This window comes from Anguilla rostrata, chromosome 15, assembly GCF_018555375.3.
Source record: "Anguilla rostrata isolate EN2019 chromosome 15, ASM1855537v3, whole genome shotgun sequence".
NCBI lineage: Eukaryota > Metazoa > Chordata > Actinopteri > Anguilliformes > Anguillidae > Anguilla > Anguilla rostrata.
Genome location: NC_057947.1, coordinates 4,578,971 through 4,640,535, shown reverse-complemented (window position 1 = coordinate 4,640,535; position 61,565 = coordinate 4,578,971). Strand labels below are relative to the sequence as shown.

The following is a 61,565-nucleotide window of genomic DNA, read 5'->3' as shown; positions in this document are numbered from 1 at the left end:
CTGTAGATAAGAGGGTCTGATAAATTCATGATGAAATCTGAATATGTGGGATTGTAGTGACAGGAAAGAAAATTATATTTGCCATTGACACGTGTTACGGTTTTGTTAGTGGCTATTGGAATGAAGTAGAATCTAGAATATAAAGGAATCAAAGCTGCCATGTTTGCCCTATAGTACCAATCTGCATCTCAATGTTTTATCTTCTCAGATTCTTTGCGTTTGTGTCAAAAGGCCTGTTTAAATGTATAGATGTAGGAGTACAGTGAGTAGCGGCATTCTTTCTTTGTAATCCATTCACTTTGTTCAGACACGTAGAATCCTCTTGCCTTTGTTGCCTAGTTCAGATGTATTTGAAAGTGTGGCGCCTTAAATGTGAGCTGCAATGTGAGAGAGGTGCGGTGCTATGCAGGTGAAGGTTATTATTATAATAGTGAATCAGAATAGATGATTTATTTCCGCGGCGCTCCGCACAGGAACACATTTTCCACTGCGACGCAAGAACAAAGGCCAAGACTGCCCGCCCCCCCAACCCCAACACAGAACCATGTGTAGCCTTAGAAAAACATGTTCTCACACAGATCATATGTTTCAGACGTTCCTAGAATTTATTTTATTTATTTTTTTGCAGTTTTTTTTTTCTTTTTTTCTTCAGCATAAGTAAGTCAGGTCCGGTGACCGGATTTGTGTAGTTGTTGCTTGGCAATGCATTCTTGTGTGACAGCTCCACCTTTGATTGCTCTCTGCCTCTGGGCTTGGAATAAAATGCTTTCTTTCTCTCAACACAGCTGGTGGAGAGAGAATAATTCCACAACCAGTCAGTACAGGACCGGCCCAGGTACACCACACAGGCATTTTGCTTACAGGTTACAAGCATGCACACACACAGCATTCTGCTTACAGGGTACAAGCACCCACGCACACACACACACACACACGGCAATCTGCTTACAGGCCACAAAAAGTTACAAAATGTTTCTTGAAATCCATATTGTCCATAACGCAAAAGGTCATCCGAAGCACGTTTTCAAAACTGCAGTAGAAATTGGAAAGTTAAGGCAGAAAATATACATTGAGTAGGGCATATTAAATGCAAGAAGGAAGCTTATCCTTATAATAAGGCTATTATTAACAACCAAATGTATGTTTGGTTGAGTACTCTACCAGATTAGTAGTTGCAAACACATTCAGTAAGCAGAATATTTTAGTTGACATTGAGGTGTGGGATAGACAAGTGAAATAACTGAAGGCAAATGAGGCATCAGGCCCCAAATCACATGTGTCCAAGTGCACTATGGGAGACTTTAAAACACACTCTTTTCCTCTCTGACATCCAGAACTATCGTCCCATCTCTCTTTTTCCATTTCTCTCCAAAGCTCTCAAAGGTTCTTTTTTTGACAAGTTCTTTACTTCTCTCTCTCAGACTTCATAACTTCCTAGACCATCACCAGTCTGGATTCAGGGCTGATCACTCAACAGAGGCAGCCCTTCCCACAGCCAATGAGGAGCTCCGCTCTACAGAGTGTAGAACGGCCATGGTGTGAGAATACATAGAGCAATATTTGGAAGGCTTTTTAAAAAGTCAACAGTTGTTTTCAGGAATACAGGCCAGCACCTTTGTGGACATATTGGAACTGTCACATAATGACATATCTCACTAAGAGGGGCAGTATGCTTTGGGGTTCCCTAATCTGATTGGACATAATCAGTACTTTCTTTTATTTTTTGGAGATGGAACTGAATTTAAATTTGGGATTTTTATGTTGATTGTTATTTGATGGACAGAGGGATTGCCTTGTCTGTTGGCTTTGTTTGTAAAATGAGTGGTGCCTTATTACATTGAAGTTTGTTGTGTTCCTGGTGCTGCTGGGATTACATTCTATATAAACCTACATGCTGCATGTGATTCTAAACATAATCATGTGTATTACCTAATGCAAATAGGCAACATTGTTTTTGCATGAGTAAGCTTGATAGAAATATAAATGAGTTTCCCCACAAAGGTTATACTTGGCAGGATGGCATACCTGCCATCCTAATAATTGTAATTCTAAATTGGAGTCCATCATAGAGAAAGACTGGGTTACATCTATGAACTAACTATGACAGAAACTCACAACCGCAGACCTCCTGAGTCCATTTCTCCTAAATGTACTCAATTCCAGCCACTGACTACAAGCTGATGTGGGCATGGTGCAGACAGAAGCCCACATCGATGCTCAAACATATTCTCTCGGCTGATCATGTGGAGAGTGAGAGGTGAGGCAGATTTGCTTACTGTAGAGGTTGCAAAGGTCACTGTGGAAGCTTCTGGCTAAGAAATATGATAGGTGTGTCAGAAGATTGTTTGAATAACTGTTTGAAAGCCACTGTGGTCACTGTGGAAGCTTCTGGCTAAGAAAGATGATAGTTGAGTCAGAAGATCTACAAATTGAGCAAAAGAAGACTTCTACTATGGTCAACTATCCTCCTTCTGAGTTGAGAACATCGGAGGGGTTTCTTGGCCTCACAGAATGGTACCACAAATTTACCCCAAAATTTGCAGGACATAGCAGCTTCTCTGAAGTGCCTGCAAAAGAAAGGAGTGGTTTGGGAATGGACTTCTAGATGTCAGAAGGCCATGGACGTGTGGAAACAAGCCCTGAAACACCCCCCAGTCTTAGCCCAGCCAAAACCCTTCTCTCCCTTACCAGGTGCGTACTAGTGCCAGGGGTGTTGAGCTAGGGGCTGCTCTTGTTCAGGTCCAACCTGAGGGTTGAGGAGTCATTGCGTGTGTTTCCAGAAGCCTCAAGGAGACACAGGACAATTATTCATCATCATAGAAGGAATGTCTGGCTGTGTGTCTGGGCTGTCAAGAAGTGGAGACATTTTCTGGATGGAGTGCAACCTGAAGTTTTCACCGATCACCAGGTTTGGAGTGCCACAGTTCTTTAGTTTCTGACAGGGGACCTCTATTCACTGGCAAGCTGATGGTTGAAGCGTGCGCATCTTGGGAAGTCACACAGGAAATGACATCAGCTTATTGCTTGCACATAAACATGACAGAGTGAACAGGACTCTCAAAAGACAATGATTCATTCTGTTGTCAGCAAACATCCCAGGGACTGAGGTGTGTGGATGTCAGTGTGGAGTTCTGATGCACATGCAACACAGCCACCCATGAGACCAGTGGCATAAAGCTGGAACTTTGACTCAGTCTTAAAGGTCCAGATGAAAGACTCATTACACAATGCACCATCAGCCCGAGACCCTGCATATAACACCACCGACAGGCAGCAGCCTCTTGCTGATGAGGTCAGGAAAAGGGCAAGGGCCCCACACGCCAGACAAGCCAGGTATTATAATGACCATAGAAAATGTGCTTGCTCAAGTTTTCAGAGGGATACCAGGTGTGGGTTAATGTGCATTGACAGTCCGAAGCTTCAGAGTACGTTTGAACTAAACTTGCCGGCAAATGACCAGGGTCTGCTTTCGTTTTGTAAAGGTTGGGACCACTGAACAAGGGAATCAGGTGTGATAGCAAAACCCAAAGAGTTGATACTGTAAATGTGTTGGGTCTTAGACCTCTTTAAGGTCTGCCTTCTGTGGCGCTGGCTGGGGAGGGCTTTAGCATCTTTAATACAATGAGTGTTAGATTTAAATTATGCTGTAATTGGAATGCAGTTCCAGAGGACAAATATGCAATGCAATCGAGATCCATGATTTATTGCCTTCAGTGTTAGATTCTATCTATGGGTGACCCTCATGCCTACCATGTCTGGTCGTTTGGGGGGGGGGGGGGGATGTTTGGAAGGTTTTTTTTTTAAGTAAAAGGGATTTTACTCAGAACAATATGCAAAACAGACTATATGCATAACAGAACTGGTAAGCGTTGGTAAGCGTTTTTTTCCCCCCTACTGTTTGGAATCAGTTTGTTTGCTACTGTTTTTCTGCACTTTTTGGTTCTTAATTTGGCATTAACACGTACCTGGGCAATCAGCAATCAGAACAGCAGTAACCTCTACCAGCGCAGACTGATGACCCACCACTTCAGACTGCACAATGGCTCCCCTGACCCTCTTTAGCTGTTGTTTCCTTTTTTCTGTTCACTTTAGGGATAGTATTGTTATAGGTATAGCTATCTAGTGAGTTTTACTTTTGATTAAAGTACTGATTTTTGTTTGAATAACTGTTTGAAAGCCCTTGCCTTCCATCCCCTGTCAGTGCATTGTGAATCATGCGTGATTCTTCTCTGGCATTTGTTACAGTTTAATGAGTGTAAAAGCATCACAGTCCTTTTGTGGATTCCCCGGAATTTGTAACAGAAAATGATACGTATTTGTCAACACCACAATGCAGGGCAAAGCTGCATTGTGGTGTTCCGTGGACTTTTATTTCTAATGAAGTCTATTTCTTTATTAGACCCTTATTTCTTAATGACAGTCAAAAATTCTTCACTTATTTTCTCTGTTGTTTGATAAGAACCTTCTTTCTGAGTTCTGACTCTTATCAGTAAGGCCAACGCAGGGTTAAATCATTTTCCTATTGGTTTCAACAAAATAAATGATCATTTAATGTAAAAAAAAAACTTAAAAAAATAAAAATTTTGTAAGGATGAATAGAAAAATAATCACACAGGTTGCTTCTGCTAGATTTTGGTTATTTTAAGCAAATATGAGACTGGTATCGCATTAAATTATGTTATGAATTGGCTTCTTGGAAAGAACACTGTGAGCTTGTGTGCCAGAAAGCAAGCCAGTGGGTATTAAGAGGAGGGTATGTGGTGAAATATGCAGCAGTTTTACTTTATCCTACTGTTTAATTTGTCCTTACCTTACATATTGTAAAAATATCTAGCTAAGTACATGCCGTTCTTGCAGGTATTGCCTCATACAACACTGTGAAAATTGTGCCATGTTTTTAACACTGTTTAAAAAGTAATTGTAACCCAAGCTGTAAATCTGCATGGATGCAGTTGCATACTGTAGTTTCTCATTGTTTTAGCAGTACATATGTGTTTCTGTATACACATGTTTCATTATTAAGCCCCATGGGGACGTTCTGTTTTTACCTTTGGTACCTTATGTGCAAATAAAACAGCATCACATCTGAACTGAGTCCAGAATTTAGCAATAATCTGGAAGATGACATTTAGTATTGTTGTTGTAGTAGATAAATTCAAAGTTCTGTGCATGAGAAATAAAAAATAAAAGCAGCATTATTTTAGAGTTAATTTTATTTTGAATTAGGATCATGTTTATTTGAAAAGCAGAGATTCATAGTTAATTAAAGTCTGTTTGACATTGTACGGCAACAGTAAAAAAAAGGCCAACAGAAAACTAGGACATACAGCAACTTCGCCAACAGCTGAAAACAATGAATTCCAAAATGTTGACACCTGGCTTTTGAAATGTATCCTTTTCTGGAAAGTGAAAAGTTCAAAAGACAAATTAAATGGTAATGAGCCCATGTTGCATTGTGTTAAACACCTGTTTCTGTGGATGCTGGGTGGCTCATTCAGGTAAGGCACCACACTGTGCCATGGCCTTGAATCGAATCCGGACTGTGCCAATGCTGGCTGTGGCCTGCAGTCCCATGGGGCGACTGTGTCACCCAGGGAACAGGAGGTTTCAGGCAGTTAGGGGTCCACATGTCTTTGCTCTCTAGTGGCCCCTGCCGGTCAATTAGATGCCCATGGACTGCATGCCATGGACTGTTAGGAACTGAAAAAAAAGTTTTATGAGACAGCTTTCTGCTACAATGGGGCATTTTGCATATTTAGTGTCTTAAAATGTCCTTGTCACATTAGCATGATACAAATAAACTGTCTGCAGTAGATGTCTGCTTCCCACTATATTCACTGCTTAAGAAGGATAGAAATATAATATACAAGGAGCGACAAGCTGGATCTCATGGTTTCTTAACCCTTTATCTCTCCCTGTGTCTTGCTAATTTTCGGTTTGGTGATATTTCACACAGCAATCAGACTAACATAATTTTATAATTGTGAGCTGACTAAACAGTCCTTTTTAGTCAGTGTACTGGGGCGTTGTCTTATGTAAGGTTCCAAAGGTAGAAAGTCTCATAATGAATGACAGAGGAAAGGTTTATCTCTCGGTTTCCTGCCCCGACCTTTGATGTTGTGCTGGTACTTTGGCCAAAGCAGCAGTGCTACGTGGCTGTTATGGCAAAACAAACCGGGGTTCAGACTGAGGCCTGGAACAGGAGCTATACCATCTCTACCGCGGAACTGGGGTTCAGACTGAGTGCTGGAACAGGAGCTACACCATCTCCACCACGGCACTGGGGGTCAGTCTGAGGCCTGGAACAGGAGCTACACCATCTCTACCACGGCACTGGGGATCAGACTGAGTGCTGGAACAGGAGCTACACCGTCTCCACCACGGCACTGGGGGTCAGACTGAGGCCTGGAACAGGAGCTACACCATCTCTACCACGGCACTGAGGTTCAGTCTGAGGCCTGGAACAGGAGCTACACCATCTCTGCCACGGCACTGAGGTTCAGTCTGAGGCCTGGAACAGGAGCTACACCATCTCTGCCACGGCACTGGGGTTCAGACTGAGTGCTGGAACAGGAGCTACACCATCTCCACCACAGCATTGGGGATCAGTCTGAGTGCTGGAACAGGAGCTACAGGAACTCTACCACTACACTGGAGAACATACTGTGACCTGGAACGGGAGCTACAGGAACTCCACCACTACACTGGAGAACATACTGTGACCTGGAACGGGAGCTACAGGAACTCCACCAATACACTGGAGAACATACTGTCACTGGGAACGGGAGCTACAGGAACTCGACCACTACACTGGAGAACATACTGTGACCGGGAAAGGGAGCTAAAGCATTAAGCATCTCCGCCACTACACTGGAGAACATACTGAGACCTGGAACAGGAGCTACACCATCTCCTCCGCTTTCTACAAAGCAAGTGGGGGGATCTTTTTACCAGGCAGCAATGGTAATGTAGGTTTACCTCACACATTTTACATGAAATGGTGAAATGGAGACAGCACAGTGTAATCTGAGGTGTGAGAAAGAACATGCTAAAGAATGTATTATTAATCGTGCTGCAATTGAGCTGCATTTAGGATGTAAAGAATGTGTGATACAAACACATTTAGTGGGAACTTTAAAGAATATTTGGTGTACTTTGTGTCAATAACTTTGTAAAAACTTGTTTTCATTGGCTAGAATCTTTTATTTCCAGCACTGAATTGAGATCCTAGGAGAGCAAAACAGACTTTATTGACAAATGGCACTGAGTTTATCAGCTTTATTTTGGTCTGATTTAATTGTTTATGCCCTTAAAGAGACTATTAAGCGCTTGAGTGACCAGGTGCATCAAACAAATTTATTATATCATTGCCTCTGGCTAGTGTCCTAATGCCTGTGATGTATAGCAGCCCCGTACATGAGGTGATTATCTGAGATGATCTGAGACTATTATTATGTGAGAAGACACAAGTAATCAACAACATTCTCAAAGAGAAATGTATCGCTGTTTATCTGAGGAAACCCTGGGAAGTCATGTTCCCTTCAGATTAAATCGTGGAAGTGTGTTTTCGTTGTGTAAATATGCACACATTTGCACTGCTGGCTTTAAACCAATGGCTGCGGTCACACAGCTTGGATGTAAGTAGGGCAGTTCAGTCTAGTTCAGACATACAGTAGAAAGTACTGGAAAAGTACCACCATCTTTGCATGGGTGGGAAACTTTGCATTTTTTCCCTACTGACAGACTTGTTATATGTTCAGTACATAACTTGCCATTAACTTTACTTTGCCCAGGTCTCGGATATGGAGAATATCCCATATGGTGTTATTCAGGTGAGATTTGATAAAATTAAATACAAGTACTATGTTGCATTTCAGAAGTGTTAATATTATATCACAAACATCATTACAAAGGAGAAATAAATAGTTTTTGTGAATTTTATTGAGCCACTACAAATCTATACATTAGGACATATAATGATTCTGACTCTCATATTCTTTATTTCTTTTCCAGATAGTCTTATCAAATCTTTTCTCAAGCTTCCTGGCTGCTGTAGCAGTTGCTGCTGCTGCTGTTTGGTGTGTCAGAGACTCTCTGAAGGTCTCTGCCATAGCTCAGAAATGGGTTTTAGTGACAGGATGCGACAGTGGCTTTGGACACGCCTTGGCTCAACAGCTTGACCAGCGAGGTTTCCATGTTATAGCCGCCTGTTTGACAGAGAAAGGTTCTTCACAGTTGAAGAATGTCACATCCTCCAGGCTAAAAACAGTCCTGCTGAATGTTACAGATAGCACCAGCATAGAAAACACCGTGGAGTTTGTACACGCAGAGGTCGGGGAACAAGGTAAGCCATCCTCAGACGTGAGCTCTAGGAAAGAGATGCTTAGCTGTACTTCAATAGCATCTAACTCTCAACTTGGAAATCATACATTTCCATTGGTACCTACTGCCATTAAAGTGGAATGTCTTATTTCCCTGGTTTGTTCCAGGTCTGTGGGGTTTGGTAAACAATGCTGGACGGTCCACTCCCATTGGCCCATCAGAATGGATGCAGTTGGAGGACTTTAAGAAAGTTCTAGATGTGAACCTGATCGGGGTGATTGAAGTCACCCTCAGGCTCCTCCCCCTTGTGAAGAAGGCCCAGGGCAGGGTGGTTAATGTGGCCAGTATCATGGGGAGGCTGGCATTAACTGGAGGAGGTTACTGCCTGTCCAAGTCGGGGGTTGAGGCCTTCTCCGACAGCCTGAGGTAGAGTGACGGCTTCCTTTGCACACCCGATTAACAGTATGTCTGTTTTCTACTTGCCCTTAAAGAGACATCAGCACTGTCAAAATCACATGGGAATTCCTCCCGATGAGCTCTGCTTATTAATGAATGCTAACAATTAGACTGTCTTGGCTTATATAAGTAACTCCTGTAAATCAAGTAAATCAAATCCATTTGATTAAAAACATAATTTTTACATCAGTAAGGATTCCGTATTGGCTGCATCGCGGTGAGTGGGTTGGTCATTCCCTGTGTTCAGGAGGAACATGAAGCCCTTTGGAGTGAAAGTCAGCATTATTGAGCCCGGCTTCTTTAAGACTGGAGTTACCAGCTTGGACCTCATAGAAACAGACCTACAGAGGCTATGGAACCAGCTCCCCGCAGAAGTGAGGAACTCGTACGGAGCAGCATATCTGGAGAAATGTGAGTAAATGGTGTCCCACTACCAATTTGTGGGAATCCAACCAAAATGATTCCTGGTTATTCATAGATGCAGATGTTGTAACATCAGATGCAGCGACCCAGATACGAGAGTACCCCAGTCCGTCTTCAGTATATGCTTTGGCTAAGCCCCGAGTTTGCAATAATCAGCACTTTCGTCTTTTAATTGCTCACAGATGAACTGCCATAATGAAACCATTTTGCTCGTGTTTGACGTTGCGCCAACAGGTTTACAGTTACGTAAGTTACACCTGGATTCTCTGAGTCTGGAGGCTCAGAGATATGTCCACTCTAGAGAGATTGCGATGTTAAATTATAATATGTTAAATTATTTAGTTCTGGCTGAGCTCCAACCTTGGCTTTTGGTAGATGTCCTCGGCATATAGCATGTCCCATAATGGATAGAGAAAGGGTCTTCTACCTGCGAGGTCATTGGTTTAGTGAAATTGTAGTTGTGCCCAGTAGATGTTTTTTTTTTTTAAGTATTGCAGATCAAAATTGCATAATCTTTCTTATTTTCACTCTGGACAACGATCATAACATCTTGTCACCCACTGAAAAACCAAAGGAAAATCATACCAAGTTGGAGTCACCAAATTGGAGATTAAGAGAATCTGAACCAACTTGGATGCAGATTTAAAATTTGGGGACAGAATGGGCCATGGCAACCATTGGAGTTTCATGCTTGTTTCAGTGTTTAGGTTTGTTCCTCTAAGAGATTAATATGCTTCATATCAGCTGAGGATGGCCAGGTCTGTTTGGTGCAGTGAAGTCCTACCTTCAGAAGAAGCACAATTGGAATATTCAGAGAAGGACACCGCGAGTGCTCATGTGGTACAGGTAGGACACTGATGGTTTATGTGGTCAGATACGGTGTGACTGCGGTTCACCAGGAAGGGCTCCCTGTCTCGCAGATCTGGAAGCCCAGAGATTCTCCATGAACATCCTGTGCAGTGCAGACATCTCCAAGGTGACCGGGTGCATGGAGCATGCTCTGTCTGCGCGACATCCCCGCACCCGCTACAGTCCAGGATGGGATGCCAAACTCATCTGGATCCCTCTGTCCTACCTCCCTTCATTCCTGTCCGACTTTGCCATCAATGCCCTCCTTCCAGTTCCCGAAGACAATCGGCAATCTGCTTCCTGTACCTGAGGCAAGGGCATCATTTACAACCCCCCCACCCCCACCAGAACAGGTCAAATAACAATTTCATAATGTGATTAGATTATACTTACTGATGAGTAAGGTTGGGTCTTTCAGTGATGGCAGAGTTAAGCGGTTAAATGCACCAGCCTTTCTATGTGTTTCACTCATAGGCTGTTCCTAACAGCAGGCAACTGTCCGTAGATTTTTTTTAAAACTTCAAGCACTTGTTACTGTTGCTACAATTGCATGTGTCATTTCATTCATTTCCCACTACTGCCCATGAAATATATTAATTAATTTAATAAATGAATGTTTAAAAAAAACACGATTTCTTCAGCTTTTTTGTGAGTTTCAAGAACTTTTCCATGACTGTTCTGTGACTTCAGCCAATATTTTCTGTGACAAACACCCAGCCTGTCGTATTTTCCCTAAAAAAAACTCACCAGAAATGATCTTTTCACAGCTGTTCTTTAAAAAAAAAAATTCCAGGGGGGCATGCCAACGGACCCCACTAGGGGCTTGCAGTTCTCGGGGTCCATGCATTTCAACCCCCCCTATATTCAAACTAAAGTTATGCCCTTGACCTGAGGATAACCAGGTCCTGTGCCAAAACCATGGTGATGTTACAAAGACATTACTCATGACATTTAATATTACTGCATTTGCCATGTAAATTTTTCCATGCATTCAAAATGTTATCGTCCAACCAACTTGTTTCCTGTAAAGGTGGAATTATTTTGTGTTATACTGTGTAAAGTTCTCAGTAAACCAAGGTGGTTTCCAGCTGGACTTACAAAAGTTAAGTTACACAATCAGTTGAATTTTTTGATAAAATGCAGTTGTTCTTTTGGGTACACAATGAAAAACACCTAGCTCATTTGAAGCCAGATTTTGTGATTTTGTAAGTGCAAAGTCCGTAGGCAAAGTGAGCGTTCCTCGTTAGCAGGACACACAGCATTTGCCTTTTAAGCCACTAGTTCCCAAATGTGGTTCTGGGGACCCTATTTGTATTCTGGTTTTTGTTACAGGCAATTTCTTAATCACTTAAGGATGTTGAAAAAGTGTTTAAGTTCTATAATCTTTGTTTCTAAAAAATGATGTGAACACATGGCAAATTTGACTTGTTGCCACTGGTTCACCACTTAACTGTTCATTTTACCAGAGACACATGCATTAAACTAAAAAAAAACAGTTAATATAAGTGTGGACTTTTCTTTTTTGAAGGAATACATTCCATACATCAAGTAATTTGTTTCCCACCACCATGCAGAAAAAGTGTTTACCAAAATATTTCCAAAATTTAATAAATAAATCAAAGATTTACACACAGTAACCTGAATGAAATGCTGCTGGATTTGGTTTATACCTCCGGAGTAGTTGAGTCCGATTCAAATCCTGACACCTAAGTTGAATTCCTTTGGTCTTCCTTTTAAGATCATTCAATTTTTCTTCATTTGCTCCACCTTGTCAATCAACACCTTACATTACGTGCATCTGAATTCTGTATCTGACATCTTTCCACTGTAGGTCATTCTCTAAACGTAATTTTCACAAGTTAGTATTGTCCCGTGTCAGAAAACCTGACAGGTTTTTGAAGGCAGAGCAGATTTAAGCTCACTTGCTTAAAATGGAATGATAAATGGGATGGAATGATAAATGGAATCATGGCCTCTCTCCTGTGCAGGCAAGCACTCTAAAAATAGATTTTTTTGTCCAAGTCCTCCTGCTGAACATTTTCGTCATTCGGCATTGTCAGCTCATCACCTCCAAAGGCCTGCCAACTAAAATATTAGCATTTCTGAAATATTGCAATAAATAGGCCGTAGAAATTTATTTTGTTTCAATTGTGACACTGTCAGCTGTCATGTGTTCTCTTATGCTTCATAGTGCCAGAGTCAAAGCCATAGCCATACACAGGGTCACTGTACTGTTGTATCATTAGAAACCAGGATCTGTACTTTATTCAATCATGGCAGAGCACAGTTTTCACATTTCGGCCTGTTACACCTTAACATTTAAAAGAAATGCATGGAAATATTTTTTTCCATCTTCACCAACACAATACATTCAACACATGATGCAAAAATGTTGTATCAACATTTTTATTTTTTTTTACAAAAATTAAAGAGATTTAGATTTCTCATTATTCACCCTCCTGGTCAGTCAGTATACAGGCTTTTGATGGTATTTACAGCTCAGAGCTTTCCCAGGAATGTCTTTCTGAGCCTTGCACATGTAGATTGTGAAATTTTTGCCCATTCCTCCATGCAAATTTGCTCCTCTCTGCCAAGTTAGACAGAGTGTCGGTGGACAGCAATTTTGAGGTCACACCAAAGATTTCAGTGCGACTTAAGTCTTGGAACTTGTGCATTCTGGTCATTCCAGAATACTGACCCTTTTGTTGTAACGCCATTCCTTTGTGGTTTTAACCTTGTGCTTTGGGTCATTGTCCTGTTGGAACACGAATCTCCGCCCTAAACGCAGACCTCTTGCAGAACCAAACAAGCTTTCCTCAAAGACGGCAAGGCAACGAGCTTCTCAGGCTGTCCTGCGGAAACGCAACCCGACAGTACAATGCTGCCACCACCATGCTTGCTGGCAGGTACAGTATGCTGTTACCTGGGAGACGGACTGTATTTGGTTTGGATCAAACATAGTGACTTTGCATTCAGGCCACAAAAGTTCTCATCAAACCACACAACTTCTTCCAGAAAGTGCCTGTCTGCATGGCTTCAGTCTCCACTGTGAATGAATGTAAGTATGTTAACTTAATTTTGGTCTTTCTCAGAAGTGGTTTCTGTCTGCCCACTCTCCCAAAGAAGCCAGAACTGTAAAATGATTTGTTTTGGAAAGTTTCTCTCATTTCAGACATTGAGCTGTGTAGCTCTGTCATTGTCATAGCTGGCCTCTCGCTGACTTCTCTGACCATTGCCCTTCTTGTCCTGGTTGCTCAGTTTGGTAGAATAAACTGATCGTTACTCATGGTGCTCCTCTGAAGGTCCATGGCTTTGAAAATATTTTCATAACCGCCTCCAGCTTTTTGCCTCCTAAGAACTTGAAGTCCACTGGCGGTTTCTTGGTCTTGATGCCTGTAACTGATCATCAGATCAAGACTACTGCTGTGTGCCAGAGAATCACCCTTCCTATCATAAAGCAAAAGAAGAAAAAACTATGCTAAAACTATGCAGACTTCTTCCTCAGCAGTCGTTCATAAATTGTCCACCCTGTGGGGTCTGAGGATGCCGACTCTGATTGCGCAATGGCAAGTTGAAGCACTGAAAGGGACTTGGTTTCGGTTATACTTATGTAAGATCTGACAAAAATGGAGATTAGTAATAGTTAAGTGTTTTGGTGTTTTAAACTCTTTTTAAGAAGACCAAATATGGAGGGAATTCAGCTCACGTCATTAAATTCCTTTAACAAAATGGAAAGGTACTTCTGTTTTTAATAATGGAGAAGATGGTTTTAGGTAATAATTAAGTCCAGACAGTAGTGAATTCTCCACCTACAGGCAAAATATTACTTCCAAGTGACAAGGCCAGATGTACAACCCTGACCTCTGCTTTAAACTGGAGCCACCTAAAGAAAATTTACATTCCATACTGACAGGCCTCAATAACCATTACCGACATGGAAATTAAGACATGAGTTGATATCTTCAGTTTAACTGCACAGATTGAGAATTCAAACTTAAAATCCAAAATGCAGTAACGACCCTGTGTTACTGAGTGGGCACACTGGGCCCTGACCCTCCGAACTGGCTTGTGTTCTGCTGTTTCTTCAGAGAGGTAATAAAACCTTCCAGGATACCAGACACCATAACATGCTAGATTTATGTGCATAGATAAGGGGCTCACCATGTCTTTTAATTACCTCAGGAATTCCTGTGGATTTTTGGGGAACGGGGAGAGAAAAACAGGCAATGGAGCTTACAGTCACGTCAACCGGAGGAAGCCATTTTGTAACAATGTGGCATTGTACAGACAATATACAAAACAATGTGTATCTAAACGCATATTCTTCCCTGCGACGCTTCAACGACTGCTGACTGGGGGGAGGGTACTGTAGGTGGGGTTGAGCATTTTATTTATTCTACAGTAATAAAATTGAACACTGGTGTATTTGAAATCAGTATTGATAAGCCTCGTTAACATATGTACTGCAATCTGGACAACTGGCACAATTTGGGTTGTTAACACTGTTAGGCAAGTCAGATCTAGTCGCAATTTAAGGTATGGCAGCTCTGAATATAGCCCAGTCTACTATTTAACCTGTAGGCCTACATTTGTCAAAATATTAAACAATTGAAATTATTATGTCAAAAGTTTAAAAAGTTATAATCCCAATTTATATTGAAAAATTCATTGATTGGTTAGTTGAGCTGTAAAGTGATAGAACCAACCAACAGGACTGTGGCAGAGCTCGGTTAGTGAGACGGAATGAGGGAAATCTGAGGGTCACACCAACTGATTATGGAGGCGCGCACACACACCTGGATTGCATTATGAATCAGTGTCCGGGACTTAAAAGTGTGATTCTTTCCACAGTCGGCGTCTGAGACCAGGGAATCCCCACAGAGAGATAGACCATGGTGGCACTGATAATGGGGTGAGTATGATGTCACTGATAATGGGGTGAGTATGATGTCACTGATAATGGGGTGAGTATGATGTCACTGATAATGGGGTGAGTATAATGTCACTGATAATGGGGTGAGTATGATGTCACTGATAAAGCCGGGAGTATGATGCCACTTATAATGGGGTGAGGATGATGTCAATGATAACGGGGTCAGTATGATGTCACTGATAGCAGGGTGAGTATGATGTCACTGATAATGGGGTGAGTATGATATCACTGATAATCGGGTGAGTATAATGTCACTGATAATGGGGTGAGTATGATGTCACTGATAATGGGGTGAGTATGATGTCACTGATAACGGGGTGAGTATGATGTCACTGATAATGGGGTGAGTATGATGTCACTGATAATGGAGTGAGTATGATGTCACTGATAATGCGGGGAGTATGATGTCACTGATAATGGGGTGAGTATGATGCCACTGATAATGGGGTGAGTATGATGTCGCTGATAATGGATTCAGTATGATGTTACTGATAATGGGGTGGGTGATGTCACTGATAAAGACCTTGCTAGAATTACCCTTCCAATGCCAGTGCCATGGAAACCAAAGCAAATGAGGTAGAAAGCAATAACTGAAGACCTAACACGAAGCCAAAGAAAACGATGCTTCTTCTCTGCTCCAAAACGTAACTCAAAACGAAAAATCTGAAACTGCACCGACTTCCCCCTCAGCAGTCATTCATAAATTCTTCACCCTGCGGGGACTGAGGGTGTCGACCCTGATTGCGTGATGCCGAGTTGAAGCACTGAAAGGGGCCCGGGTTCAGTTATGGCGGGAACTGGTTATGTAAGAGCCGACAATGAGTCAAAATTGAGCCATAAATTCTTGAAAGTTAAGCACTGTAATATTATCAAAATGCTTTTTCTTTTTCTTTTTTTTTTCTTTTTTTTAGGAGACCAAACATGGAAGTAATTCAGCTTAGTTATTGATTACCTCTGAGGAGACAATAATTTACTCCTGCATTGAAAAACAGAGATGATGGTTATAGGCAATAATTAAGTCCAGCCAGGACCAAAATATCCACCTTTGGGCAAAATATTTCAGCCACGTGACAAGGCCAATCATGCAATGCTGACCTCCACTTTAAACTGGAGCTGCCTAAAAAAAGTAAATTCTCAACTGGCTGGCCTCAGCAACCATTACATACATGGAAGTTAAGACGTTCAATTCATTTCAACTGAATGCTATAGATTTGGGAATTCAAACTATAAATCCAATCCACTGTGGTACAGAGTGGCTACGCTGGGCCCTGACGCTCCAAACAAGTCGGTATTCTGGTGTATCTTCAGTGAGGCAATAAAACCATACAGGAGAGCAGACACCATAACATGCTAGATTTATGTGCATAGATGTCTTTCAATTACCTCAGGAATTCCTGTGGATTTTTTGAGAAGGCAGAGCAAGAATGGGCAACAGCCTTATGATCAAGTCAACCAGAGCAAGCCATTTTGTAACAATGAGACATTGTATAAACTATTTACGAAACACCTACTGTATAGCGCAACAAACAGTCCCTGTTTTCCGTATGATACCTTCTAAAAACTAGCTATCTGACAATACAGAGGGATCTAAACATAAGCTACAAGTTGCCAAATTAATTTAAAAAAAGAAACAATTTATGGAGACAGGGAGACCAGCAAGGTGGGGGATTTATTCGTCCAAAAAATAACCCGTGAACTATATTATGGGTTGAGTACGTGGTGAGGAAGGGGTGGATTCTCTGGATGTTGAACAAGAGAAAACTGCAGGCCTGACAAACTGCCATGATGTTCTCAGAGAGGGACAGTTTGTTGTTTGGTATCAATAGGAGATTCCTAGGAGAATTGTTGGCAATGGTTTGCCATCCAACACGGGATGTAATGTTGGCATGATGAGATGCACACTGTGATCAGTGTTTGGAGAGGGAAGGAGGGGAAAGGTTTGGGTATCATCAGTGGGATCAGTATCATCAAAACTAACTTAGAGACTTAGTTTTGAGGGAAGAGGAGAGGACCAAGGACTGAATCCGGACTGACACCTGTAGAGATGTTTTCAGTTATGAAGATTGCTTCTTCCTCACTGGACAGACAGATATAGCTGCAGTTGAGAGATCAGCAGCTGGAAAAGGAGAAAAGCAGAGAGAGAGGGTAGAGGCATTGGGTGTGGGAAAGGGGGTTTGGATAAATTAACTCTACATTTGTAATCTAGAGAGTGTTTGATGAAATTAAGTACCAGCAGGGCGTAGTAAAGCATGACAGAACACCAGACTCATATCTTCCCTGAACAAGCACACGTGAAAGAGCCTGGATCTGGGGGATGGGCCCGCTGTTTTTGACCTGTTGCTGTCTGGGTCTTCAACAAATACTGTGTTAAGCAACTTATTAATGTGGCTTGTTTAGCATCTTAATGTGTGGTGCATTGTGTGGTAGCTTATGCAGTGTGACAATGACTTAGAACCTGGAAAAGTGGAGCATTTTGCTGCATTAAGTACTTTTTAACAGTGCACTCTTGTCCAGCCCTGACCTTCACTACTGCAAGCACAGTGTGAGTATTTTGCCAGTTGCACCAATTGTTTTGTTTGCAGGATCCTGGCATGATTCCTCTAAGGATATAACTTTTTCCGATAAGATATATCTGCTCTTTAGTGTTGTCACTGCTGGTTTTCACAGTTTTTTTTCTCTCACTGCTTTAAAATTTTCAGGATCCTTTCAAACTCATTTGACCAATCAAAAACATTCTTAAAGAGGGCTACATCTTCCCAAAATAGCTAATTTACTCTGTGTTTTCAAAATATCTGTTTACTATAAGCTTTTGGAACAGTACATGCAACAGCCTAAATGCCACAAATGCTTAAATGAAATCTCAGAAAAGGTTGTACCCTGTGAAACGGCAGTAATTATATATATACACATATACACATATATAATTTGGTTGAATGTAGCTGCAGGGGCAAAACGAACATACTGAAGTGTATGTGTATGTGTATAAGAGTATGCGTGCACATGTGTGTCCATGTATATACTGTGTGCGTTTTTGTGTGTGGGTGGGCATGCGTGCATGTGTGTGTGTGTGCGGGCGTGCGTGCGTGTGTGTGTGTGTGTGTGTGTGTGTGCGTGTGTGTGCATGTGCATGCGTGTGTGCATGCGTGTGTGTGTGTGCGTGCATGTGTGTGTGTGTGTGCATGCGTGTGTGCGTGTGTGTGTGTGTGTGTGTGCGTGGGCAGGTGAGGGGCTCAGGACATGCTAATGAATGGCAGTGTGGGTGCAGGAGGGCTGGGAAACTGCCTGCTCTTCACTCTAAATCCTCAGAGACCCAGCAGGAAAGGAAAAGCCCCAACACGGGACGGACGCGAAAAACGGCGCAACACCGAGAGAAATGGCGCCTTCTCGGAGTTCCAAGTGGCTCTCTCTTTTCTGTGCAGTTTGCTGTCTGCTCGTATGGACGCACACTGCCGCTTTCAACCTGGACACCCGCTATGTCCTCAGGAAAAACGGAGAATCAGGCAGCCTGTTTGGATTTTCACTCGCCCTGCATAGGCAACTCAGTCCTGCTGATAAGATGCTGTAAGTTTATGTTGTTGAATTATTATTTGTACCATAATTGTAACATTATTTTTTTTTGAAGGTGACCAATGCAAGTGACCATGTCCTGAAGATATTCTGTCTTTCAAGATTTTAGGTTTACTAATGAAACTTGAAGACCTGCATAATCATGGGATGCTTTGATATTTTAATATTTGGTTTTGCATTTATTACACATTTAAATGTGAGTACTGAAGCAGTTGCAGAAATCTGTGATTTTAGGTCATTCCTTTTCGGTTTGTGTTGTTTATTTCACCAGAAAGCAAAGGGAAGCATTGAGCAAACTGCAGTGGGTTTGACATCAGTGTGGATGACTGATTGGTTTGGAGTGGGAGCGTTGAGGTGTGTTCCACACAGAACACACTGTGACTTTTCACATGCTTCTAATAAGACACTATGCAGACCTTGACTGGTATAAATATGATGAGCAGCAAGTTCTACATCTGTTGATTAATAATCACCATATTATTTGGGTTTGTGTGCCTGTGCAGCCCTGTGGTCAAGTGGATTTTGAGTTTTTGATTTTCTGATTTAGAAATTGGGATGAATGTTGGATGGCCAAGTAGACATTGTGAAGTGTTTGTGTGTGCATGTGTACGTGTGCGTGTGTGTGTGTGTAGTTATACATGAACCATAAGTCATTGGTTTTTTAGATAATGAGTCAATGTGACAACATAGATTTAACATCATTGAATAAATTCAGGCACTGGTAATCTTGTCATTTTTATAACATTATAACAATGTTTGCATTGTTTTGAAGCTGCACTATGATCAGTCTATGATCAGTTGTGCTCATGCAAGTAAGTGAACGTAAAATAGACTTCTCCTGAAAAATGTATTAAGCAACATAGTTTACAAGTGGGATGGGTTTATTTTTACCCTTCAAATGTAAGCTTGTTTTCATGAGTTCAGCCAACTGTGTGTTTAAGAACTGGGGTATTGCAAGTAGATGTCAATGTTGTCCCTCAGTAGCCTGCTAAATTCTGCAGCTACCGTTCAGAGGCTCTGTTGTAGTCCTACATCTTCTTAGCTTCCTCCATTTTTTCTCCAAAATTTGGGAATGGTAGTTACACCTGTGCAGGCTACACTAAAGCCAATAGCTGTGTACTGCTGTAATGCAAAAACCTGTGCCAAACCTGCGCACTGCTGTAATGCAAAAACCTGAGCCAAACCTGCGCACTGCTCTAATGCAAAAACCTGTGCCAAACCTGTGCACTGTTCTAATCCACTCACAAACCAGGGACTATATTCACACTGCAGGTCACACAGTACTAGAGGGGATTTGACACCATTCAGAAGCGATGCATATTTCTCTGGAATTGTGGCTACTGGGGCTACTAGGGGCATCGTTGGAATGAACTAATGCAGGGTTAACCCAAGGATCAGGAAGACACCATGAGCAGCATACAATTTTAAGTTTCTCAAATTCACGAAAGTGGAAAGTTCAGGCATGTCCAGTTCAATTTTGATAATGTCCAGACTAGATACATCAGAGCACCTCTAGAACTGTTTCAAGAAGGTAGGTTAAGAAGAATAAATTACTTTTGGGAGTGGTGGAGGTTTGGTTCCATAATGGCCAATTGAATCAACCATTATTTTTTCCTTGCACAAAGGTATATTATTGCCATAGCAAATTGGTAATAACATCCATGACTGATGAGCAAGTATAATGTTACGAGAGGCTTCATCAGGCTTGCTTCTCTCAGGACGAAACCAAGCACCAGCACGTGTGCATTCATGGGGCCTCAGACAAACAGAGCTCCCAAAACAAACAGAAAAATATTGAGCAAAGAAAAAAATCAATGCGCATGTATGAAGTAGAACCACAGAGATAAAAACCTCAGGCTGACCATTCACTGAATGTGGTGTAAAATTTGTAGTTGCGTCGTTAGTTTGAAACCAGTAAGCCAGTCAGGTCTGGGTTTAGAGACACTAGCAGGGGGACCAGTGAGGGAACTGCTCCAGGTGTGAGAGCAACTGGGCCTGGACTAGGAGTCTGTGTACTGCAGCTGGTGAAGAAGGGCCAGATTCTTCAGATTTTGCATTGAAAAAATATGCATGTCTGGCTTATACTGCTGCTGTATAAATGCAAATTATCTGAAGCCAAACAAATACAAAAATGGTAAGATGGTGTGTGCCAGTGTCTTTTATAGAAAGTTAAATTATCCTGACTCAAACATGTGTGTTTAATTTGAAATGTGATATAATTTGAAGTGTGATATAAAGCATTAAAGTGATGTAAAGCATGTGACAGTCAAACAAATGGAGTAAAATATCTCTTTCAGATTGCTGATCGGTGCCCCGCATGCTAAAGCCTTGGCCCACCAGGGTGCTAACATTACAGGCGGCCTGTACAGCTGTGACATCACCACCCAGCTCAACGACTGCGACCGTGTACAGATCGACGACGAAGGTGAGCCTTCTGCCAACGCGTCTACGCGGCTCCTTTTGTTTACAAGCCGTTTAAGAGTTCTATTTTTGTGTGTTTACACAGTCGATCTCACAGTTGAGAATAAGGAGAACCAGTGGATGGGGGTATCAGTGCAGAGTCAAGGCCCTGGGGGGAAGATTGTGGTAAGCTTTGAGTAAAACAGCTCAACCTACATGTACTGTACCTTTAAAAGACCTTATTTATAGTGATCTTTGATTGGCCACTGTAAGCAGTCCTCATTATGTCCTCACAAGCAGGAGTTCCACCTGCAGTGACTCAGCACTTCTGATGTCGTTTCCGCAGACCTGCGCCCATCGCTACCAGCGGCGCTATTTCGTGAACACGCCCCAGGAGTCGCGAGGCGTCACGGGCCGCTGCTACGTGCTCAGCGAGGACCTGAGCGTCGGCTCGGAGGAGGACGGGGGCCTGTGGAAGTTCTGCGAGGGTCGGAGCGCAGGACACGAGAGGTTCGGGTTCTGCCAGCAGGGTCTCTCCGCCGCCTTCACGAAGGACTACCACTACGCGGTGTTCGGGGCTCCTGGTGCCTACAGCTGGAAAGGTATGGGGGATATTCCATATACACACTGAGGTAAAGGTCATTATGAGTAGTTTGTGGATTTAACACTGTGTCACTACATTGTTTGTTTAAAAAGAAACATTTTCTTGAACAGAAACAGTGAGGAAATGTATTACAATAAAAAAAGACAAATTATCCAAAAAAAGACAGACACGCATGTAGTGTCATCTTCTGGAGGTGACATTCAAGATTATTCCCTTCAGCCGCCTCAAGATCTGAACATTTTATGGGTGTTTCAGGTCACTCCTGCTACAGAATAATGTTCCCCAAATAGACCTGTGGTCTGTGCTCTCAGCCGATCAGACCTGATAACAGAATGTCATGTCAACAGGTCAACAGATAGAACCAGCATGTTAGAGCAGGCGCGCAGCTGATAAGGTACGGTTCAAACGCTAAATAACTGCGTTCCTGAAGAAGCATTTGGATCAGAACTGTTCAACCAGCCAGGTGTGAGACGGGCCAAACAGCTGTCTGGATGGAATGGATGTTTTTGTGGTCAGACAGCTGACAGGCACTGATGATGGCCTGATTGCCAAAATATTTGTTTTTGTATCTCCTGCTCTTAGTCTCCACTTTCAGGTTCAGGTGCATTCCGGAAGCGTAGGTAGGGGGTAAAAACATGGAAACATCTGGGAAAATGAGGAACAACAAATTCAGAGCTGCCACACGGGCTAGAGGCTGGGCTCATCCATTACTGAAGCCATTGGCATCCCAGCATGCACAGCACCACGTGTGGCTGGGCAGGTCTGGCTGTCTGTAGCTGTGGCTATCAGGGCTGGAAGAGGAGATGTTTGACCTGAAAGGAGGGGTAGTTGTTGCGGTGCACCTGGCAGGAGCATGAGAGACCAGGGCAGGTGAACATGCTCATGTTTCACCAGCACAATGCAGAATGGGAATGATCAGTATGAGCTCTCACAGAAAGACATCAACAACAGTGTAGAAAGACATGTCAATGGCCATCATTACATAATGGTTCTGAGTGGCCATCGTCATCCTGTTTTTTCCTGTAGGGTCCAGTTTTTCTTACTTTTCAACAGAAAGAGTCTAGGAGGATCCTGGCCAAATTACTTTTTAAATTCACCATAAGGATCAGCTTGTCTTCTTCAAGTCTTACCTATTTTATTTGTTTTTGTGACATTTTCCTTTTGGATCTGAACAGAATATTGCGTTTACGGGGCAAGATTTCAAGAAGGGTGGAAAAATTTTACACAATCTGACATGCATAACTATGTTACAAAAGAAACAGTGTTTGGTGTAAAGTTGTCATGTTGAAGTAAGGTTTTCAATAGATACTCCTTGAAGAAAGTGTGATACTAACCGTGTGCCATGGTTATCATCTAAATATTTTATGTTTTATTATAGTGGATTTGAACAAATAATCTTTGTACGGGTAAATTAGTCCTTGTGAACCATGGAAAGGTTTGGCTGCCATCCATCCATTTTACTGCCACACAAGGCAAACTTTAAATAGGCACTGGTCCCTTTAAGGAGGGGGTTACCCTCCCAAAATGGCTACCTGAGAGGAAGTGGGGTGCAGGAAGTAAAGTAAGAAAGGTAGGACAGAAAGGAGGGGGAGAGGCCTATGGTTTTTAAAAAAATGTGTTTGGCATGATGTAGAGTTTGTGAAGAACCTGGGGTGAAATTCTACATGCATCCTAAATGCCTGTCTGGGACCAGAGGTGTGGTGAGAAGTTAAGTTACCACTGTTGGAAGGAAGAGACCCCAAGCATACTATTACAAAGTTATCAGCCGGGAAGGTACCAGGGAATCTTCAAGCCGGAGGAGATCTTTCCTTATCTTTTCTTTTTCTCCTTTTTATTGCTGGATTAAAGAATTTTTGCATTTTGTTGTGGATTTTTCCTGTTTGTTTTTTCCTTTTTTCTTGGATTTTTTCTTGGCTCTCTGGATATATTTGTAACTAGGCCCGAGTATCAGGCTGTTTGTTACAAAAGTACACATTAATAGCAAGGTATTGTATTATGTTATTTCACAGCATCACGCTCGACAGCTTTTGGTGTTCAAGTTTAGACCTTTTTTCTTGCTCCACCCATGTTTTATATCCCCTTCCTTCACCTCTTCCAATCTAGGGACCGTCCGCATAGAGCAGAGGAACAGTACGCTGTTGGACCTGGGCTATTTTGATGATGGGCCCTATGAAGTGGGAGATGAGAATCGCCTGGACCCAGATCTAGTGCCAGTGCCTCCAAACAGTTATTTAGGTGAGCAGTGGATTCAGGTCCATTACCAGAATGCACAGGACACCACCTTTGGAGGTTCAGCACTCACTGGAAATCTCCTCTGATACAATTATGGCTGCCCATGGCAGAATATATTGGTGTATGTGTTTGATGGAATTTAGAAGAATTACGTAACCCTGTTTTTAAATAAATATAATAATTGGCTTCAGATGTTCGCCAAGTCATCCCTTTGGTCATATTGTTTGAAGAAAATGTGTTATGGTGAATAGTAATAGAATAGAAGCAATCGTTCTGGAAGGTAGTATATACTGACAGCACTTTTTGCTTTAAAATTGTTATACATTGCATTATACATGGACTAACTTCTTACCTGTTGCACATGACCTAGTTATCTGATTTAGTGGTAAACATTTTGTAAATACTTGCTTAATGTTGCTCATTCTGTACCCAGACATAATTTATAAACTGTACGTATCACAAATGCAAACACACAATAAGACTAACATGTTGCAACTGACATTTACAGCTGACTCATGAATCTAAAATGTAATTGCTCAACCAACCGCATGCAGAGGTTCAATGCATCTTATTCTCACCCGCAGGATTCTCTGTGGATTCTGGGAAAAGCATCAGCAGAAAGGGCCAGCTCACCATCGTCTCTGGAGCACCGAGAGCCAACCACAGCGGGGCAGTGGTCCTGCTGAAGAAGGAGTCCGAGGCCTCCTTCATGCTGTCTGAGGAGTTCATCCTGGAAGGACCAGGACTGGCATCCTCCTTTGGCTATGATGTGGCTGTGGTTGACCTCAATGGAGATGGGTGTGTGATGGGTGCTTTATTTCACGACAGAATACCACGTTATTGAATTTTATTTTTGTCATAGCTGCCATAAGAGCAATAAAGGCTATCGTTATTAACTATTGGCTGTTGTACCATTGTAACAAGGCTCATTACAGTTTTTTGTTTAATAAATCTAGGCCTTGTATTTTCTGTTTTACGATCTAGAGCTAACTGGCAAACCATATTTAGCTAACTGGCTAACAATGCTAACTGTAGAGCTAACTGGCAGATGATGTAGTGCTAACTGCCTACATTAACTATGTGCAGGTAACTGGCTAAATATGTTAACCATTTACAGCTATACAGCTAATTGGCTAACTATAAAGGGCTAACTGGCCTCAGTCTAAGGCATGACACCCTGTTTGAGACAGATCTGTCAATCAGAGATTGATTCAGCAACCGTGAAGCTTGAGGATGTTACTCACTTCCAGGTGGCAGGATATCGCAGTGGGAGCCCCTCAGTTCTTTCTGAAGGATGGAGAAGTGGGGGGTGCAGTGTTCGTCTACATCAACCAGGAGGGGAAATGGGACAGGGTGGTGCCCATCCCCCTCTACGGGCCCAGAGACTCCATGTTCGGACTGGCAGTGGAGAACATTGGGGACTTGACTCAGGACTCATATGAAGGTAGAAGGCTCTGCACTCTGCCCATAGCGCTGAAGCCCTGGTCTTTGAGAGGTGATGCACAGTCTGCTCCTCCTTCACAGACATGGCGGTGGGGGCGCCCTACGACGGGGCTGGTGCAGGACGAGTGTACGTTTATCATGGCTCCAGAGATGGACTCAACACCGCGCCAGCGCAGGTCTGTACCCCTCAGACTGAGCTTCTAGCCTCAGCCCTTTGGGTTAGAACAAATCCCTCAAATCCCTGTTGCTGTGGTACAAATTAGACCTCCCCTGGCTAACATCCAAGTGCACAGCCTGTATAATGCAACCCTCTGACCTACAGGATAATTCAAGGTCAGCTGGATTTTGAGAGTTTCCCCTTACTCTGGAATCGCAGCTCAGCTGCCAGTGCACAGTGATACACATAATGCAATGGCATGCTAATGCACAGTAACAGTAATGCAATGGCAGGAAGATTTTTAAATTACACTACTCCGCTTAAAGTTCCTTTCTCCAATGTTTTTACAAGCCTTGCGTAAACTGCAGTTTTTTGATTAAAGAAACTGCAGTTTAAACAAATAAGCTGTAATGGGAACTCATCTTTGAAAAATGAAAAAAGGCAGTGCTCTCACTGAGAGAAACCTAAAGCTCCAGCTAAGTGAATAAAGCTTAGCATATGTTTGATATTTGAAACGGCTTTCTCTGTTCTTCCTGTTGTATACAGTTATGAGGCTTTTAGTGTAACTGACATGCCTCTGGTTGTAAAACGTCTTGGTTTGTGGGATTGCTCTGCATATTTTTGGAAAGTCCAAGGATATTTATACTTTCTGCATCTTAGATTGTCAGTCTGAGCCAAGCTACTGGCTGTGTCCATCGAAACTAATAGCATTATAACCTAATAGCTAATAGCATTGTAAAAATAAATAAATAAATCAATAAATAAATAAAAAAAAATACAGTCCTTCATTATCAGGAAGATGATTTTGTGGCATCAGTCTTTTGCCAAGCCTGGCCAATATGACATATGTGATTAATCACTCTACTTTCAATATGGAAATAAACAGAAGTCTTTTTGATTTCAGATCCTTGAAGGACATGATCACAATGTCAAATTATTTGGGTATTCTTTGGCTGGGAATATGGATTTGGACAGGAATTCATATCCTGACCTAGCTGTTGGCTCTCTCTCAGATGCAGTATTTGTATACAGGTAACTGCTGGATCCTTTATGTCTGGATGTTCATTAATTTGATTACGTAACTGGACTGCAGATTAAATGGCATTTATTCATGTTACAGGTCAAGACCTATCATTCATATCGACATGGATATCAAAACTACACCAAAGGAGATTGACATGACTAAGAAAACATGTGGAAACAATGTATGGTAGGATTATTTGGGAATATTATGAAAATATTTTTTTGGAATGCAGAGTGAAAGACACTTTGGATTGTGAATTCCCCCCCCTTTCCCAAAGTGTCCACATCTCAGAGACTGTGTTGTATTCTTTTCAACTTCATGAGGAAATGGAAAAGAAATACAAAGAAATGTGCTTTTTTTCTTACAGTTTGACGGTCAACGCATGCTTTACCTATACGGCGAACCCTGTTTCCTACAGCCCCAAACTGAGTAGGTAAAATATGTCGGATGACTGCGTAGTGCTGACTGTGGCAGCCCCACGGGGCTGTGTGGAATTGGCGCTAATGATGCCTGGGGGAGGGAGGGTTCAGTTGGTCCAATGGCAACGCCTTACTGCACAGCAGCGACCCCAGCTGGCCAATCAGGTACCCGCGGCCCACCTGTTGAGCTACAGGTGAAATGTCTGTGTCTGTGTGAGCCCGGCTTGCTAACCGCAGTGCAATAAGCACGTGCCTGTCTGTGCTCTGCGGATTCAAGCGCAGAGGTTGCAGCAGTGATGGGAGTAAAAGGAGGCAAGCATTAAATAAAAGACTGAGAGAGAATTGATGTGGAGGCTGGGTGTCAACAATGTTGCTGTAGCACCAGGATCTCCTGCTCCCTGGTGGCTATCCTGGATGACAATACTGCATCCTGTTGCCTAGTAGCCATCCTGGATCATAATACTATATCCTGTTCCCTGGTAGCTATCCTGGATCATAATACTGTCTCCAGTTCTGTAGCCATCTGGATTAATACTAATATCCGTTCCTGGTAGCATCTGGATCATAATACGTCTCCAGTTCCTTGGTAGCTGATACTGGGTCATAATACTGTCCTGTTCCCTGGTAGCTATCCTGGATCATAATACTGTCTCCAGTTCCTTGGTAGCGATACTGGGTCATAATACTGTCCTGTTCCCTGGTAGCTATCCTGGATCATAATACTGTCTCCAGTTCCTTGGTAGCGATACTGGGTCGTAATACTGTCCTGTTCCCTGGTAGCTATCGCTTACAGCATTACGGTGGAGTCTGACCGGATGAAGCGAGGCCTGCCCTCTCGAGTCACGTTTCTGACGCTTACGAAATCGCCCGAGCACTCGCAGTCCAGCGGAACCCTGGAGCTGCGAGGTCAGAGGAAGAGGAGCTGCATCTCCGCTGAGCTCAAACTGCAGGTGCTGCATCTTCATCTTCTCCTTCCGCCGTTTGGAAATAATTTGCGACATGAGGCATTTTTGGCACACGGTAGAGTAAACCTGCTCCGGTTTTGCACCTTCTTACTCAGGATGACATCCAGGACAGGACACAACCCATTCCCATCCAGACATCTGTGTCCATCAAGAGCATCCGACGCAGGACGAGACAAAGCTCTCTTCCTGAACTACTTCCTGTTCTTAACTCCAGTCAGCCAACTAAAAATATCATCTCTCAGGTGCACTGGATTCTTTAGTACTTAAAGCATGTGGAAGCTAATCCATCAACTGCACTAACTGAATCTGTCCCTAGGGTAACATTTCTTATTCTTTGACTGTCCAGTTCTATGCTAGGATACATGTAACACTGAGGCTTGCTGAACTCTATTTCAGGTTGGATTTTTGAAGGAAGGCTGTGGGGCTGACAACATTTGCCAGAGTAACTTGCAGCTACAGTACAAGTTCTTCTACAGAGAACCCAGCACAGATGAGTTTTCACCATTACCTGTGTATGTATGAGCAAAGGAATCAATGGTAGTAATTCACGATTTCTCTACTGTATTTAAGGTTATGAATCGAAATGATTTATATGTTGGAGTAAAGTGAAATGATCTGGTTGCTTTTCAGAGAGAATGGTGTACCTGTGATGTCACTCGGTGAACAGAAGGACATCGCTCTGGAGGTTGCCGTGACAAACTGGAATGGGGAGGATGCCCATGATGCCACGCTGGTGGCGAGCTTCCCCCCTGCTCTGCGCTACTCCACCTTCTACTGCCCCAGGGCTACGGTGAGACCATCCTCTACAAGGGCTATGATGATTGGCTGTGTCTCTGTGATGTGTGTCCTAATAGGCTGTAGCAGTCGGCCCTCTACAAGAACTACGATGAATGGCTGTGTCACTATGGCGTGTGCCCTGATAGGCTGTAATAGTCAGTCCTCTGCTAGGACTAGGATGATTGGCTGTGTCACTATGGCGTGTGCCCTGATAGGCTGTAATAGTCAGTCCTCTGCTAGGACTAGGATGATTGGCTGTGTGTTGGTGTCTAACTCTTTTGTCCCTACAGGATAAACAGGTGCTCTGTGTAGCCAATCAGAATGGATCGCAGACAAACTGTGCACTGGGGAATCCATTCAAAAGAGACTCAGAAGTAAGTATTGGATTTGTTCTTATAAATTAATATATTAGAATGAAAACATTTATATTGTGCCTAAGGTGTCTGTCAAGGGAGTTTTTGTAATGAAAATGACAACATTTAGGACTTGCTTACACTCAAATCCCATGTTCAGTCTGATGTAATTACAAGTTCTTATATTCATACCACAGTCATGAAAGGCACCTTATTTCTGTTTCATTAGGAATCTTTTTTTTGTTATTTCAGGTAATGTTCTACATTCAACTGACCCCTGGTGATATTTCTCTCAATACCACAGAAGTTGAAATTGACCTGCGCTTTGCAATGTGAGCAGTTTCGTGATCTTGTTCCGTTCCGGATTTTCCTGTGAGCAGACTGTGGTGAAAGCATTCTCAAAAACATTTGTAGTCTGCTGCCAGTCCCGTCAGAAGCCATTCAAAAGCCATCTATGCTTGCACTCTGGTTATAGCTGATCTGGGCTAAATTAAAGAATCTTTAACAGTCAGGTTAAACCAATAGCACTGTATAGTCGCAGAAATGCTGCAAACATCAGTCCAGCCATAAGTAAGGTCATTATATCATCAGACTAGTCCTGGGTAAGATCCTTATTGCATTAGACCACACCAGTGTAGTCTTATCTGCTTGTCTGCTTCCCAAGGTTGTCAAGTATTCAGTTACAATCTAAATGAATGCTAGCAAACTATGCTTCTGAATAATGGTAAATGGACTGCATTTATATAGCGCTTTTATCCAAAGCGCTTTACAATTGATGCCTCTCATTCACCCACTCACACACACACTCACGCACCAATGGTGAAAGGCTGCCATGCAAGGTACCAGTCAGCTCGTTGGGAGAAATTAGGGGTTAGGTGTCTTGCTCAGGGACACTTCGACATGCCCAGGGCGGGGGATCGAACCGGCAACCCTCCAACTGCCAGACAACCGCTCTTACCTCCTGAGCTATATCGACAATGGAATAATCCATTGGCAAGTAATTCCAGCCTTCTTTTAACTTTTCTGTGTTCACATGAGAGAATTCTTGATCGTTAACTAAGGAAACTAATTTTAATTAACAGACTGGGTATTGACTGGTATAAAGGTAAGCTTCTATGAGTGCTAGTATGGCTTCAAAAATGTGTCCACAAGTGTGCTCCAGACTACAGCAGATTTTGCTTTGTTTCTGCCTTCAATAGTATGTTTTCTTGAATTTTTTATTCAGAGTAAATGGTATGAGATATATCTCCTTCTCGTGAATCAACTACTCTTGTCTGACTCTGATTTCCTTTTTGGTTTTGTTTACCTGAGTTAGTTTTTTCTGACAGGCTCAGAAAGCTATAAAAACAGAGTAAGGTGTCAAAATGTGGACAGTTCAGTATAAGTGTTACATAATGATTGAATGCCTGGAAGGAGATGTCCAGGAGGCATTCATCTGCAACTGAACAACTCAGGAGAAAGATCCTTGCTCTCGAGGACCAGCTTGGTGGATTCTACTGCAGTTCTAGAGTTCCAGGAACAGATTTACTGCCTTCGAGGAGGTCGTGTACATTTCAAAATGGGTGGGGGGAGAGCAGCGGTGGGGGGAGACCAGAGCAGACGGGAGGGAGAGATGGGCGATGGTAGGACGTATTTGCGGAAACGCCATGCATACCATAAAGGGGTGTAAAACCTGTGCCAGCCCTGCAGGAAGATTGGGGTGTCCCCTACAGGACCCTGGCCCATTGCTCTGAGATTGCAGGAGGGTGGGGGGGGGGGAGGGAGGAATTATCAGCCCCAGGGCCCCCAGGTGGCCATGTCCTCAAAAAAAGGGGAGTTAGTGGCAGTAGGAGGTTCACCTGTTAGGGGGTCAGAGAGTACAGTGTGTTTCCATGATAGGGAACCGGATATGGCGTTTTTCCCGCCCAGTACCCTGGTCGGAGGCCTCCTGTGGCAGATAAGCTCCTGGCCACAGTGGGGGTGGATCTAGTGGTCCAGGGTTCACCTTTGAGTCAATGACAAGGTCGGGTCTGAGCTTCTGAGGGAGAGATTTATAGAATTAGGTGTGCGAATGGGCACGCGCCAAGCAGAAGAGGTACAGCTGTGTTGAATAGCAGAGGATTATTCAAACTATGGCTTAGGGGGAGGGATTTTATGTAGATAAGGCCAGGGAGGGACAGACTACTGGATGCTATGAAGGCTATGTATAGGTAACATTAGTGAGGGTGTCACAAATACTTTTTTTCAAATAAAATTTGAGTAAAGTAAAATTTAAGTGAAAGTTGATGAAAGGTTGTGTGATGCAGCTGGGAGTGGGAGAGGGGGAGGGAATCCCAGGTGGTACTTCAAGGTTCTCTGTTTAAAAGCACAAAAATCACTATTTTTTGTCTTGAGGCTGTGGTGATTAATGGGGGTTATAGTTTACAGCATGGGGACTGCAGAGACCTGCCTCTTACTGCAGGGGACAGACGTGAGTGCAGCATACAGGGGTGTAAATATCAGGAAGGACAGGACCAATAAAGGAGGAGGGGGCCCTGTATGGGAAATTAAGTTCTCGTGCTCAGGTGATCTCAGGAATTATTCACATTTTACCGTCAATAGTCAAATGCAAAGAATTCCTGAAATTACCTGAGCATAAAGACTTTATTTCCCATACAGGAATACAATGGTAGCTTAGTGTTTATGCTCCCTTTGTATTAAATACTAAGCTTTGTATTAAAAGGAGCATAAACACTAAGTTCTCTATTAAAGTGCGCATGCACACTTTGTCGAAATATAAAATATATAAAATACACTAGACTAGTGAGGGGGCAATACGTTTGTTCATTTCACTTACAACTGAACTTCTAAAATTATACAGAGAAATTTAGTAGATGAGACAAATCTAAATTTATTCCGTTCATTTTGGGTTGTGTCCCAGAATTTGAGAGTCTTGATCCTGAAACCCAATCCCTTGGAGAGATGAGGCTGTCAAGTCAAATGAATGGAATGCTAAAGTTTAATTTTGGAGTGAACTATCATTTTAACATCTTCACACAAATGTGAGAAAGCATATGTGTCTTTTATTTTTTTATTTTATTTATTTTTTATATGTGCTAATGAATTGTTGGATATGTACAATCCCAAATACAATGGTACAGTTAGAGTTACATGCTTTTATTTCTTCCAGGCCCAGTGAACAGAAACATGTGACCCCAATGAAAGCCAGAGCTAAAGTAGTGATGGAGCTGCTGCTCTCTGTGTCAGGGTGAGTGAGCTTGTGTGTTGGGTCCAGTCCCACCCTCGCTGTTTCAGGGTGAGTAAGCTTGTGTGTTGGGTCCAGTCCCACCCTCGCTGTGTCAGGGTGAATGAGCTTGTGTGTTGGGTCGAGTCCCATCTTCTCTCTGTCAGGGTGAGTTTGTGTTTTGAGTCCAGTCCTATGCTCTCTGTGTCGGTGTGAGTTTGTGTTTTGGGTCCAGTCCCATGGTCTCTGTATCAGGATGAATTTATGTGTTGGGTCCAGTCCCACACTCTCTGTGTCAGTGTGAGTTTGTGTTTTGGGTCCAGTCCCACACTCTCTGTGTCAGTGTGAGTTTGTGTTTTGGGTCCAGTCCCACACTCTCCGTGTCAGTGTGAGTTTGTGTTTTGGGTCCAGTCCCTCACTGCTCATTTCCAATCAGCCTTCCTAGATCTCTTATCAATCCTTATATTCTCCTTCGGTGAAAATACTTGCTTTCTTGCATTGTTCAGACGTCTGTAGCATGATTGCATGATGATTTATGTTTCTCAGAGCGGCGAGACCTTCCCAGGTCTACTTCAGAAGCCCGGCTGAAGGACAGAGGGCCATAAAGTCAGAAGAGGAGATCGGCAGTCTCATTGACTATCAATTCAGGGTCTTTTTCATTTTTCTTCCATTCAAAGTTTTGATTCAATTGTACACCGTCTTCAGAGTTCCATGCTACCCCATCAGACCCAGATAGAAAATGGTTTTAGGCTAATTTATTGTACATATTACAGCACAACCTGTGCCCTGATGGGACACTAACCCTTTCTGTTGTGCACTGATTCTGGCCTCTTTATGGTCATTATACAGATAATGAATTTGGGAAGGCCACTGAAATCCCCTGGCACAGCTTCTCTGCACATCCAGTGGCCCAAAGAGAATGCTGCGGGGAAATACATTATATATTTGGTGAAGATCGACACTCATGGTTTGGATGATGTCCAGTGCACCCCTGAAGAAGAAATAATCCCAATAAAGTCTATTAAGGTAACGTTCCCTTTTAAATTTCGCAAGAACAATTTTGCAAATATTGGTTCCTACAACGATTGATTTAAAAAAATGTAATTTCTTGATATTGTCCATTGTTTGACAGTCAGGTTAGTTTGCATGACATGTTTAAACCAAATCAAAAAATTTCAGGAGTCTTCAAAATCCAGGAGCAAGCGTGAATTTGAAGACAGCAAAACAGCAAGTGGAGAAAGATTCTCTCTTTTTACAAACAAAAGAAAACACAAAATGCTGGTAACTCTTAATTAATTACTTATCCTTAAGAACAGTAAAAAAAAAAAATAGAAAATCTTATAACCGGTATTGTGGGAAGATGCAAAAAGGCTCGTCTGTGTTTCCTTGACAGACATGTAGCAATGAAGCGAGGTGTGTGGAGGTCAGGTGCCCCCTGCAGGGCTTGGACAGCACTGCAGCCGTCTCTCTGAGATTCCGTCTCTGGAATAATACCTTTTCAGCGGTACTGTGGAATCAGCCACATACAGCCCGTGGAATCTGTTCTTTTCCTAACATCAAGAATGTCTCTGTTATATTCAGCACTAAAGCATTTAAAAACACTTTGCATGTAATAAATCATTTAACACAATTGCTTAATGTAAACATTATTGATAAACTGTTCTCCTCTCACATCATTTGTCTTCTTTGTGTGCAGGATTATGCAGACTGGGATTATCTGAAAATCGTTGTTAAGGCTTTCTTAAGGCTCGATGCCTCGGCCCAGAACAAGGTTCTCAGAAGTTCTGAGACGGAGGTAAGGTGTATCACACTTGTTGAACACACTGAACTGGCCACAGTGGGAATTTTTTTGTATACTAATTAGGCAATACAACCATTTAAGATTAATAGTATACCATTACATTACATTACATTATAGGCATTTAGCAGACGCTCTTATCCAGAGCGACGTACAACAAGTGCATAGGTTTCATGATGTAGAGGCGCAAAAGAAACACTAGAGTGAAGCAATCAATTTACCAAATTAGTTTGATCTGAACAAGATTTTTTTTTTATTGGTTACCATGTTCTTATCAAAGTAAGCTCTTTTACTCACTGGTGGATGTGAAGCTTCTAATGGGTCATTGGATAGTATTGTTGCTCTGCAGGTTAGAGTCACAGTGTTTCCAGAGAAGCTGTTGCCGTATTATGGCAGAGCGTTGTGGTGGATCATTCTGCTGGGCATACTGGCCGGGTTGCTGATGCTGGCTCTTCTGCTGGTTCTGCTCTGGAAGGTAAGCAGGGATGGATTCCTCTCAGGATTCTGAGGGTTTTAATGGTCAGAATGACTTTCAGAATCAGTGAAATTCTACAGCTGATCTAACACATCACTTCCTGTCAAGTGAGATTCTACAGCCCTTCATCCTAATCTAATACATAACTTCCTTTCAGTGAGATTCTGTAGCCCCTCATACTGATCTAAAACATCGCTTCCTGTCAGTGAGATTCTGTAGCCCCTTACATTGAGCTAACACATCACTTCCTGTCAGATAGATTCTACAGCCCCCTCATACTGATCTAATGTGTCACTTCCTGTCAGTGTGGTTTCTTCAGCATAGCCAAAGAAGACCAGCAGACAGAGGCCTGTGAGAAAGCTGAGAACCACGGTCCAGCACCTGCCAGAGAAGCTCAAACCTGATCCGCTCCGCTCCCTGCCAGGTAATGTGGTTTTTTTGTTTTGTGCATTCTTGTAATACATAGGTATTGAAGGGGCAGCACTTAAACACTATTGTCCATGGGCAGTGTTCAGAAGATTCTATATCAAAGCATTGTGTTTGGTTGTCTGCCATCATTAACTATTAGATACAATGCCATGAAAAAGTATTTGCCCCCTTCCTGCTTTCCTCTATTATTACATATTTGGCAGTGCTATAATGATCTTTCATGTTTTAAAAAAAATCATACGGTAGCTACTCCCTAGTGCTGTTGCAGTTATTTTGCATTTTCCTCCTTCGGTTGTGACACCGCCTTTTTTTTATTTATTTATATTATGTGCTCAAAACACATATAACACTTATCTGTTGATAATTTGTGCTTATGCAAAAAATATTGCCCAACTGAAATGTATAATGGTACACTGGTCATCATTCATGTGCAATAAAACTTAATTCGGGTGAATCTATTTCTATTTTACTCTTTTGTTTACACTGTAATGTAATGTAGTGTCCCTTTAAGAGATGTTCGTTCCGAAAACTTGAGGTGATGTAGGGGATGGCCCTGATTTTGAGGGAGGTGTCTGCAGTGTCCCGTGATCGATCAGCTGTTCCGTTTCGAAATATGGCGGTAAACCGGTGTTGAAGAGTACTCTGCGTTGTTGTTAAAATCGCGATTATGTAATTGCCTTAAAGAAAGCATTGCAATCTTCGTTTGGAATCGGACATTGGAATCACTTGTGTGGATTATTTACGGATTTACAACGGAATGCATGGTTTGAAAGAGACGTACATTTCTCTTTTTTTTTGTATATAAAGTGTAATTAAGAGATCATTTCCTTGTTTTGTGAATTACCTTTTTTCTCTTTTTATGGATTATTTTTAGAGGACTTTTAATAATTTATTTCTCTTCGCCGCGTCTGATTTTAATTTATTTATTGAGGCCTATAATTAACAGCGCGTCATTACGTCGTCTGGGAGCGCTAATTCATTGACAGATTTGCACAATGAACGCATCTCCACGAATTTACCAACACATTACGCGGCATTGATACTGCATATAGAATATATTATATTGCTGTTGTGCGCAGTTTATGCTGATTCTTTGCTTTCTTTCGAACGTATTGCCTCGAATCGGCTTGTAATTAATTTCAGCCTTTAGTATTGACTTTTCTGAGTGCGAGGTAAAGCGTGTATAATTGCCTAGGTCTCTTATGAGCCTAATCATTTGCTTTTTCTGGGTTGTCTGCAGTCTTCATTTTCTGAAACAAGGATTCAAGTTCACCTTAATACTGGATATTATTATTGAAAAATATTCAGTTATTTCCTCCTTCTTCAACACATTCCCTCATTCAATGTTATTCATTCATTTATCCATTCCTACACTCATCCATTCTTTTATGCATCTTCTTAGCATCCGCAATTGCAGCAGCTCACTAGCAACAAACACTTCATTGGAATCTGATCCCAAACCACTGGCTCTGTAGCCATGCCCTCCTCACACAGAAAAGAGTGCCATGCCCAGAAACATTCCGAGCACATTTCAGAACAACAAATACAGGTAAAAAGTGCAGGAATTTGGTGAATGTATGAGATTGCCAGTGCATCATAGATATGCCTTAGCATGGTTATTTTACAATATTTTCAAGTTTAAAAATCCTGCATAGTATGCCTTTTAATGTTATCAAGCACCCATATTGCACATGAAAAAGTAATTGCCCCCTTAGCTATTTAATAAACCAATTAACCAAATTTAATTAATTAATTAATCAGCTGATTGAACACAGCCAGGCTTGATTGCAGCCAGTCCTGTTCAATCTAAAACTCATTCATATTGAACCTTACAATCAGAGTGAATTTGTCATCACAACATTTATGCAAGCACTTTATGTCATGATCAAAGGAAATTCCAGAAGAGATGAGAAAAAAGTTGTTGAAATATATCAGTCTGGAAAGGGTTACAAAGCCATTTCATTTGGACACCACCAAACCACGGTGAAAGTCATTATCTCCAAATGGAGAACTCTTGGAACGGTGATGAATCATCTCAGGAGAGGCCGGCCTGCCAGAATTTCTCCACGGGTGCCGTAACAAGTCATCCAGGATGTCACAAAAGATCCCAGAAAAACATCAAAAGAACTGCAGTCAGTGTTTATGACTCCACAATAATAACGAGACAGGGCAAAAATGGGATTCATGGGAGAGTAGCAAGATGGAAACCACTGCTAACCAAGAGAAACATCAGTCCCCTTCTCATATTTGTAAAAATGCATCTGGACCCTTCCCAAGCCTTGTTAATGGATAATGTTCTATGGACAGATCAGTCAAAACTGGAACTTTTTTGACAGCACAGGTCCCATTATGTCTGGCATAAAGCAAATACAGCATTTCAGAGTAAGAACATTCAACAGTGAAACATAGCGGTGTCAGTGTGGTGGTGTGGGGATGATTTGCTGCCTTTGGTCCTGGATGACTTGCCATTATTGAAGGAACCATTAATTTTGCCCTGTACCAGAAAATTCTTATGGAGAATGTCTGGTCATATGTCTGTGAGCTGAAGCTTAAACATAATTTGGTAATGCAGGATTTCAAAACACAACAGGCAGTCCACCTCTGAATGGCTGCTTTTTTGTTTTGGAGTGGAATGGTCAAAGTCTTTGCTTGAACCCAATAGTGATGTAGTGGCAGGACCTGAAACGAGCACTTAATGCTCGAAAACAAAACCTACCAGTTGGTCTGAATTCGTTGGCTAAAAATCCTCCACAGCGATGTGAAAGACTGATATCAAATTATAGGATCCATTTGGTTGCAATTATTGCTGCTGGTGGTGCTGCAACCAGTTGTTTATTTTATGGGGGGGAATTACTTTTCACATGGGTTATATGGATCTTTAATGTTTTTCAATAAATAAATGAAATAATTTAATAATGTGTTTTGTGTTTTTCACAGGTTCCCTTTGTCTAAATATTGTATTTTGTCTAAAGATCTGGAACCATTCAGTGAGACACAGGCAATTTTAGAGGAAATCAGGAAGGGGCAAATACTTTTTTGTGGCACTGTATATTTTCTTGTTCATGTATAACATGACCATTATATTCATTCATAGTCTAGTATAGACACATTTAATATTTTCAGCTTCCAGGTTTTTACACTTTCCTGTACTGAAAACATCTGATACAGTTTTATTCTAGAAGTTGTGTGTGTGAAATGCTTCATGTGCAGGGATCCCATTCTCACACAGTTAAATTGTTGATTATAAATCCATAAACTTTCTTTTATTCATCTTCTGACCTTTCTCCCCTGCTTAACTTCTAAAATCTTTAGTATTTAATGTCATGGTTTTTTTTTTTTTTTTTGCAGCATTCCAGATGCCATAACAGTTAAGAGTTAATGCCGTTCAAGGATGCAAAGGTCAAACATGGGAACACTGAGGAGGAAACCAATGAACAATCACCTCTGAAACTGTCATTCACTCTGGCATTGTCACATGTTACTTTATATGCAGTTGGAATTAAAACAAATTTGCATTTATAGCCATTTAAAAAAAAAAAAAAAAACAATTTAATTTGTCATAGGCTTTGTGTTATGGATATGCATTGGCCAAACAGTATTTTTTATTTGTTTTTTATTTTTTAAATGTCTTTGTATATGAAGGATTGGAAGAACCAGAGGTAAAGCAAACACAACTGTAGGACTGTAGTTTACTGGGGTTTTTTGTATTCAGAAAGAGTTTAGTTCAGTACCCATGTTTGTCTGAGTAAAGGTGCAGTAACTCTAGCCTTGCTGAGAACCAATGAGCAGCAGGAACAGATTGTCTCTCAGGTCCTGGTGGTGAATGGTGTCCTCCTGCAGTCACATAATGTTTGCATGCCTATGACTACTTGCATGACTACTATAATGTGTGCTGACTGGTTTGTGGACTGATGGTTGTGATGTCACAGTTTAATATCAGTTAAATCATGCCCTGGACAGCTCTTGCTGATCTATAGTGATTTTATGAAGCAAATAACCAGGTGTAATTTATCATTGTGTTTTTTTTATTTTATTTTTATTTTTTTTAATACATATGTATAAATATACACTGCAGTTAAATAAGACTGCAGATTTTTTTTATGGAAAGAAAAGGACTGCTGTGTGAGAAGTCTTATGTCTTACAGGGCCATTGTTTAAGGTCTTTTAAAAATGAAAATAAACTGTTACCACACACTGTTCTTACTCGCAAATGTGTTGTGTTATGTTGCGTAAGAAATCTATCAATCTCTAAGTTGCTTAACTTGTTGAGCTTCAGTAAGTATGAAAAAAAATGATATATTTGATCTCACACTTTTAGGTTTGTTCAATCAAGGTAACTTATGAATTAATGTGGATGGGTACACTATGATGCAAAAGTGCAGTGGTACAGAAGTAGGGGTAGAGGTGCGTATGGTGGTGTGACTAGATGCGTGTATGTACGAGGTGTTTATAGAAATAAAAATTAAATGAAAAATTAATGAATAAAATAAATAAAAATAAATGAATAAAGATACAAATAAATAAAAAATATATGTAATTAAGTAAATACGTAATTAAGAAAATAACTATGTAATTAATAGATAAAAAATAAACATAAATAAAAATAAATTAATACAAAAAAAATATAATAAATATAAAAAATGAACATTAACAAAAAATAAATGAATAAGAATAAATTTGAAGGAATATAAATGAATAAAAATGAAAAGCTCAAAAAAATAAAAATGAAATGAAAATATATTTTTAAAAATTAAAATAAAAAGGAATTATAAAAATTAATATAATTAAACAAAAATAAATGAATCAAAATAAACGTAAATAATAAATAATAGTAAATAAAATAATAAAAATTAAACAAAAAAATACATAAATATAAATAAATGAATAAATATAAATAACTGAAAGTAATTAAGGAAATAATTACATGTAATTAAGAAAATAAATGCATGTAATTATGATTTTTAATAATTTTTAAAATGTATTTGTAGTTATTTATTTATTTGTTTATTTTAATCTATTCATATTAATTTGTTTTCATTTATTTAAATTTTTTATTTTAAAATTTTTTATTTTTTCATTTATTCCTTATTTTTTATTTATTTATTTATTTTTATTTATTTTTTATTTTAACAACATTAACTTCAACTCTTAAACACTTAAGCCTAAGATTTTTAGTTTTAATACAACTGCAAATTTAAACAAAATTCACTGGAGGTCACTATTGCCTGCTATTTAAATGAATTCCAGTGAGGTTCCCTGTACTTGTTATTTGTTTAAATATGCCAGAAATTCCATGGAATATCCCTGAAGGTTCCCCTTTTCTTTTGAAAATTTAATAAAAATAATAAAATAATAATAAATAACAAAAATTTAAATAAAAAACAAACAAGTAAACAAACGTACATTAATATAAATAAACAAGTAAATAAATATAAATAAGCAAGTAAATAATTGTAATTAAGAAATTACAATTAAAAAAAATAATTACAAGTAATTTGTAAAAATTGTAATTAAAAAATTAATTACAAGTTATTTTTTTAAAAATTACAAAGAATTATAAAATAATTACAAAATAATTATAAGTAATTAAAAAATAATTGAGTAATTAAGAAAATAATTACATGTAATTTAAAAAGTAATTCAATGTATTTATTTATTTATTTACTTATAATCTAACATTAAATCAACATTAACTTCAAATCTAACCCTAAATCTTAATGAGAACAATATTTTTAATACAACAGCAGATCCAAACAAAAATCACTAGACATCACTATTGCCTGATATTTTTTAATAGATGGCTGTAATTTAAATTAAATCCAGTCAGTTTCAGTTTCAGTCCAGTCCAGTTATTTTTTTAAATACCAGTCCAGGTTTTTTTTCCCGTCCAGTCCAGTATTTTAAAATTCCAGTCCAGGTTTTTTTTTCTTCCAGTCCATTCCAGTTTTTTTTTAAATTCCAGTCCAGGTTTTTATTTCTTCCAGTCCAGTTTTTTTTTAATAAATTCCAGTCCAGGTTTTTTTTTTCCAGTCCAGTTCAGTTTTTTTAAATTCCAGTCCAGGTATTTTTTTTACCAGTCCAGTCCAGTTTTTTAAAATTCCAGTCCAGGTATTTTTTTTCCAGTCCAGTCCAGTTTTTTTTAAATTCCAGTCCAGGTTTTCTTTTCTCCCAGTCCAGTCCAGTTTATTTTTAAATTCCAGTCCAGGTTTTTTTTTCCAGTCCAGTCCAGTTTTTAAAATAAATTACAGTCCTGGTTTTATTTTCCAGTCCAGTCCAGTTTTTTTTTAAATTCCGGTCCAGGTTTTTTTTCCCCAAATAATAAAATAATAAAAAAATTAAAATTAAAATAAAAAACATAAATAAACAAAAAAATTAATAAATATAAATAAATTAGTAAATAAATGTAATTATGTAAATAAATTAAATTAGGAAATTACAAGTGAAAAAAATAAGTAATGTAGAATATAATTACAAGTAATTTAAAAAATAATTGTAAAAATAATAAAATAATCACAAAATTAAAATAAAAAACATATAAAACATAAAATAAACAAACAACTAAAGAAATATAAATCAATAAGTAAATAAATATAAATAAATTAAATGAAGTAAATAAATCTAATTTTAAAATTACACGTTTAAAAACATAATTACAAGTAATTTAAAAAAATACAAAACATTTGAGAAAATAATTACAAGTAATTAAGATAATTACGTGTAATTAAAAAATAATTACAAATAATTACAAATAATTAACAAATGATTACATGCAATTAAAATAATAATTACAAGTAATTTAAAAAATAATTACAAGTAATTTAGATTTTAAATTGTTTTTATTTTTTTATTTTTGTACTTATATTTTTTATTTTTTGTTTTCATCTATTTATATTATTTAGTTTTCATTTATTCCTTATTTTTTTAATTCATTGGTTTTTATTTATTTTTTATTTATACAACATTAATTTCAACTGTAACCCAAACCATAATCTTAAACACTTAAGCCTAAGCTTTTTTATTTTAGTACAACTGCAGATCCAAACAAAATTCACTAGAGGTCACTATTGCCTGCACTATTGCCTGCAAATTCAAATTTTTAAGCACTTAATCATTTTAGTTGTTTAATTAAAAATTTTTCACCATGATCTTTTTTTGATATTATTCATTTTTTTATTTAAAGCAATGTCTACATAATAAAATAATTATAAAATGAATTTCTTATTATAAAAATAAGTAAATTAAGATAATAAAAATCTTTACATTTTTTAAAATAAAAAATAAAAACTATTTAAAATGTAAACTACAAATTAATAAATTTTTAAATTTTTTAATTCTAAAAAACAGAATGTAAGATTTATTTTTAAAATTAATACATGGAAACCTACTATTTATTAAACATTTTATTTAAAAATATATTACATTTTATTTGTATTTTTCAACAAAAATAATTCAATTTTTTCCAAAATTTTCCATAATTTTTTCATAATTGTGTATTTTTATTTTTTTGGTTTTATTTCTTTATTTTACTTTTAATTTAATACTTTATGTATTTGTTTTTTCCCATTATTTCTTATTTTTAATAACTTTTTTAAATAAATGTTTTAATTTAAAATTTTTGTTTTATTTATTGAGAATATTTTTCATTTTTATTTTTTATTTGTTTACTTTTGTGACATTTATGTTATGATGTTGATCAAAGTTAGTTTTTAAAGAACATTTTTTCATTTTTGTCTTCTTCAATTCTTAATATTCAAATGTTTTTCATTTTTTCATATGTTTTCAAATTTTTATTATTATTTTATTTCATTATTCAACAATCATGGCAAAATTATCAACTTAAAAATGTGCTTGAATATATTTATTATAGAAAATGTGCATCAGCGGACTGTCAGAAAAATTTGCAAAACTATGGTATTCAGCCCAGAAAGTGGAAAAGATGAAAAAATTTAAGATAGGTCATTTTTACATTTGCCTCGATGAAAATCTACTTAATTTAACGATCATGGTGCAATACTCGATTAGAGAAATACATAAGATTGTAGTCTCATAACCAAAAATACATCCAAAAAATGACGGCTATATCTTAACGTATTTTTCTGAATTCACATGAACACGTATTATTGCATGCACATACAAAGGTCAATCAACTAAAATGTGAAATGTTTGTACCTATACTGCATTAATTTTTCCAAAGCAAATGGTCTGAATGGAATCAAGATATGACCTTGAGGGGACTCACAATTATGGAGAGCTCTCCTACCATCACCTTTCAGCACCAGAGCGCATGGGGTCCAATCAGGTCTGTCTGTGTGAACCACATAACCCTGCATAAGTGCACAGGTCCAATCAAATGTGTCTGTGTGAACCACATGACCCTGCATAAGTGCACAGGTCCAATCAGGAGTGTCTGTGTGAACCACATGACCCTGCGTAAGTGCACAGGTCCAATCAGGAGTGTCTGTATGAACCACATAAACCTGCCTAAGTGCAGTGGTCCAATCAGGAGCCTCTGTGTGAACCACATGACCCTGTATAAGTGCACAGGTCCAATCAGGTATATCTGTGTGAACCACATGACCCTGCATAAGTGCACAGGTCCAATCAGGTGTGTCTGTGTGAACCAGGCAACCCCGTGTGGAGCACGAGTCAAATAAGGAGCGTCTGTGTGAACCACCTCCAGGTGCGAAACAGACTTAAACCATCATTGGGCACAGCTGCACCATGTTTTCTCAGTGTGAATGTGAAGGACTTTTGTTTTTAAATGTGATTCCCCCAATTTGCTTGTTTGAATTTTCATCTGAGTTAAATTAAAGCATTGCCTACACATTTAATATGGGCCAGCTTTAATTTCCCATTAAACTAGTTAAATAGCTTAAACATGCTATGCCATATCTAAGAAATAATGACAACAGGAAAAAAAACAAATGAAGATGATACAATGCCAGTGACCCCATTTTCAGCAGTAAAATTACTCTGTGTTGCTCAAGCAAAAGAACAAAATTATAACGCACAAGTCCATCATTAATTCACAACAATGGCATTGCTTAACTGAGTAGCAATGGAGTTCTAGAACACCATTTTAATTTTGGGGAAAAAAACATTCCAAAAAGCCCAACTATTCAAAGGGATAAGACCCTCCCTCCCCTTGTGTGAGGCAGAAATCCTCAGAAATCCTTTCTGACCTCAATGACCTCACAGTGTTCTCCGTGTCACTGACTGAAATCCTGAGTAGGTAACAGATATGTCCAGAGCTCAGCAGCCCTAGTTTTCAACCAATCACAGTCCTGCAATCATATCACCCCCGAACTGTTAAATCCTTCTCTATGCCACAGTACAGCTTTCTAACTGATTTACCCAAACTGTTCACCCTGTCCACACCCTGAGATCAGCTGCTGATTAGAATACACTCAATCCGCCTCAGGCCTAACTGTGCCCTTGTGTGTTCTATCATTGCGAAACAATACATATTATTCTTAAATAAAAAAGAACACACCAAATATCAAAATTTGCAAATAAAGATTAAAAATACCCTGTGGATATTGACTGTTTTCATATTATGTGTAATTATTTATTTTCTCAATAAAATATGCATTTTTCTCAATTAAACTAAATGTTTAATCTGAGGTAAAATTCTGGCTCCAGCTCTACTTACCCTAGGGTCTCCAAAATAGGTTTAATCTCCACTTGCCATTTGAATATAATCAAAAATGGCCCAATTAGCCAGAAGGCATTTTCCTTTTTTTAAAGGCAAATGTTATTTAATCTTTCAGCTGTTCATTGTCTCTTTGTTGTTAGTCTCTTTTCAGGGCTTTGTCAGGGCTGAAGCGAGCACACTAATTTCCTCTCATTTTCACTGACATGTGGTGGTTTAGTGGGGAGAAAACACGACAGACCAAAGGCAGCAGGAAACAGAGAAAATGAGGGATAATTATTATCCCCATGCCTGGTGTCAGGCTCTGCGACAGCCTTGTTTTTACAAACTGGAAGGTTTTTTCACAGCAAATGACAGCAACGTTCAGAGTGAGGCTTTTGGCAATTGTCTTTGCTCGCAGCTGCACTCCTCAAGGATGAAATACTTGAACACCAAAGGCCCCTGCTTATGAGGACATCACACTGCTTATGAGGACATCACACTGCTTATGAGGACATCACACTGCTTATGAGGACATCACACTGCTTATGAGCACATTGCACTGCTTATGAGCACATCACACTGCTTATGAGGACATCACACTGCTTATGAGCACATTGCACTGCTTATGAGGACATCACACTGCTTATGAGGACATCATACTGCTAATGAGGACATGGAACTGCTAATGAGGACATCATACTGCTTATGAGCACATTGCACTGCTTATGAGCACATCACACTTCTTATGAGCACATTGCACTGCTTATGAGCACATCACACTGCTTATGAGGACATCACACTGCTTATGAGCACATTGCACTGCTTATGAGGACATCACACTACGAATGAGGACACCGCACTGCCAAAGCCGACGGTGCTGTGGAACAACAGCTAATGTAATAAAAAAAGGTTAATGTAATAAATTTCTCTTTTATATGTAATAACTATTGCTGTTTAATGTAATAACTTGCCACATTACCCGTAATAACCGTTTAATGTAATAACTTGCCACATTATTACATTAACCCTGGATTACAACGTTCTTGATGAATAATGTAATGCATCAACCGTTAATGTACTGTAATATGCCAAATTACTGTCTATATGTTTGAGTTCACATCTAATCAACACCAAGTATCATGCCTGTGGTGGCCAAGGGTAGTCCAGTGAATAAGGCCACTGCCTCTGAACGTTTGAGTCTGGTCTACTGCCCTTCGATACATCACATCCCAATCACCTATCTTTGATCTCGGCATGGCAATTATAAAACTGCTACATTGTTTTTGGATTCAAATGTGTTTTGGTATACCTCAGATCATATGGTAATCATCTCCTACAACACAATAATTCGTATGTTATTGCTTACAATTTCTACAGTTCATACAAGAGTATGATTCGCATGTTTGTAAGCAGTATGAGATGAATGATACTGCATGTTCACTTAAATACATACTTTACAGGTCACCTGTGGGTGTACTGATATGCCTCGAATGCACAAGAATAGTGTTGAATTGCCCTTGCCATTATTGCTGTGCAACAAATTATATTATTAATTATAATTATAAACAAGACCACATGTGATTTGTGTTCCACCGAAGCTCTAAAAATTCTTTAAATTAACTGGAAAAGAAAAAAAATACTTTGGTCATAGTACAGTATTTATAACAGGAACTGCTACAGAGGGGTAATCTAGACATCTGACCCAGACATGACCCTGTCAATTTCTGTCTGTGAGCACAAAAAAAAAAAACATAGGCCGAGACTATTATTCAACTTGGAGAATGAAAATGAACTAAGTGTGACCCCAACGTCACATTAGCACTTGTTTGCCACTCACTTGACATATGAAGTATATAGCTAGCCTACAATAGCATTAATGGAATATATAGTTAGCGAACTGTCCATGACAACAAACAAACCATGAGAATATATTGATTAAAAGTAAAACTATATAATACTTAGGAACGTGAGTGGTATAACTTTTGAGTACTATATCTGAGGATCAGGGTTGGGGACCACATATTAGGACTAGTAATAAACCTATTAATTCAATAAAGTATTTATATAACATATGTAACCCCCGGTTAATGTAATTACCACTGGTTAAGGTCTAAGGTGACATAAATGAAAGAAAATTAGTTTTCTGACATTTAAAATGAAAATGTATACCAAAGGGAAATAAGCAAACTTTTTTCAGGCAGACTGATGTGGTCATCTTTATTTAACAACTGCAGTGAAACAAATGAAAGAAAAATAATAGTGAAGACATTTATGATGAAAAATGTGTTTTGGGGAAAATCATAAAATACATAAGACTGTATTTTATACATGTCCAAAAATTGACAAAAATGCAACAGATGTACTTTTTCATTTCGATGGATGGGAAAACATTTTTATTAAAAACCAGAGTGATATAAGTGCATTTATACTGTATGTCTGTGAAGACATTTATGGTGAAATGTGTTTCAGTGTAACATTAGTAAAATACATAAGATTATATGTATATTATATGCATTATATATATTATGCCCAAAAACACAAAGGAATTTAATGGGCATTTTTTTATTTGGATGGATGGGACATTTCAATTCAACAACCAAAGTGAAATAAATGAAATAAAATTAATTAGAAGATATTTATTATTAAATATGTTTCTTTGGAAAATGAACAAAATACACATGACTAAAGTCTTACGTCCAAAAAGTGACAAAAATGTTCCTTCTGAATGGATGGAAACGCTTTTTTTTTTTTTTTTTTGAAGAACAAGGGTGAAATAAATGCATTAACATGTCCTTAAACAGATCCATGCTGAAATATGTGTTTCAGTGGAAAATGAACATAAACATAAAACTATGCAAAGAGTGACAAGAATGCTACAAAAAAATAAGTAATTTTTCCTTTTGAATGAATATCACAGGCTGCAGACACAGCGCCCACACACTCAGCAGAGCCACATCATCCCGCTAACCTCACATTCACACACTCAGCAGTGCCACATCATCCGCTAACCTCACATTCACACACTCAGCAGTGCCACACCATCCCACTAACCTCACACACTCAGGAGCAGAGCCACATCATCCCGCTAACCTCACACACTCAGGAGCAGAGCCACATCATCCCGCTAACCTCACACACTCAGGAGCAGAGCCACATCATCCCGCTAACCTCACACACTCAGGAGCAGAGCCACATCATCCCGCTAACCTCACACACTCAGCAGAGCCACATCATCCCGCTAACCTCACACACTCAGGAGCAGAGCCACACCATCCCGCTAACCTCACACACTCAGGAGCAGAGCCACATCATCCCGCTAACCTCACACACTCAGGAGCAGAGCCACATCATCCCGCTAACCTCACACACTCAGCAGAGCCACATCATCCCGTAACCTCACACACTCAGGAGCAGAGCCACATCATCCCGCTAACCTCACACACTCAGGAGCAGAGCCACATCATCCCGCTAACCTCACACACTCAGCAGAGCTACACCATCCCGCTAACCTCACACACTCAGCAGAGCCACACCATCCCGCTAACCTCACACACTCAGCAGAGCCACATCATCCCGCTAACCTCACACACTCAGCAGAGCCACATCATCCCGCTAACCTCACACACTCAGGAGCAGTGCCACATCATCCCGCTAACCTCACACACTCAGCAGTGCCACACCATCCCGCTAACCTCACACACTCAGCAGAGCCACACCATCTCGCTAACCTCACACACTCAGCAGAGACACATCATCCCGCTAACCTCACACACTCATCAGAGCCACATCATCCCGCTAACCTCACACACTCATCAGAGCCACATCATCCCGCTAACCTCACACACTCAGGAGCAGAGTCACATCATACCGCTAACCTCACACACTCAGCAGAGCCACATCATCCCGCTAACCTCACACACTCAGCAGAGCCACATCATCCCGCTAACCTCACACACTCAGGAGCAGAGTCACATCATCCCGCTAACCTCACACACTCAGCAGAGCCACATCATCCCGCTAACCTCACACACTCAGGAGCAGAGCCACGCCCGCCAGCACCCACTTGGCCGGCCTCTCCTTGGTCTTCAGGGGGAAGGTCCACACGTAGGTGGAGCCCCGCTGCTTGGTCTTGTAGACGGGGCACTCGTAGATGTTGCGGGTCTCCTGGCGGTCGTTGGGGACGGCCCGGACGAAGATAACGGGCATGCTCGGCGTGAGCTCCTTCAGCCTGGCCTCGGCGATATTTCCCCCCTGGATGTCCCATCTGGCCCCTGGGGGGGTGGGGGTGGGGGAGAGGGAGAGAAAGGGGAGGGCCCGTTACCCTTCTTGCATCCTGGCTCTATTGAAAGAGCTATGATCTATGGCCAGCCTGCTGGAACATTTCATTAGATAACTAGCTCTAATGGGCCGGAAACAATTAGTAGCATCTAACGGGAATACTGCTCCTTTAAATCACTCTGTACTTTCAAAGCCTTTTGCCCCCCAACCCCAGCCCCACCCCCCTGCCTTTCCCAGTCACGCTCCTCTGTAAAATGCCCCACGAGTTCTCTCAGGTCAGGTGGTACTGGAATAACTACCTCCTCCTTTCCGCCAGCACGTCACGCAAACAGCATCTTAGGCACTCTGAGTCAGAGACCGCTTAACATTGTAATTAATCCCCATCTGCACAAATGAGCCCCAGTGTTGTTCTCTGCTGGCACGGCTACTTCAGCTGTTATTCGCTGGGAATGTTTAAACATTAACGCCAGATTCTAATTATTGCATGACATTACGTTCGTTTAGCAGATGCTCCTATCCAATGCATTGCATTCATTCAGTAGAGGTTCTTACTCATTACTTTACATCGCAATCATTTAGCAAGACCAGAGCAGCTTTCATGTAGGAGAAACTTAAGTTAATTCACCTGACTAATACGAGCAATAGTGGCAGAGCTGGCAAACAATGCTCCCAGTCGCACGGGTAATGATGCGACATCGCTAAAGCACGAGAGCAAGTTAACTTTCCCAACGGAGAACTAAAGTAAGCATTCCAAATACATACACATGCATTACATCCACAATAAGCCCTCATTTGAAAACAAACTCCCACATTGTCCTTTAGTGCGTAGGGGTGCGAACGCCCACCTTCCATGAAAAGGCCATGCACGTACGCCCCCTCTCGAGCCGGCTGGTTGAAATCCTCCTTGAATTTTTTGGTGACGTCGACGGTCAGGTTCATTCTGTCGAGGGGCCATTCGTTCTTCCTGGCCAGGCTCTGCATCACGGCTGGGAAACAACGCGTATGCTCACTATGAGGTCATGAGGTGAGGTCACCTCTCTCAGAAAATAATGACGCACTGGAAAATACCTGAATTATGAATCACCAGTGATCATCCACTTTGCAATGATGAATATTTAGGGTAATGGTTTTCAAGCTTTGAGCTGATCTGGTGATTACCAGATGTAAAATACGATATTTATTTTTGGGATACAGTGATTGGGGTATGGTGATTGGCTGGTGAATGGGGTATGGCGACTGGGTACTGTGGTGGGCTGGTGAGTGGGGTACTGCGATTAGCTGGTGTTTTGGTATTCTAATTGACTGGTGAGTGGGGTACTGTGATTGGCTGGTGAGTGGGGTACTGTGATTGGCTGGTGAGTGAGGTTACTGTGATTGGCTGGTGAGTGGGGTAATGCGATTATCTGGTCAATGGGGAACGGTGATTGGCCGGTGAATGGGGAAGGGTGATTGGCTGGTCAGTGGGGAACGGTGATTGGCCGGTGAATGGGGAAGGGTGATTGGCTGGTCAGTGGGGAACGGTGATTGGCTGGTGAATGGCGGGTACCTGTAAGGAAGGACTGGGGGTTGAAGAGTCCCGACAGCCACACCACGGTGGGCAGCACCAGGTCCTGCGTCCAGCTGTCCAACTCCCTGCATCGTAGCAGTACATCACTGTACCTGTGGACAGGTGACAGGTGAGCACAGGGGCAGGGCCTGTCTAACTGCACTCCTGGAGTGCCGTGTGTACAAACACAGCTCCCAAAACAGTCCAGGGCTCTTCAGCAGAAAGCACTGCATGAACAGGACCTACTTTTATCTCTGCAATGACAGTTTCAAACTTCAAATGGCTCCATATTGGAAAAGTGCAGTGGACAGAACCAGTAATTCCTGAGGTCTAAATCAGTGCTATGATTCATTAATGGTGGGGCATGGTGATGATGAGGCTTGCCTGTTCTAAAATAAAAAGTACACAACCCATGGATTACAAATGCAAATGCAACTACTAAATGAGGAGCACCGAAGATGCCAAGTCCTTCGTTCTGTCTAAAGTGATGCCCGTTGCCAAGTTCTTGGACATTTTTAATGGAACTTTCAGTACCCAAAATGAGGAGGGGAGATCCTGGCATTGCCATAGGGGGCAGGTGGTCCTGCCACTCACCACAGCGCCAGGTTGAGTGCGGACGGATACGCCAGCTTGGTCCAGGTGTGGGGGACGTTGTCAAAGAAAAGGGCCGTCTGCAGTTCCTCCATCTCTGAGGAAATTGCCAACTCGCCCTAACAGAGAGAGAGTCAGTGAGCGACAGCTACACATCACCAATGGAGGGACCACACCAGGTCACCAACGGGGGGCTATTCTCAGTACCCCCGCGGTTCTCAATCCAAGAGCTAAGAGAAGCACAGACACACACCTTCAGGCCCAGAGCTCAGAGAAGCACAGATACACACCTTCATCTCCAGAGCTAAGAGAAGCACAGACACACACCTTCAGCTCCAGAGCTAAGAGAAGCACAGACACACACCTTCAGCTCCAGAGCTAAGAGAACCACAGACACACACCCTCAGCTCCAGAGCTAAGAGAAGCACAGACACACACCTTCAGCTCCAGAGCTAAGAGAACCACAGACACACACTTTCAGCTCCAGAGCTAAGAGAAGCACAGACACTCACCTTCAGTCCCAGAGCTAAGAGAAGCACAGACACACACCTTCAGCTCCAGAGCTAAGAGAAGCACAGACACTCACCTTCAGTCTCAGAGCTAAGAGAAGCACAGACACACACCTACAGCCTCAGAGCTAAGAGAAGCACAGACACACACCTTCAGCTCCACAGCTAAGAGAAGCACAGACAAACACCTTCAGCTCCAGAGCTAAGAGAACCACAGACACACACTTTCAGCCTCAGAGCTGAGAGAAGCACAGACACACACCTTTAGCTCCAGAGCTAAGAGAAGCACAGACACACACCTTCAGCTCCAGAGCTAAGAGAAGCACAGACACACACCTTCAGCTCCAGAGCTAAGAGAACCACAGACACACACCTTCAGCCTCAGAGTTAAGAGAAGCACAGACACACACCTTCAGCTCCAGAGCTAAGAGAGGCACAGACACACACCTTCAGCCCCAGAGCTAAGAGAGGCACAGACACACACCTTCAGTCTCAGAGCTAAGAGAAGCACAGACACACACCTTCAGCTCCAGAGCTAAGAGAGGCACAGACACACACCTTCAGTCTCAGAGCTAAGAGAGGCACGGACACTCACCTTTAGTCCCAGGTCCAGCTCTCTGAGGGAGCGACGGATCTCGCTGATGAGCATGTTCATGCGCTCGCACTCCTGGAAGCACACTAGGATGTACGAGGATCGCTCTGCTGTTTTGGAGGTGATGTCTGACATGTTGTACTCTTCCGGCAATTTCTCCAGGATATCATCTAGGATTGTTTTTACCTGAAGAGTCAATCACTGTATTTTAGAAAGGGACAGTAATCTATTCCCCCACATTCAACAGGTAAATTACAAAACGTAACAGTTTTTTCAGTGATCTTGTCTCAAGATTTTAAACGGGTAATTGCAGAGCATTAAACATGTATTAATTCCACTTGTGACCAATCTCCATGTCGGTCGTTAAATAAATAGCAGCTTTTTGTGTTGTGTTCAGACTAGGGTTTTGTTGGCGTGGGTGTATCGTGGGATGCTGGTGTTTGGACTGCTGTTTTCTGGCTGGGGTCGTGTTGGTGTGGGTGTGTCATGGGATGCATCATGCTGGTGTTTGGACTGATGTTTTCTGGCTGGTGTGAATGGTAATGGTAAATGGACTGCATTTATATAGCGCTTTTTATCCAAAGCGCTTTACAATTGATGCCTCTCATTCTCCAGAGCAGTTAGGGGTTAGGTGTCTTGCTCAAGGACACTTCGACACGCCCAGGCCGGGGTTTGAACCGGCAACCCTCTGACTGCCAGACAATCGCTCAATGGTGTTTGGGCTGATCTTTTCAGGCTGGGTCGTGTTGGCGTGGGTGTATCGTGGGATCCTGGTGTTTGGGTTGTTGTTTTCTGGCTGGTGTTTGGGCTGATGTATTCTGGCTGGTCTCAGTGTTAGACAGGTGGCAGAGCGACTGTGCAGGAAGGCCGGTGATCCTGTCTGTCTTGCAGCGGCGAGATCGGAGACCTTTTCCTCTATGGTTTGGGACGCCCCCTCCCCCATCACTGAGTCTCTGGACTGGAGCTCCAGCAGGGTGTGGAACAGGCTGTCGGAGGTCACCGTGAGGAACTCGATCTCCGCGTTGGGGTGCAGGCCGTAATGCACCGGGCTCTCGTGAGGAAGCATCTCATCAATGTAGCCATGGTAACCCTGGTAGTCCAGGTTGGACGGAACTACAAAACCTGGAGCCAGAGCCAGTTTCCTGTCAAACTGAGCATGACACAAGATCAATGTTACCAACAGCAAAATGGATTCCTTGCAGTCTGTATGTATTCTTACATGTGAAAACAAAAGGAACTGTTTTATTTTTTTCCCCTGTAAAAAATCATATCAGCAATTTTGTCACAACATAATCATTAGTTCCCCAAAGTGCCAGAAGAGGGAGCTGTAATACAGGCAATTCCTTGCCAGGTTTAAAAAGCCTTCCTAGCTAACTTTCTCAGCATGAGCTTTTCCACAGTGAAGGTTTCCAGGTTCAATTTCCAGGTCAAACTATACTTTGAGAACACACCTGTACCTGTGCACAGACTCACACAAGCAGGCCTGTTACCTGGTTGGGCTGCATGTACTCCTCCAGGTAAGTGCGGCACAGCCTCCTGTCCCAGTCGTCAGTGATGTGACCCCCGTACATGATCTCCCCGAACAGGTAGCGCAGGTCCTCCCAGGGTACCTGCGGCATAAAGGCATCGATCGCCATTTTCTGTGTTATATTATGACTATGTTACACAAATGATTATGTCATTAATATAATAGCATTACTGTGTTCACCACGCCTGCCGCTGGCTTCAGTGAGCTCGACACTTCACCTGCGAGTTGGCCTCCAGGTAGTTGTAGAGGACGTTGACGGATATGGTGAGGTCGCCGGTGTTGAAGGGGTACTTCCTGTTCCAGCCCTGCGGCCCGAACTTCCGCCTCTCCGCCACGCAGGCGTGGAAGTAGCAGAGGGAGAAGAGGATGGTCTTGAATTCCTGTTCCCGCGAGCACTGGTCCAGGATATCCTGCACGCGGACGAGGAGAACAATCAACCACCGGACCGGACCAGGACAGCTGTCACTTCCACCAAGGTCCATTATCCTCTAACGTAGTAACTTCCTACTTAATTTCCTGCATGAGCCCTGCACTCCACTATCCTTTAGGCCGATGCAGAGGTCTGATGTGGCTGAGAAAGGAACAGGTGGGGGTGGGGGACTGTACATAGCAACAGCAGTGACATGCATCATAAGCTCATAGTGTGACAATCTTTGGACTGTTAAAAAGTGCAATTTACCGTTATACATCGCTGCTGCTCTGAGATTAAATGTGTGTGTGCTCTTATTAAACACAAATCACTTTTCCATAAAGGCATGAACAGTTTATAAATGATTTACTAGGCAATCAACAGGTCTCCTATTATATGCAATGTCAATGGGACACCATATTCACTGTAGCAACAGAGAAAGCTGCATTTAATTTTCCTTAAAGCATACTCTGGGAGAAGCAATGCAAGTCTCTGCAGTTGTTCTGCAGTTGTTTAATGAACAGTATGTTCATTAAAACTGTCCTCGATTGTATTGTCCAGAAGAATCCTACCAAATGGAAATGTGTGTGCAGCCCTGGAGCTGTAAAAATGTGTGTTTGAACATTTAACTTTGTGTGCAGTACATCTGCTACCAGGTTTATTAATAATAATAGCAATAACAAAAACAATAATAATAATTTGTTTGTTTTTCCCGTAACAAATAAAAGAAAATACATGGCAATGTAACATACATGATTTCAAAACACTGTTAAACACCATATTTCATTTTTCTAAGTAACATAAAGTGCAATATGAAAAATGTCAAAAGTCAATGAATCTTCAATGTAACAATTTTATTTAAATGTAACTCTTGCTATGAGACCAACATTAGACAGAATATTTCATAAGTGCAGCAGTTCTGGCGACAGAATGTGGGCGTGTCTCGGAGGAGTGGCCCAGGGGGGGCGTCACCTGGTCGAAGTTGTCGAGGGCAGCGTGCAGGTTGGCCAGCATGCCAGTGGGCGGCTCGTTGGTGATCTTGATGGAGTTCTCCAGGATGCCCTGGGGGATGATGTGCTCCTGGGGGGTGGGGGCGGGCTCCGCGCTCATGAACACGCGGTAGTCAACATGGCTGCCCTCACTGCAGCGCTCCAGCAGCTTCTCCAGGCTGCCCAGCCACTTGGCCACCAGGTGGATGTTCTGTCACACACACACACACACACACACACACACACACACAGGCACGCACACACACACACACACACACACACACACACACACACAGGCACGCACACACACACACACACAAGCACGCACACAAACGCACACGTGCGGTATGTCAATTACCATACCATTATTATATTATCTATACATACATGATATAATAAATATAATTAGAACGAGACACTTCACTTCCGGTTTTTATTTCCCAAACATTCAGTCAGGCAAAAATTCTCAAAAATCTCTACTGCTGATATCAAAGTATCATTGTAAGTTCCATCTGACTGAACCCCCAGTATGAACCCCAGGAAGGCTGTGCTATCAGTGCTGCAGTGTGTGTAAGTGAAGGAGGCTGAACCCTGAGGCCTGGCACCTGCAGAATCACCCAGTGTCCCTCCTTGGATGCTTTCTCCATGGCAACCTCAGCCACCGCCTCCTGCCCCTGGCCCAGGGACACATTGTGCAGCTTCCCCAGGTCAATGGTGAACCCCAGCTTCCGACCTGCGTCGCCACGGAAACCCAACAGAACTCAGGGCAATCCACACAGCAGATTCATCAGTATGGGTATGCTTCTCTTACACATGGCTGGATTTGAAATAGGCACATTCACTTAAAATATGGCAGATAACTGAAATAAGAAGCCTTGTAAATCAACAGATGAATAATAGATGAATAACTGTAATTATATCACTTCAAATAGCAATATGCTTCCACCTAAGGGTGATACAGAAATAGAGTCATCCCAGCAGATTAACAAATCCCAAATGTGTGTGAAAATCTACTCCAGGGCAAACACCTGATTTCAGAATGCTGAGAGCAATCCTCTCTGTACGTACACAGGGTAGAGTATAAGCACACAGCCTGTGTTATTAACAGAGAAAATTATTAGCATTACCCAGCGCCTCCACGTCTTTGAGCGGATCCACCCCAGGGGACAGGATGAAGAACACGGGGGAGGCGGGCCCGCTCTCTTTGAACGATTTGGCAAATTCCGTCTTGCGCCCCTCGGTGTATTTCACTCCCAGCTTCTCCTCTACAAAGTTCCTGTGGAAAAACAAATTTCTACCGTCGTGTGCCAGGGACCAGCACTGCAAAGCTGCAAATAAAATGTCAGCATAAGGAGAGAGACACAGCACTCACACAGGCTACAGAAACAGAGCGCTCACAGCGTACTGAGGCTGAGGTTCAGTGCAGGAGGGAGGAGGAAGGTGTGCAGCATACATCATTCTGTCAGTCCAGGTGGCCTACCTGAGAGTATAGGTTATTCAGTCAGTCCAGGTGGCCTACCTGAGGGATACGTCATTCTATCTGTCCAGGTGGCCTACCTCAGAGCATATATTACTCTGTCTGTGCAGAAGGGCCTACCTGAGAGTATAAGTCATTGTGTTGGTCCAAGTGGCCTACCTGAGAGCATAGGTCATTCTATTTGGGCCAGGTGGCCTACCTGAGAGTATAGGTCATCCTGTCAGTCCAGGTGGCCTACCTGAGAGCATAGGTCATCCTGTCTGTCCAGGTGGCCTACCTGAGAGTATAGGTCATCCTGTCAGTCCAGGTGGCCTACCTGAGAGTATAGGTCATCCTGTCTGTCCAGGTGGCCTACCTGAGAGCATAGGTCATTCTGTCTGTCCAGGTGGCCTACCTGAGAGCATAGGTCATCCTGTCAGGGCAGAGGGCCTACCTGAGAGCATAGGTCATCCTGTCAGGGCGGAGGGCCTACCTGAGAGCATAGGTCATCCTGTCAGGGCGGAGGGCGCGCATCATGATGAGCTTCTGTAGGGAGCTCTTATTCTTCCACTCCTGCGGAAACTTCTCCTTCTCCGGACACTCGGACTCCACCACCTTCTTCCAGCGTTTGGGGGAGCCCTCGATGTCCCTGTCCAGGCCCCGGAACTCGTCCGTGAAGCTCATGGTCTAGGGGTGAGCGGCAGGAAGAGGGCACGGCTGTGAGGGCTCCTCATGCACAGACACTGCAGTGGTTATTCATGCAGTTTACAAAGCATCTATCGTTTTGACCAAGTCTCAGTTTGCATGGAAAGTCACAGTTCCAACTGGGGGATGCTAAAAGTACTGAGTTTTGGGAAGTTTTCAGGCCCTGGATGTACCTTGATGGCGCTCCATGCCGAGTTGGACAGGAAGTCCAGAGGGCTGATGTAGCTGTGATCGATGTTGAACCGGAGCAGGAAGTCCAGCTCTCTGACATCGATCTCTTTACTCATGAGCAGAAGCTGCAGATTCGAGAGAGAGCCGAGGTTAGATTCCGTCTGGTCATCAAAAGCAAAAAAAATTTTAAACGATAGAGCTTCACCTGGAAGGTCAGCTGGGCACTGAAGGTAAGCTTGTCCCTCTCAAACAGGCCTCGGCTGATGTAGTTGAAGGTGGAGAAGGTGATGCTGTCGATGAGGATGTTGACCCGGGTCTTGACATGGTCTGAGGGCGCGGCCTGGTGCACGGCGTTGTGAAACACCACATTAAAGGCCTGGAGAGTGAGAAGGACAGAGGAGAGAGTGCAACACCATGTTAAAGGCCTGGAGAGTGAGAAGGACAGAGGAGAGAGTGCAACACCATGTTAAAGGCCTGGACAGCGAGGAGGACAGAGGAGAGAGTGCAACACCATGTTAAAGGCCTGGAGAGTGAGAAGGACAGAGGAGAGAGTGAAACACCATGTTAAAGGCCTGGAGAGTGAGAAGGACAGAGGAGAGAGTGCAACACCACATTAAAGGCCTGGAGAGTGAGAAGGACAGAGGAGAGAGTGCAACACCATGTTAAAGGCCTGGACAGCGAGGAGGACAGAGGAGAGAGTGCAACACCATGTTAAAGGCCTGGAGAGTGAGAAGGACAGAGGAGAGTGAAACACCATGTTAAAGGCCTGGAGAGTGAGAAGGACAGAGGAGAGAGTGCAACACCACGTTAAAGGCCTGGAGAGTGAGAAGGACAGAGGAGAGAGTGCAACACCATGTTAAAGGCCTGGAGAGTGAGGAGGACAGAGGAGAGAGTGCAACACCATGTTAAAGGCCTGGAGAGCGAGGAGGACAGAGGAGAGAGTGCAACACCATGTTAATGGCTGGAGAGCGAGGAGGACAGAGGAGAGAGTGAAACACCATGTTAAAGGCCTGGAGAGCGAGGAGGACAGAGGAGAGAGTGCAACACCATGTTAATGGCTGGAGAGCGAGGAGGACAGAGGAGAGAGTGAAACACCATGTTAAAGGCCTGGAGAGTGAGGAGGACAGAGGAGAGAGTGCAACACCATGTTAAAGGCCTGGAGAGTGAGGAGGACAGAGGAGAGAGTGCAACACCATGTTAAAGGCCTGGAGAGCGAGGAGGACAGAGGAGAGAGTGCAACACCATGTTAAAGGCCTGGAGAGCGAGGAGGACAGAGGAGAGAGTGCAACACCATGTTAAAGGCCTGGAGAGCGAGGAGGACAGAGGAGAGAGTGCAACACCATGTTAAAGGCCTGGAGAGCGAGGAGGACAGCCGATGGAATGACGGGCCAGGGTCCTCTCACCGCTACTGGGACAGCAGGGCTGTACCGGGTGCATTAGTCTTACCTTGAGGGAGAACTGGTACATGGGATTGATCTTGTTGAGATCGTTCATGATGAAGTAGAGCAGCGATGCTCTCGCGGCCACGGGACGGTAGTGCTCACGGGCCTCGTTAATTTTTACTTCGTTAACTTTCGCCTCCAGGACCTACAACACAGAGAGTGCAGTCATTCGACAGGAACTGGTTACTGTCCAGTTTCACATCATGCGGAGATACGCACATATGCTCACGCCCACACACACCCAAACGCACACGCACACTCACTGGCGCACAGACACACACACACACGCAAACATACACACACAAAATACACAAAATAAAGAACAGCATAGACAATTTCTTACTGCAATAGCACAGCCAAGTGGGAAAGTTGGCCAGGATGTAGAAAAACAAGTACAAAGGTATTACTATAGTTCTTTCTTTGTGAGTTCAATGTATGAAGCTGGTTTTGGATCTTTAACAATCCATTCAAGAGTTATATTGAGCTTATTGTCATTGTGCCAAAATCAGCCCTATGCTGTTCCACGCAAACCTCTACCAATTTCAAAGTGACCAACTTTTGACACCATTCAAATTTATTTTAGTGGAGAACGGTGTGCCCAATGATCTAGTACAGGTTGACCCAGGTCTGCTCCCGTAGTATCTGCTGTTGGCCGGGTACAGCGATTCAGACTGTGCCTCAGCGTTAGCTGCTCTGCTGTGCGTACCTTCATCTCAATCTCAGCAGCGGTGTGCTTGGTGGTCTCCAGCTTCTCCACCAGCAGGTTGTCCCCCAGGAAGTTGCTCTCAGCGGCGGACAGCCTGGTGAGGAGCTCGTCCTCCAGCTGCTTCAGCTCGATCTTGAAGTAGTTCTGCTGCTTGGTCAAATCCGACTACAAAAACAAAAACGCCTCCAGTCACAACGGCTCAGGTACCGACCAGCTCGTCTTCATAAGGTCTTAAACCAGTCCTATCTGACCATGGAAAATACACAGCCTATGAATGGCTTCCCTAAGTCACATCTTCCTGTACATCACCCCTAAAAGTGCCCAGACAATAGATCCAAGTTCAAGTTTAGGAATACAACCAAAAAAAACAGGCTTTCATATGATACGTTTATTATGATATAATGCACTGTTAACTCACAGAACTCATTTTCTAACCTTTCTTCAAGCTGCTGTTTTCCTAACCCTAACCCCAACCTCACAATCACTCATGACAGCACCGGCCCATATAGCTCCACCCTCCATAAACTCTGAAGAGGAGGCAGCAGCACTGCTTTACAGGGATTTGGGGAGGGGGGTCATGGGGAGGCCCACCTTAAGATGCTCCAGGTCCGGCCGTTCCAGGTTGACAACCTCAGCCAAGAGCTGGTCCTCCAGGCCGTCCCGGGTCACCGTGAAGTTGATGAGGGTGGTCTGGGCCTGGATCTCGGGCTTGTAGTGCGGGTTGGCCAGCTTGGTGTGCAGGATGAGTCGGAAGGCCGGGTGGAAGTAGCATTCTTTATCACCCACCTTGATGAACCTTCGCAGAAGATCAAAAGATTCCCACAGGAGGAATAAAGCAGCCACAGTGTACTGAGGGGTTTGGAGATGAGATTTATACAGTTACAGTGCACTGAAGGGTATAGGAAAGATATTTTTACTGTCACAGTGCACTGAAGGGTATAGGAAAGAGATTTTTACTGTCACAGTGCACTGAGGGGTTTAGGGATGATATTTATACAGTCACAGTGCACTGAGGGGTTTAGGGATGATATTTATACTGTCACAGTGCACTGAGGGGTTTAGGGATGATATTTATACAGTCACAGTGCACTGAAGGGTTTAGGGATGAGATTTATACAGTCACAGTGCACTGAAGGGTTTAGGGATGATATTTATACAGTCACAGTGCATTGAAGTGTTTAGGGATGAGATTTATACAGTCACAGTGCACTGAAGGGTTTAGGGATGAGATTTATACAGTCACAGTGCACTGAAGGGTATAGGAAAGAGATTTATACAGTCACAGTGCACTGAGGGGTTTGGAGATGAGATTTATACAGTCACAGTGCACTGAGGGGTTTAGGGATGAGATTTATACAGTCACAGTGCACTGAAGGGTTTAGGGATGAGATTTATACAGTCACAGTGCACTGAAGGGTATAGGAAAGAGATTTATACAGTCACAGTGCACTGAGGGGTTTGGAGATGAGATTTATACAGTCACAGTGCACTGAAGGGTTTAGGGATGAGATTTATACAGTCACAGTGCACTGAAGGGTTTAGGGATGAGATTTATACAGTCACAGTGCACTGAAGGGTATAGGAAAGAGATTTATACAGTCACAGTGCACTGAGGGGTTTAGGGATGAGATTTATACAGTCACAGTGCACTGAAGGGTATAGGAAAGAGATTTATACAGTCACAGTGCACTGAGGGGTTTAGGGATGAGATTTATACAGTCACAGTGCACTGAGGGGTTTGGAGATGAGATTTATACAGTCACAGTGCACTGAGGGGTTTAGGGATGAGATTTATACAGTCACAGTGCACTGAAGGGTTTAGGGATGAGATTTATACAGTCACAGTGCACTGAAGGGTATAGGAAAGAGATTTATACAGTCACAGTGCACTGAGGGGTTTGGAGATGAGATTTATACAGTCACAGTGCACTGAAAGGTTTCAGAATGAGATTTATACAGTCACAGTGCACTGAAGGGTTTAGGGATGAGATTTATACAGTCACAGTGCACTGAAGGGTTTAGGGATGAGATTTATATAGTTATATAGTTATTTATATATGCTCCTACCTCCCCTTCTTTATGGTGTATCTCCCTAAAAGAGGATCAATCACTGGGTCAACTGTTTCCTCCAGGTTCTCAATTAAGACTGGGTGTCCTGAGACCACTGCTTGCTCAATAACA

General features: G+C 41.9%; 3 protein-coding genes and 1 long non-coding RNA gene across 6 annotated transcripts in view; 2 read left to right on the top strand and 2 right to left on the bottom strand.

The window, feature by feature from the left end:
- Nucleotides 1-6,103: 6,103 nt before the first annotated feature.
- Nucleotides 6,104-11,546, top strand: rdh1 (retinol dehydrogenase 1). Of its 2 annotated transcripts, none has more exons than XM_064311022.1 (6): nt 6,104-6,963; nt 7,794-7,832; nt 8,014-8,344; nt 8,490-8,748; nt 9,026-9,189; nt 10,122-11,546. In XM_064311022.1, the coding sequence occupies exons 1-6, from the start codon at nt 6,961-6,963 to the stop codon at nt 10,358-10,360; spliced, it is 1,035 nt and encodes a 344-aa protein (XP_064167092.1). In that variant the 5' UTR covers nt 6,104-6,960; the 3' UTR covers nt 10,361-11,546. The 2 variants fall into 2 exon arrangements, with proteins under 2 accessions (XP_064167092.1, XP_064167093.1); XM_064311023.1 differs by lacking the exon at nt 10,122-11,546 and adding an exon at nt 9,946-10,114.
- Nucleotides 11,547-17,209: 5,663 nt separating this feature from the next.
- Nucleotides 17,210-39,027, top strand: LOC135240894 (integrin alpha-6-like). 2 transcript variants are annotated; one of them, XM_064310929.1, is made up of 27 exons: nt 17,210-17,525; nt 18,403-18,544; nt 20,848-20,975; nt 21,057-21,136; nt 21,297-21,552; nt 23,658-23,789; nt 24,371-24,584; nt 25,037-25,230; nt 25,311-25,405; nt 26,291-26,418; nt 26,507-26,596; nt 26,778-26,839; nt 27,610-27,779; nt 27,890-28,036; nt 28,191-28,306; nt 28,425-28,584; nt 28,862-28,945; nt 29,177-29,256; nt 32,073-32,150; nt 32,673-32,775; nt 32,976-33,152; nt 33,306-33,407; nt 33,520-33,630; nt 33,823-33,921; nt 34,274-34,399; nt 34,705-34,823; nt 38,177-39,027. In XM_064310929.1, the coding sequence occupies exons 2-26, from the start codon at nt 18,540-18,542 to the stop codon at nt 34,801-34,803; spliced, it is 3,036 nt and encodes a 1,011-aa protein (XP_064166999.1). In that variant the 5' UTR covers nt 17,210-17,525; nt 18,403-18,539; the 3' UTR covers nt 34,804-34,823; nt 38,177-39,027. The 2 variants fall into 2 exon arrangements, with proteins under 2 accessions (XP_064166999.1, XP_064166998.1); XM_064310928.1 differs by lacking the exon at nt 17,210-17,525 and having other exon boundaries at nt 18,255-18,544.
- Nucleotides 34,221-36,281, bottom strand: LOC135240896 (uncharacterized). The gene is made up of 2 exons (XR_010325822.1): nt 36,203-36,281; nt 34,221-34,419 (listed from the first exon to the last, which is right to left on the bottom strand). It is a non-coding gene; the product is annotated as an uncharacterized LOC135240896 (long non-coding RNA).
- Nucleotides 39,028-46,696: 7,669 nt separating the features above from the next.
- LOC135240949 (dynein axonemal heavy chain 11-like) overlaps nt 46,697-61,565 on the bottom strand; it is a 17,218-nt gene continuing 2,349 nt past the window's right edge. The window contains exons 3-20 of the mRNA XM_064311024.1: nt 61,452-61,565; nt 59,976-60,180; nt 59,385-59,549; nt 58,683-58,823; nt 57,442-57,612; nt 57,239-57,361; nt 56,854-57,047; nt 56,032-56,180; nt 55,510-55,637; nt 54,888-55,115; nt 53,725-53,916; nt 53,469-53,588; nt 52,886-53,128; nt 51,982-52,164; nt 50,881-50,996; nt 50,287-50,399; nt 49,586-49,726; nt 46,697-48,733 (exon numbers count right to left, since the gene is read on the bottom strand). The exon at nt 61,452-61,565 is cut by the window's right edge and continues 9 nt beyond it. Of these exons, the coding sequence (XP_064167094.1) occupies nt 48,486-48,733; nt 49,586-49,726; nt 50,287-50,399; nt 50,881-50,996; nt 51,982-52,164; nt 52,886-53,128; nt 53,469-53,588; nt 53,725-53,916; nt 54,888-55,115; nt 55,510-55,637; nt 56,032-56,180; nt 56,854-57,047; nt 57,239-57,361; nt 57,442-57,612; nt 58,683-58,823; nt 59,385-59,549; nt 59,976-60,180; nt 61,452-61,565 (2,974 nt within the window). The 3' untranslated portion in view covers nt 46,697-48,485. The remainder of the gene's footprint in view (nt 48,734-49,585; nt 49,727-50,286; nt 50,400-50,880; nt 50,997-51,981; nt 52,165-52,885; nt 53,129-53,468; nt 53,589-53,724; nt 53,917-54,887; nt 55,116-55,509; nt 55,638-56,031; nt 56,181-56,853; nt 57,048-57,238; nt 57,362-57,441; nt 57,613-58,682; nt 58,824-59,384; nt 59,550-59,975; nt 60,181-61,451) is intronic.

Bases quoted from the DNA above. Each gene is read 5' to 3' on its own strand.
- rdh1 (XM_064311022.1), top strand. The intron at 7,833-8,013 runs GTGAGATTTGAT...TTTCTTTTCCAG, and splicing joins TCCCATATGGTGTTATTCAG to ATAGTCTTATCAAATCTTTT. The intron at 8,345-8,489 runs GTAAGCCATCCT...GGTTTGTTCCAG, and splicing joins CGCAGAGGTCGGGGAACAAG to GTCTGTGGGGTTTGGTAAAC.
- LOC135240894 (XM_064310928.1), top strand. From the start codon at position 18,357: ATGGCGCCTTCTCGGAGTTCCAAGTGGCTCTCTCTTTTCTGTGCAGTT. The intron at 24,585-25,036 runs GTGTGTGATGGG...ACTCACTTCCAG, and splicing joins GTTGACCTCAATGGAGATGG to GTGGCAGGATATCGCAGTGG. The intron at 28,585-28,861 runs GTGAGACCATCC...TTGTCCCTACAG, and splicing joins TCTACTGCCCCAGGGCTACG to GATAAACAGGTGCTCTGTGT.